This window comes from Camellia sinensis, chromosome 6 (assembly GCF_055761805.1).
Source record: "Camellia sinensis isolate YWXY chromosome 6, ASM5576180v1, whole genome shotgun sequence".
Classification (NCBI taxonomy): domain Eukaryota; kingdom Viridiplantae; phylum Streptophyta; class Magnoliopsida; order Ericales; family Theaceae; genus Camellia; species Camellia sinensis.
The window spans coordinates 132,678,020-132,750,108 of record NC_138966.1 but is presented as its reverse complement, the minus strand read 5'-3'; the positions used below and the strand labels follow the sequence as shown (position 1 = coordinate 132,750,108).

At 36.4% G+C, this 72,089-nt stretch overlaps 1 pseudogene across 1 annotated transcript; it reads left to right on the top strand.

Annotated features, from left to right (window-relative positions):
- The first annotated feature begins 38,431 nt into the window (after nucleotides 1-38,431).
- On the top strand, nucleotides 38,432-49,566 carry LOC114287125 (putative receptor-like protein kinase At3g47110 pseudogene; annotated as a pseudogene). Its single transcript, XR_014333892.1, has 3 exons — nucleotides 38,432-40,199; nucleotides 47,260-48,189; nucleotides 48,884-49,566. The product of XR_014333892.1 is annotated as a putative receptor-like protein kinase At3g47110 pseudogene (transcript).
- The last annotated feature ends 22,523 nt before the right edge of the window (nucleotides 49,567-72,089 follow it).

Here is a 72,089-nt window from a genome sequence, read left to right as displayed (position 1 = left end):
AGATCTCATTAAAATCAATTCCCTTTTTCTTTCCAAAGCCTTTGACCACCAAACGAGCTTTGTGCTGCAATAGTTTACCGTTGCCATCTTTCTTCAACTTATATACCCAATTGTTCTTCAAGGCTCTCCTATCTCTTGGAAGTGGAACAAGCTCATGAGTGTGGTTCTTCTGCAAAGAACTCATCTCCTCCTTCATGGCTTGCATCCAACAGTCTTTCTCTGTATGACTTTTTGCTTCCGAAAAACTCTCGGGCTCCCCCTCATCAGTAATCAAAATATACTGAGAAGCGGGATATTTGGTTGATGGCACAGCAGCTCTTCTAGATCTCCGCAATTGAGGCCCAGTTGCCTTTGGTTGAGGAGGTTGCTCCCCCTACTGAACACCCTCTTCATTCGGGTCTTCATCTCTTTCTTCTTGATCCTCAATTTCTGGCATAGGATCCGGCAACTCTAGCACTTCTTGTTGGACATCATCACATCTAGCATTTTGTGATGGCTCGGGAGATGGAAACAAGTCTGGAGTTATGACATCTCTAGACTTTGCAGATTTCTCAAAATCTGCTACTATCTAGTCTTCTTGGGACACAACATCTCTGTTTCTGAACATCTTCTTGTTCACTGGGTCCCACACCTTGTACCCAAATGTTGCATCTGAATAGCCCACAAATATGCATGGAGTGGACTTGTCATCAAGCTTCTATCTGTTTTCCTTGGAGATATGTGCGCCTTACACCTAAAGACTCTCAAGTGAGAATATGATACCTTTCTTCTGGACCAGACTTCCTTAGGTATCACAAAATTCAGCGGGACTGATGGCGACCTGTTGATGAGATAATATGCTGTACGGGCGGCTTCAGCCCAGAATGACATTGGCAACTTTTCCATTTTGAGCATACATCTGACTCTTTCGATAATAGTGTGCTTCATTCTTTCTGTCACACCATTGTGTTGTGGGGTGCCGGGAACTGTTGTCTCATGTCTGATACCTCTGCTGGCACAGTATGCGGCAAAAGCATTAGAAGTGTACTCGCCTCCATTGTCTATGCGAAGACACTTCAACTTCTTCCCAGTCTCTCTTTCAACCATTTCATGGAACTCCAGAAAGTGATGAAATACCTCATCTTTTGTCTTCAGGAAATACACCCACAACTTCCTTGATGCATTATCAATGAAAGTCAGAAAATACTTGCGATCGCCATGTGACTCCACTTCGATTGGGCCACAAACATCCGAGTATACCATATTGAGCTCTTCTGTTTTCCTCTTGCTCATTGAACTGAATGATACTCGATGTTGCTTTCCATAAAGGCAATGATCACACGACTTCAAGGCACTCCCTTTGGATAAGGGTATTCTGGATTGCTTTGCCAATAGATGCAATCCCTTCTCACTCATGTGAGCCAGTCTTCTGTGCCATAAGTCCGGTGACTCCTTGTCTTCTGCTGCATTAAGACTTTCCAGGAAAATCTTCTTTTGAGTCTTATATAGTGTTGAAGACATCTCTCCTCTGGCAATTGTCAAAGCTCCTCCTGTCAGCTTCCAACAGCCATTTCTGAATGTACTTGTATAACCCTATCGGTCCAGGGCGTTTTTGGAGATAAGATTGAGGCACAAATCTAGAACATACCTCACATCTTTGAGAACCAGCTTGTTCCCGACATTAGTCTGAATGCTAATGTCGCCAATACCCATAATCTTTGAATAGCTAGAATTCCCCATTTGAACAGTGCCAAAATCTCCAACGTTGTACGAGCTGAAGAGTTCTTTGTGGGAAGCGGTGTGATAGGATGCAGCTGTGTCTATTACCTATTCTGTGTAGCTGTGGTCAGCCACGTGAAGGCAATCCTCCTCTTCACCAACTGCAAGATGTATTTCATCAGTTGTTGTGGCTGTTGTGTTCTTATCTCCTTTTGACTTATTGCTTTGGCCTTTCTCTTTCCAACTTGGGCAGTTTCTCTTTATATGACCCTCCTGGCCACAGTGAAAGCAAGTGAAGCTGGAGTTACCTTGACCTTTGTTGTCTTTGGATTTACTCCTGTTGTTCTAGCTGCCTCTACTCTTGCTTTTTCCCCTACCTCTTCCTTTACCTCTTTCTCTGCCTTTATCTTCTGTGACAAGAGCATGGGACTGATTACCTCCCATGTCTTTTCTTCTTGTCTCTTCATTGTACATGGCGTCTGTGACCATATTCATGGTCAGCTTCCCTTCTGGTGTAGAGTTGCTGAAAGAGACCACCAACGTCTCTCAGCTGTCCGGTAAAGAACTGAGCAGTAGCACGTCTTGCATTTCATCGTCTAAGCCCATCTTGACGGTTGCAAGCTGATTCACCAGATTTTTGAATTCACTGGTGTGCTCGGCGATAGACATGCCATTCTTCAACTTCAAATTGACAAGCCTTCTCATCACCAAGGCTTTGTTTCGAGCGGTCTTTGACCGGTACATGTCATCTAACATTGTCCATAGAGAATAGGCATCGGTCTCCTCGGCGACATGATGGTACACACCATGGTCTATCCGTTGTCTGATACAACTGATAGTCTTGCGGTTCATCTTTATCCAGTCATCATTTTTCACTTCTTCAGGTTAAACCCATTTGACAAAAATAGGGTCAAATAGGTCTTTATAAAACAGGATGTCTTCCATCCGTGACTTCCAAATTTCATAATTGAAATGAGTCAACTTGAACATAGATCTTGAAGTTGATGTGGATTCCTCCATTGTATTCTTTCTTTTTACAGAAACTTCGATTCACAAATCTAACTATACGGATGTGTCCGGAACACTCCAAATAGTTGGAAAGCACTATTGGATCGTCAAAAGCGGACTTAGATCAAGCCAAAACAATTTGGACAGTTCAGATCTGCAAGTGTACCTTAGCTGCACAGCAGCAGATAACTCTCGCCTCTAGGTTGACTATTCAATAGGGTGCTGGCGTGGTCAGCCACGTGGCACCAGGCTTGCTGTCGTGGCAGCCACGTGTCAGTGACGTGGCGTGTGACATCACAATACGCATAACACACTCGTCTTCCTCCTTGAGCAGCACGTGGGGCGCATGGGTGAGAGTGAGATCATGCGCCGACTATTCTTCACGGCGCATATGGTGCGTGCAAAGCGTGAGATTCATGCACCTACTTCAGTGAGCGCGTGAGAGCGCGTGCAAGCTCTTCTGGGGCTCTTCTTTACTGTTCTGGACTCCTCTCGTCGAGACCTTGCTCCTGGTATGCTCAAAACCTGATTTTGAACAACTTGATTTATGGGCAGTTTCGGTTTCGAAATGCAACCAACGAGGCTCTGATACCACTTGTTAGGACTATGAGACACCAGAAATCAATCACACACAATAACACAAGAGATTTACGTGGTTCGGCAATTGCCTACGTCCACGGAGATATATTCACTATAGAATTTCCCGAAGGGAGTTCACACCACTCACACCCCACTCTCTCTCTATAGCACTGTCACTTGCACACTCTTAGTGTTCTGCTCACTGTCCTGTGTCTTGTGTATTCAACCCCTCCTCACTCATCTCAATTTATAACCAAGAGAAGAGGAGTGGGTGAAGGGACAGCCATACTTGGCCAAAGTGGTGCCACCCTCACTATCTTCCTTTAGTGAGTTGGTATTGCCCCCACCACCTTTCTTTAGCACATGGTGCCATCCACACCATGTGGACTATGGGCTGGAAGCTAACAATTTAGTGGTATAATTTAAGTTGTTCATCATCTTCTTCTTCTCTTCTCAATCTAAAATAGTGAATGAAAAAAAAGTAGTTCAAACCTTGAAACGACGTAGACATTATTAAATTGGGTTTTGACAATTACTATTCAGACAACCATTTTCAATTGGACCAAAATAAAAAAATTTGAGACTAAATAGATGAAAAATTAATAGAAAATTAGTGCAATTTAAAGAATAAAAAAAAATTTGGGGTGGATAGGAAGGTTTTTGAAGACAGAGAAAGCAGATAGAGAAATACTAGCTTATCTTCGTAGAGTAGTTTTGAGCTGAGCAACAACACCTGCAAATGCAACATAACCCCAAGCCCAAAACTGGGTCCACATTGCCAATTGGGCATTGGCAAATAGGGTAAGCGTTGTTGGTTACGCAAAAGGCGACAAGTGGTAGCGGTGGGAAGCTATGGCGGAGCCGCTTGCAGATGGGTGGAGATGAAAGAGGTATTGCCTCTTGCTCCTCCTATTATGGATGTTGTTCTGAAACCCTAGAGAGAGAAAGTTGTTATGCTTGTGATGCGCCATTAAACCCCAGTGAGAAAAAGTTAGTTATGCATCTGCGGCGGTGGCGTGGAAGTGGCCACGAAAACATAATTTAGTTTTTGTAGCTATTAAAATAAATTATAAATTATAATTTAACGGATTATATGTTATAATTTTGATTAAAAATTATTAATTTATTTATTTGGATTATAAATTAAAATTATTGAATAATATTTGATAAACAAATTGTGAAATAGTTTTTTTTATGTGTAAATGTCATTTTTACTCTTGTTAATTACAAATTGAATTAGCATTTGTTAATTATAAATGGAATTAATTTTTATTTTTATTATTCACTATTAATTTATATTTCTCATACCAAAAAAACTATAGCGATCCCGGTTTTCCCGTCCTTGTTTATTGTATTCCGGACTCGGTTCCGTGGATATGTTGTTGTCTTATTTCCGTTTCCGTCCCTTACTTTTGGCATTTGAGTCTTGGGTTGTGTTGGGCAGGTCTGAAACAGGTTGGTTGTGTTTGGAAACCAAAAGTGGATGCCCAGATTTTGGCCTTCACGCTCGAGTGGGGCTTTTGGCACTCGAGCGGGCCTTTTGATTTTGCTCCTCTTCTCGGGCGGGCATTTTGACGCTCGAGCGAGATTTTCCATCTCTCAACATTTTGTTCTGCAGGTCACCGGACACTCGAGCGTCCACTTTCACGCTCGAGCGGGGACCTTCGCCTGCAAAACTTCTGGAAGTGTGCATTCGACGCTCGAGCGGTGCTTTTCACGCTCGAGTGTGAGTCTGTGTCTGACGCTCGAGCAAGGTGTTCCACGCTCGAGCGGACTGGTTTTTATATCAATTCAAATTTTAGCTTTTTGGATCACTTTTTTCGGGCCATTCTCTCTCTCTAACTTTTCAAAACCCAAACTTGAGAGCTTCTCACTCTAGACTCCAACTTCTCTCTAAGAAATCATCTAGTTAGAGTGATCTTCTACCATAGTTCCTCTGCATAAAGTGTAGAGCTTGGTGTGGGCTACTCATCAATCCGAAAAATCTTGAAGTTTGAGGCATTTTCGAGTTTCATCATCTTCTCCATTTGGTCTCTCCATTTGAGGTAAAGATAACTTCTCATTTTTATGATCTTTAACATAGATGTTGAGCATTTTATATAAATGGTTTGATTTGGGAAGTTAGGGTTTGAGATTTGAAATATTGAAAAGAGGGGTTTTGTTTCCTTTGAAATAAACTTGTATATATGGGTTTTAAAATGAAGTTATGGATGTTTATTAGAGGTATTTGGACCCTTGGGTCAATTTTGAGAAAAATGGGAGAATACCCTAATTAGGTTTATTTGGGTCATTTATATAATTAATGAAATTAATTATGAGATAATGAAATTGGTTTGGAAGTAATGAAATTGAGTAGTTACGGGAATAAATGGTGGAGTTGGATTTATAAATCGCTCGCTTTTGAAAATGTTGATAATTTATCTGTTGATGCATTTATTATCTGTTTAGAAATAATTGCTTTGGGCCATTGGTGGAGGATAATCTTGATTGTTGTAGACACTGCATGATGATTAGGTAAATTAAAACTAATCAGTTGAATATGTCATTGAATATGACGGTTGGAATAATACATCGAATATGTGTATTGATTGATCATTGTATATGATAAGTGTTTATATGCATTGTATTGTGTAGGAGGAGATAGGGGATGTACGCCACGGTTTGGGAGGAGATAGGGAATGGACTCCTAAACTGCATATTATTTGGGAGGAGAAAGGGGATGGACTCCATTAATACAACAAATATGTGTATCTATTGTGAAGTATGGAATTGTTTTAATAAGACATTGATACAGCAAATATGCGTATCTATTGTGAAGCATGGAAGTGTTTTGATATGAGTTGTTATCTCATTTAAAAAGGAAGTGCTTTAATGTGAGTCATAGTCTCATTAAATTGTTGGCCAAGTTCTAAGCCATGTGATGAATTGAAAATTTGATAAGTAAAGGAAAGTGGAATGAAATATGGACATATCTGTCATGGAATTGGATTGTGTTGTACGTTGGTTTGTATGAGTCAAACATTCATCAAATGCTAATAGTTTAGTTATTGCTCACATTATGTTTAGCATATCTCTACTGGGCGTTGGCTCACCCTATATGGGACATCATTTTCAGGTACAGGTGATATGCCGCCTCCAAGGATGTAGCTTGGGAGGTTGCAGAAGGTGAAGGCTTCCTTTTTGTAATTATTTTGTGTATTACATGTAAATCAAGTCAAGGGCTTATTTTGTGTTTTGAGTTAGTACTCTCTTTTTGTAACAAAGTGTTGGCTTGGAAAGTTGTAGGCCCGTAGGGCATTTACTTTTGACATCAACATGTAATACTTTTGTAATGAATACTCTGATAAATAGAATTATGCTTTATTCTCTTAAGTTTATGGATGTCTTGAATGTATGATTTATGGGTTTATTTTAAGGGCGTTACAACTTGGTATCAAAGCGTACCGGGTTTGAATACTTTGGGTACGTGGGAAGTGGTTAGTACCACAATGGGTTTGTCTCGCTTGTTAGAGACTTAGATGTAAGGTTATGTGCTTATGTGATAACATGTTTATGTGACTATTTGAGTATGGGATTTAGTTTCAAGGATGTTGATTGGATCCTTGGGTTTCTGGGAGTCCTATTGGAAAAGCACTTGATCAATGCTGTTTCTAACTGGAACTCTAGCAACACCTCGGGACCGTCATTATCCGGAAATGAAATTCGTAAGTGCTTATGTGATTATGTGCTTACGTGGAATGAATTACTGTTGTCCATTGCTTTAGGACGTGAGTGAAATAGCATCGGCACATTTGTGAATGTGCTAATGTTCTTCTTTACCTTTATTAGGATGTCAGGACAAGGACATGGTGGTAGGTGAGGTAGGCCTAGGAGGCAGGAGATGCTTATACCGGATGAGATTCCGGCGCAGCAGGAGGGTGTTGGTCAGGCAAATGTGGCCGAGCCAGTAGGTCAGTAGGCCATGGGCACCTTAGCCTGCGAGATGGTAGGAGCATTGAGGGAATCCATGGACATTCTCAGGGCTGAGAATCAAGTCCAGGCCCATGTTGCTGAGGCAGGGCCTTCTTTTCTGAAGAGGGAGTTCTTCCGGTCGAATCCGGATGAGTTTGTAGGGGATCCTAAGGAGCCACTGAAGGCTGATGAGTGGCTTGAGCAGATGACGAAAATGTTTGAGATGCTTGGCATCGAAGACGGGGCTTTGAAGGTGACCTTCGCGTCCTTCCAGCTAAAGGGAGACGTGGGTCAGTGGTGGGAGTTTGTTCGAAGACGTATTGGTGGCACATGAAAGGCCTTTGTAGATGCTTTCCAGGAGAAGTTTCTGTCTCCAGCTGTCAGGGAGAAGTTGAGGGACCAGTTTTGTCAGCTCAAGCAGCTGAGTATGCCTGTGGCCGAGTTTGAGGCCGCATTTACTAGTCTATCCAGGTTTGCACCTGAGCATGTGGCATCTGAGGAACGCTGTTGTCTTGAGTTTGAGAAGAAGCTGAGACACGGGCTCAAGATGAGAGTTGCAGTGTCCATGACTCAGAAGTATGGACGCCTTGTGAATGCTGCAGCGTATCTCGAGATTATTATGTAGAAGGAGGAGGAGAGGATGAGGGGCTCCAAGAGGAGTCAGGATGGCCAGGGGGATGGCAGGAGGCAGAGGGGTTCTAACCCTTAGCAGTCCCAGGGTGCTTTTGCTAGATCTACCTTTCCAGTGCTGAGTGCAGGCTCGGGGAGAGGCAATCAGGGAGACGTTACTTGTTACAAATGTGGTCAGCTGGGCCACAAGTCTCCAGCTTGCCCACAGAGGGGAGGAGGCCAGAGAGTAGCTTCATCTTCGGCTCGACCTCAGAGCCAGAGTCAGGGTAGAGGCCAGCCACTCTCCTGTTACTAGTGTGGTCAGGCAGGGCACCTGAAAAGGTATTACCCGCAGTTGAGTGGCATATCTGGTGCGAGGCAGAGTAGAGTTTTCAACCCGCACAGTCAGTTCAGGCCTCAAGGGCCAATCAGGGGGCTTCATCGTCTCAGTCTGTGCAGCAGTCTTTTGCTCCGAGAGGTAAGCAGGTAGACCAGAGACCTTCAGGGCGCGTGTATGCTGTTACCGCGTAGGATCTTGTACCGGCTCCATCTGCTGTGAGAGGTACCTTTTTGTTTTGCAACTCGGTTGCCAATGTGTTGATTGATACAGGTGCATCACATTCCTTTATATCTGCTGCATTTGCATCTACTTTGGGATTGGAGTTGGCACAGTTAGCATCTCCTATTTTTGTTGTATCACCTATTAGGGGTGAGTTGATTTTGAAACAAGGGTGTCGAGGCTGTGATATAGAGGTCGCCGACCGCCGGCTTCCATTTTCTTTTGTAGTTATGGCTATGTCGAGTTTTGATGTGATTTTGGGTATGGACTGGCTATCATCATACCGGGCTGTTATTGATTGTTACCGCTAGAGGGTCACAGTATGTACCTTGAGCGGGGATTGTTTCCATTTCTTGGGGGATCGGGTTGGTAGAGTGTTGCCACCAGTGTATGATCCGCTAGAGCGGAGTGAGCTTAGTTGTCTTGTCGCTAGCTGTATGAGTAGTGAGTGTGATGAGACCCAGACTGTATTGCCGAGAGTGGTTTGTGAGTACTCGGACATCTTTCCCGAGGATCTTGTTAGTTTGCCACCACATTGAGAGGTAGAGTTTTCTATTGATTTGGTGCCCGACACGGCGCCGATTTCCATGGCGCCTTATCGTTTTGCCCCAGCTGAGTTGAGTGAGTTGAAGGTTCAACTCCAGGAGTTGTTAGATAAGGGTTTTGTTCGCCCTAGTACTTCACTGTGGGGAGCACCGACCCTCTTTGCTAAGAAGAAAGATGGTGCCTTGAGACTTTGTATCGATTACCGAAAATTGAATCGGGCTACGGTCAAGAATAAGTACCCTATGCCTCATATTGATGATTTGTTTGACCAGTTGAAGGGGTCCCGTTGTTTCTCTAAGATAGATTTTAGATCGGGTTACCATCAGTTGAGGGTCAGGGAGGAGGATATTCCGAAGACGGCATTCCGTACGCGGTATGGCCATTATGAGTTTCTGGTGATGCCATTTGGGCTCACCAATGCACCAGCAGTGTTTATGGACTTGATGAACCGAATATTTCGGGAATTCTTAGATCGTTTTGTGGTCATTTTCGTGGACGACATTCTGGTTTATTCACCTTCTGAGGAGGAGCACGATGAACACTTGAGAGTGGTGCTTGAGTTGCTTAGAGCCCATAAGCTATATGCTAAGTTTGGGAAGTGTGAGTTCTGGCTAAGAGAGGTTAAATTCTTAGGCCATGTAGTCTCCGGGGAAGGGGTGTCTGTTGATATATCCAAGATAGAGGCAGTGCAAGATTGGGCACAGCCTAAGAGTGTTTTTGAGATCCGCAGTTTTGTAGGATTAGCCGGGTATTACCGTCGGTTTGTGAAGGACTTCTCCAGGCTAGCTTCGCCGTTGACTAAATTGACGCGGAAAGGGGTCAAGTTTGTATGGAGTGAGACTTGTGAAAAGTCGTTCCAAGAGCTGAAAGTTAGACTTACCACCGCTCCTATTTTGATTATTCCGGAGTGAGGTTTAGGTTATGCGGTTTATTGTGATGCCTCACGAGAGGGTTTGGGTTGTGTGTTGATGCAAGAGGGGAAAGTGGTAGCCTATGGCTCATGTCAATTGAAAATACACGAGAGGAATTACCCTACCCATGACCTAGAGTTAGCTGTTGTGATTTTTGCCTTGAAGATTTGGAGGTATTACCTTTATGGTGAGAGATTCGACGTGTTCTCGGATCATAGGAGTTTGAAGTACCTGTTTACATAGAGAGACTTGAATTTGAGGCAGAGAAGATGGATGGAGTTCATTGAGGATTACGATTTCGAGTTGCACTATCACCCGGGAAAGGCCAATGTTGTGGCCGATGCCCTTAGTAGGAAATCTATTAGTGATGTAGCTTGTATAGCCATCCGGGAGTGGGAGATGTTGGGTGCACTTGGCGAGTTCGATTTGCTTCTGGGCGAATCTGTTGAGGCTGCGGCCTTGTTTTCTGTAGTTGCACTACCTACACTTATGAATCGAGTGTTAGAGGCACAGAGAGGTGACCTTGAGGTAGAATCCCTCCGAGAGAAAATCTCCAGTGGGAATGCTGAGAAAGGTTTGACTGTGCATCCCGACCTGAGTGTGAGATATCGAGACCGTTTGTTTGTGCCGAAGGCTTGCCGAGAGGAAATACTCCGAGAGTTTCACCATTCACACCTTGCGGTGCATCCGGGAGGCACTAAAATGTATCGTGATTTGGGTTGGCAGTTCTGGTGGCGGGGTATGAAGAAAGATGTGGCAGTTTTTGTGTCTAAGTGCCTTACTTGTTAGCAAGTGAAGGCCAAACATCAGAGGCCAGCGGGTTTGTTGCAACCCTTGCCTATTGCCGAGTGGAAGTGGGAGCATGTCACTATGGATTTCGTTGTAGGCCTTCCGAGGACTCAGCGGGATAGTGATGCTATTTGGGTGGTTGTAGACCGGTTGACTAAGTCGATGCACTTTATCCCTATGCGCATGAGAGATTCGGTAGATCATCTTGCCGACCTGTATGTTCGGGACATAGTGAGGTTGTACGGGGTCCCAGTGTTGATCGTCTCAAATAGAGATCCACGTTTTACTACTAGGTTGTGGCAGAGTTTGCAGAGTGCCTTGGGCACTAGGTTGACCTTTAGCACGGCTTATCATCCTCAGACTAACGGGCAGTCTGAGTGTACTATTCAGATCCTTGAGGATATGCTTCGAGGTTGTGTCCTTGACTTTAGTGGGTCGTGGGAGAGGCACTTGCCCTTGGTGGAGTTTGCCTACAACAACAGTTTCCAATCCAGTATTGGTATGGCACCATTTGAGGCCTTGTATGGCCGACCGTGTAGGTCTCCAGTTTGTTGGGCCGAGGTGGGTGATGCACCTTTGTTGGGCCCGGAGTTGGTTCGGGAAACGACAGAGAAAGTTGAGCTTATCCGTAGGAGGCTTGTTACAGCCCAGAGTCGTCAAAAGTGTTATGCCGACCGTAGGAGGAGAGTTTATTGGTCCCTTTGAGATCCTTGAGAGGATTGGGGAGGTAGCATACCGTGTAGCTTTACCACCACAGTTGTCTGGGGTGCATGACGTGTTTTATGTTAGTATGCTTCGGAAGTACGAGCCGGATTCATCGCATGTATTGGATTGGACCGACTTAGAGGTAGATAAGGATGCCACGTATGTGGAGAGACCGGTGCGGGTCTTAGATAGACGAGAACAAGTCTTGCGAGGCAAGACGATACCCTTGGAGAAAGTTTTGTGGAAACATCACGGAGTGAAGGAAGCCACTTGGGAATGTGAGTTGGAGGTCCGTGAGAAATATCCGGACTTGTTTGTTAATGTGTAATCATGTGTTGGGAATTTTGTTGTATTGATGAACTTTAAGAGCATTGAATATGTCTTAAGTTGTAAAACATTGTATATGTTTTGATTTATGGAAATTGTTGAATATGGTTCGGAAATGGAAGTTTATTTTAACATTGCATATGTTAATCCTGTTTTAGAAATGCAAATATATTGTTGGCATTGAATATGTAGTTGAATGGTGGAATATGTGTTGAAATTGTTAAATTTCAAAGGAATGCATGTTGATAATGCATGTTGTAAACATATGTCGTAATTTGCCTCTTGAAAAGAGATGGAATGACCGGTAATGGGTCAGGTTGATGAATATTGAATTGTAATATTGTTGAGAATTGAGAAATCATATTATTGAAACTTATTTACCTAATTTCGGGAACGAAATTCTTTAAGGGGGGGAGGTTATAGCGATCCCGATTTTCCCGTCCTTGTTTATTGTATTCCGGACTCGGTTCCGTGGATGTGTTGTTGTCTTATTTCCGTTTCCGTCAGTTACTCTTGGCATTTGAGTCTTGGGTTATGTTGGGCAGATCTAAAATAGGTTGGTTGTGTTTGGAAACCAAAAGTAGATGCCCAAATTTTGGCCTTCACGCTCGAGCGGGGCTTTTGGCACTCGAGCGAGCCTTTTGATTTTACTCCTCCGCTCGAGCGGGCATTCTGACACTCGAGCGGGATTTTCCATCTCTCAGCATTTTGTTCTGCAGGTCATCAGACGCTCGAGTGTCCACTTTCACGCTCGAGCGGGGACCTTCGCCTGCAAAACTTCTGGAAGTGTGCATTCGACGCTCGAGCGGTGCTTTTCACGCTCGAGTGTGAGTCTGTGTCTGACGCTCGAGCAAGGTGTTCCACGCTCGAGCGGACTGGTTTTTATATCAATTCAAATTTTAGCTTTTTGGATCACTTTTTTCGGGCCATTCTCTCTCTCTAACTTTTCAAAACCCAAACTTGAGAGCTTCTCACTCTAGACTCCAACTTCTCTCTAAAAAATCATCTAGTTAGAGTGATCTTCTACCATAGTTCCTCTGCATAAAGTGTAGAGCTTGGTGTGGGCTACTCATCAATCCGAAAAATCTTGAAGTTTGAGGCATTTTCGAGTTTCATCATCTTCTCCATTTGGTCTCTCCATTTGAGGTAAAGATAACTTCTCATTTTTATGATCTTTAACATAGATGTTGAGCATTTTATATAAATGGTTTGATTTGGGAAGTTAGGGTTTGAGATTTGAAATATTGAAAAGAGGGGTTTTGTTTCCTTTGAAATAAACTTGTAAATATGGGTTTTCAAATGAAGTTATGGATGTTTATTAGAGGTATTTGGACCCTTGGGTCAATTTTGAGAAAAATGGGAGAATACCCTAATTGGGTTTATTTGGGTCATTTATATAATTAATGAAATTAATTATGAGATAATGAAATTGGTTTGGAAGTAATGAAATTGAGTAGTTATGGGAATAAATGGTGGAGTTGGATTTATAAATCGCTCGCTTTTGAAAATGTTGATAATTTATCTGTTGATGCATTTATTATCTGTTTAGAAATAATTGCTTTGGGCCATCGGTGGAGGATAGTCTTGATTGTTGTAAACACTGCATGATGATTAGGTGAATTAAAACTAATCGGTTGAATATGCCATTGAATATGACGGTTGGAATAATACATCGAATATGTGTATTGATTGATCATTGTATATGATAAGTGTTTATATGCATTATATTGTGTGAGAGGAGATAGGTGATGTACTCCACGGTTTGGGAGGAGATAGGGGATGGACTCCTAAACCGGATATTATTTGGGAGGAGATAGGGGATGGACTCCATCGATACAGCAAATATGTGTATCTATTGTGAAGTATGGAAGTGTTTTAATATGACATTGATACAGCAAATATGTATATCTATTGTGAAGTATGGAAGTGTTTTGATATGAGTTGTTATCTCATTTAAAAAGGAAGTGCTTTAATGTGAGTCGTAGTCTCATTAAATTGTTGGCCAGGTTCTGAGCCATGTGATGAATTGAAAATTTGATAAGTAAAGGAAAGTGGAATGAAATATGGACATATCTGTCATGGAATTGGATTGTGTTGTACATTGGTTTGTATGAGTCAAACATTCATCAAATGCTAATATTTTAGTTATTGCTCATATTATGTTTAGCATATCTCTACTGGGCGTTGGCTCACCCTATATGGGACATCATTTTCAGGTACAGGTGATATGTCGCCTCCAAGGATGTAGCTTGGGAGGTTGTAGAAGCCGAAGGCTTCCTTTTTGTGATTATTTTGTGTATTACATGTAAATCAAGTCAAGGGCTTATTTTGTGTTTTGAGTTAGTACTCTCTTTTTGTAACCAAGTGTTAACTTGGAAAGTTGTAAGCCCGTAGAGCATTTACTTTTGACGTCAACATGTAATACTTTTGTAATGAATACTCTGATAAATAGAATTATGCTTTATTCTCTTAAATTCATGGATGTCTTGAATGTATGATTTATGGGTTTATTTTAAGGGCGTTACAAAAACAATGACGTGCATTAAGGTAGCGTTTGGTTAATTTTTTCAAAATTCAACTCTGTTTTTAAATCATGATTTAAATGTAATATGTTAACCAAACATAGTTTTAAAATACAACTCAAAATTAATTTTAAAACTATCTCTTCTTCTTTTCTATTATTATTATTAATCAATCAATCAATCGTTTTCTCTCTCATCCTCTCATATTTTTTCACATTCTATACATCAGTCAATATAAAAACAATTAAAAAAAATTACAAATTATTCCAAAACTATTTTCAAAACTCATAACCAAACAAATTTTCGTTTTTGAAATTATGATTCAAAAACTCAAAACTTACAACACAACTGCACACTAAAGTTATAATTCTAAAATTAAACCGAACGAACATTTTTCTGTCCATAATGACCAAACAATAGGTTCATAAGAACATGGGGGCATTTGGTAAGAGTGGTGGGCTAAAATAGCTCGTAATCATTTTAATAAAATAAAATGTCACATTTAATCCATAATCATTTTACTTTTTTCTTACAATCATTAAATCAACTACAAAAAAAATAAAAATAAAAAAATCAATCAATCAATTAACTTTCTAAACACAACAATTTTAACCAAGTTAAAATAGCTAAAAAAAAAAACTAAATAGTCAACTAAAACGGTCAACTTCCAAACAAGGCCATTGTTTCCATACTAAAAACTCTAATCTCTGTCTTTCCTCCTCCTCCTCCTCCTCCTCTCTCTCTCTCTCTCTCTCTCTCTCTCTATCTCCATCTTCCCTCTCTCACCTCGAATCCTCCCTCTGCCTCAAATCTCTCTTTCGATCTCTTCTGAAACTCATCTTAAGGTTCTTTTTTATTCTTGAAAAATGATTTATCATCTGTCTGTCTCTGTTTCCTCTGTTATCATACAATTTTACGTTCTTTTTTCTGACCATAATGGTCATATGATGAATTGGAGCCAAAATATTGAGTTCTTGTGCTATATGATTTTGATTTCGATCAACTGCACGAAAGTGTTGCGAAATGTAGTTCTTTATTTTCCTTTGGTTGTTCGGCGTTTTGTGCTCAAGGTCAATTAGGAGCGTATGTCCATGCTTATTTGGAAGTCTCCATAATTTCTTACCATGTATGTGAGAAATCCATTAAAGACTAATTATTAATGTGGTGAATTGATATATTTGTTCTTTTTATGTTATATTATTTTATTGTATATTAGTTCTTTAGTTTTTGATCATTAATTTTTATGTTTTGGTCTAGACTTGTCACGACCCAAAACCGCCCCTAAAAGTGTTGGACATGACCATGTCAGAAAATAAACAAAAACCAATATACGCAACGCATGGGGCCTAAACGGAAGCACCTGATAACCAAAAAATAATATGCCATTGAGCTATTACTATTATGCCAGGATCACAACATCATATCAAATAAATAATATACAGGAAATATACACACATACATCGACTCAGCCCATAATTGGGTGTATGACAAAATATATTAACGAAAGATGATCAAAGCATAAATCCCAAAAACCTAACAACACGTTACAAAATGCACGGGCTTCAGCTAGTGCCTGGACACACCGAGGTTGACAAGAGGGAGACGAATCTTAAGGGTTAGGACTGGCCTCTCAGTTGATTACCTACAGAAACAGACAAAATACAGAATGAGTGAAGCTCAATGAATAATAGTACATAAATAATGTAAGGTTTAACTTGAATAATAAAGCATAAAACTGCAGAGGCATATGATTGATTTCATTCTGTAATTATTCCAAAATAACCATAGATCTAGTTTTCTTAACAGAGTGGTTTTAAGCCCAGTATGTACAGAACATCCTTTCAGTCCAGAAATATATACAGAACAGCTTTTCAGCCCTGAAATATACAGAACAACCTTTTGGCCCAGAAATATACAAAATAGCCTTTCGGCCCAGAAATATACAGAATAGCCTTTCGGCCCAGAAATAACTATGTATGGACTAAAGAGGTGGCTCGCATGGATTCTAGAGGTGGCTCCCACCAAGGTGTAGCACTTAGTTCCGTGCAGCACTTTGTTCCATACCAGAATATATCAGAACAGATTAACTTCAGAATCATATAGAACATACACACATTCTTCCCTTTATTCACATGAATTAACATAGATAATATCAGTTTAACAGAACGTTGCTGATAATTATTCGCAAAAAGGTAAATATATTTTACAGAGTGAACGCTTCCAGAAATATGTAGATACCACATTTCCATAATGCATATACATCCCATGTGCTTATCATGTTTCAATACTACTAACTAGCATATAGCATAATGCTAATATTCATTGTCCATTGCAAACAAAACGTTTAGTGCAATGATGCACTTAGATTTCCTCATGGTTCTTTGGAAGTCGACATACTTGTCTCGTAATTAGCAGAACCCTAACATTAACAATAATCTGAAGGTAAAGGTATCAATACATCAATAAGTCAGAATAATTCATATCACAACATGAGTCATATAATAATGTCGTTGATACCCAGTTCCTTTTTATTAACTGACTTCACCGTTTTAATACTTTGTATGAAATTTTGATACAGAATCATAGGCAATTCTTAGGATGGTGCATTACCAACAACCATTAGTCATAACCAAAATATAGAGGAGGTTCAGAGTCATACCAATGCACACCAAAATCTTTCAATGTTGCCACTGATTCCCAACATACGATTAACATAACTAGTTGTGAAGAACAGAACGTTAAACAAAAGAATTATTAATGGTAATCAATTGTGTGATTCCTGTACTATTACTCACAGTGTTGTTGCGGATCGGTGGTTCCTCCTGTGGTGTGTCCTACACACATAGATAACACACATTAGTTTCTTTCTTCTTTTAAACCATTTCTTGCGTTATTACATTTCAATTGCATGTAAAGTCATCAAAAGGTATCAAACACAAATTTCGAAAAGAGCTGAGGGTTAAGCACGTAAAACGAAGCGAACGAGGTTTCGGACTTGGGCCGCACGTGCGGCCACCCCCTTCGCTCTTGCAAACATGCACCGTACATGCGGTCCCTTCTCTCCGCTCGAGCGGCCGAAAGCAGTAGCCAAACCCAGTTTTTTCCCTCTTCTCCGCACGTGCGGCCTGGACCCTATTTGGCAGCTCACTTCCATACAAAACTCCATCTTTGAAAACACAAAACAAGGTCTCAAAATGGATAGATTTAACATCAAAATAAAGTGCTAAATCACACAACAAATTAACCACAACACTCCTTAAACTCTCAATCATTTGAATCCATACACAAAACCAACCATAACCTTTCCAAAGTTCTCATTATTTTGGGTTTACATAAACACATACATATAGAGCCATCTAAGCTTATAATTCAAACACATAGTTGAGTATTCTCATGAGATAGCAAGGAAGCAAGATGTAGATTTCCCTCCTATAACTCAATTTGGTTCTTAAACATAAATCATCACATAAAACCCTCAACATCTACCTTAACTTTTCCAAACAAAAGGAGAATGTTCACCCATGATCAAGAGAGAGTTTATATAAAGGAATTCTTTATACCTTAAGTTCAAATTAGACAATCTTCACAAAATTTCCCAAATCCTTCACTTGAAGGACTTTCTCTCCTACTCTCACGAACTTCCCTCTTCTAGGTTGCACACAGGAGATATTTCAAGTCAAAGATATCTACAAGCTTTGATTTAGATATATATGTTATATATAAAAGGTGAATAAAACAAAATTTAATCGTTTAATCATCCCAAATTGAAATTACACAGAAAATCTCATTATAGCTTAAAAATCATGCAGATTTCAAATGTCAAATCAATTTCAGAAAATTAAGTCTCTAAGGCTTCCAATTCCGGATTCAAACAGTTTAAGTGCTATAGATAATTTTCTTATTCAACAGATAGAAATCCATATTTCCAAGTTTCATTTAATTCAATATAATTTCACATAGAATTTCACAATAAGCATTCAAAAACACAGAATAGAGGACTGAAAAGATACCAGAATCATGTACGAGGGTCGGGTTATTACAGGACTTTCACATTCATTCTTGTTCTTGGATTTCTCAAAATCTTCTTCTTTTCTGATGAGTCATAAACAACTGGCTGGATATTCAAAGCAGTGAGAACAAATAAGAGAGAGCAACATTTTGAAGATCGAACGAGTGAACGAACCAGAAAAGGGATCGAGTGGACAAATCACCGATTTATCCGTCGGGTCAAAACGGTCAAACCATAATGTCATGATTAATAATATAAAATTAAAAAATATAATTATAAATTGTAAATAAATAAAAATATATATAAGTATTGAAATAAAAATAAAAAAATTATTGCTTACTGTAGTATTTACTAATAATATTTAATAAAGTCATAATTGATAAAAAATAAAAAAGTCACTAGTCTTAAAGAAATTAAAAAAATTTAATATTCCCTTCAAACAAATTGATTGAATGTTAGATTTAATTTTGGAGGGAAATAAAATTTTCAACTCTCTCTCCAATCAAATATGATTCAAATAATTTGATTGAATTCTACATAGAATTTTTAGATTCTCTTTGAACAATCTTTTTTTATAAATACGAATAGACTTTCATAATCTTTTAAAGTTTCCAATGAGACTCCTCCTCATGAGAGAAGACTCTTAAAATAAGAGTTTTTAGTCAAAATGTTAATATATATATATATATATATATATATATATAAGAAAGAAAGAAAGAAAAGAAGAAAAATCAAAATCAAAATTAAAAATTAAAAATTAAAAAATAAAAATTTTCAACTAGTAGGTTAATTGAAATCCGAGACCGGTTTATTGGTTTTACCTGTTGAAGCACAAGTTTTTCTAGTTTTATCAAACAAACCCAATTTTTGGAGCTCATCCGGACCGGAACTAGGTCTTGTCGCCGGTTCTACCGATTGAACCAACCAGTCCAATCCGATTCTTTAAACACTGAGGAAGAAAATAGGAGAGAGAAAGTAGATTTGGGGAGTAAAAATTAAACAGATAAGGAAAATATATTTAGTAAATTTCAACAAATAAGAAAAATTAGATAGAGAAACCCATAGAATTTGAACAGATAGAGAAATCCATATAATTTGAACAAATGGGGAAAAAATTGAACAAGTAAGGAAAAAATTCAATAGATAGATATAAATTTGAACAGATAGTCAAAAAAAAGTCAACAAATAAATTAAGGGATAAAATTAAAAACAAAATGGTATTCAAAACAAACAAAATGATTTCTCACCAAACTATTTCACAAATGATGGACCTCTCACTAACAAAAAATATCCACTTGATCTAATGCCTTGTAGAATTGCTAGACTAGATTTATTGACAAATTTTTTTTAAAAAAATTAAAAATTTAATCCACAGTCCATTTAGGTCTTTTTATATTTTTACCAAAAAAAAATAAAAAATAAAAAATAAAAAATCTAAGGGTATAATTGTAAGTTAGCATGCCCATAGCAAAAGTTGATAATCAGAAGCAGAGAGTAGACAACTTCTTAGAATCAGAAGCTGCTTGAATTAAATTTAATCAAACGGTCCAAAATAACTTTTCTAAAATTAGAATCTATAAACTGGCCAAAAAAAAAAAAAGCCACACCAAACACTCTCAATGAGTTAGGTAAATTACATTTTTTGCACTTTTTTTTTTTTTTTTTGAATTTTAACTCTTGATTTTTTTTTCCATTTTATTTGGCTTTTAGGTTTTAATTTTTTTAATTTATTTTTGAAATTAATTTAAGTGTAAAATTAGATAAAATAAGATGTTAGATTGTTGCATGACATAAAAAAATATATTATTATATTTAAGGTTCAAGGGTCTATTACAGTGACACCTCATAAGGTTTCTGTTTAATACATATCCTTCCTATAGCGATCCCGGTTTTCCTTTTAGATATCTGTTGTATTCTGGACTTTGGTTCCGTGGAGTTGGTAGTTGTATCTATCTTATTGTCATCCTTTGATTTCAATTGTTTGAGTTTTAGGATGTGTTGGGCATGTTTCGAGCAGGTGGTTTGAGCCTTGGTCTAAAATCTTGTTGCTAGGTTTTTGGTCGTTCTGCTCGAGCTGGTCGTTTAGCGCTCGAGCGGAGATTGCACACTCCTAGTATTTTTGGTGCTCTGCAAAACTTCTGCAGGCGTGATTTCTACGCTCGAGCGGATTTCCTGCGCTCGAGCGGGCTTGTTGGAGCTCGTGCGGGTAATACATTTTTGGTATAAGTTCTGGGAGGGGGAAATCTGCGCTCGAGCGAACTGGTTTTCGCGCTCGAGCGGATGTACTTTATTCTTGTGTCTTGGCACTCGAGCTGGCCTTATTGCGCTCAAGCGTGTCCAGATTTTTGTGCTTTACGCTCAAGCGTCCTGTTCTCCGCTCGAGCGGGAATGTCGTATATCAGAAAGCAGTTAGGCATTTTTTAATCACTTTTTACATTCACTCTCTCTCTCTTACTTTCCCAAAACCGATTTTAAGAGCCTCTCTCTCTAGAAACTCCCTTCTCTCTAGGGTTTGATCTAGTTAGAGTGCTTCCATTTCCTTTGGCCTTTGTAAAAGTGGTGTTGATTGTCGAGGGCTTCGTTTTGATCCGTGAATCTTGGAGTTTGGAGCATTTTGGTTTTCTTCATCTCCTTCCCTTGGGCTCCAAATTTGAGGTAGGGATTCATACTCACTCTTATGGGTTTTAACCTAGATATTGAGTTTTTGTATAAATGGTTTTGGGTTTTGGAAACTAGGGTTTCAAACGTATAATTTTGAAAAGAGGGTTTTGTTTATTTTGGACCATAAATACGTATTTGGGTTTCAAAATGAGTATATTGATGTTGTTGGTAATATATGGACTCTTGGAGTCAATATTGGGAATTAAGGGGAAAATGCCATGTTTGGGTATTTTTGGGTCACTTGTGTAATTAATGACAAGAGTTGAGAAAGTATGGAATTGAGTTGAAAATAATGAAATTGGCTCATTATGAGATGGATTAGTGAAGTTGAATTTATTAATCACTCACTTTTGAAAATATGGATAAATTATCTGTTGACGCATTTATTATCTGTTTAGAAATAATTGCCTTGGGCTACCGGTGGAGGGTAGTCGTGATTGTTGTAGACAATGCATGATGATTAGGCAAACTAAAACTAATCAATGGAATGTGTCATCGTATATGACAGTTGAAAGAATACATTAACTTTATGTATTGTTTGATGATGTATATGATAACTGTTTATATGCATTGTGTTGTGTGGGAGAAGATAGGGGATGTACTCCACGGTTTAGGGGAAGATAGGGGATGGACCTCTAAACCGGTTAATATTTGGGAGAAGATAGGGGATGGACTCCGGTGATACAGCTTATATGCTTATCCGTTGAAGTGTTGATATAGCTCATATGCTTATCTATGGAAGTGTTGATATAGCTCATATGCTTATCTGTTGAGATGGTGATACAGCTAGTATGCTTATCTATTGTGAAATGGGAAACATTTAATATAAATTATTATCTCATTTAGAGTGTTTGGCCAGGTTCTGAGCCATGGTTGTGAATTGAGAATTGAATAAGAAATGGAAAATGAAATGAAATATGGACACAGTGGTCATGTAATGGAAATGGTGTATGAATTGGTTTATGAGAGTCAAACATTTATCAATTGCTAATGTCTTAGTTACTGCTCATATTGTGTTTAGCATACCTCTACTGGGCGTTGGCTCACCCTTTATGGGACATCATTTTTAGGTACAGGTAGCATGCCACCTCCAAGGACATAGCTTGGACTTTTATGGGAGTTGAAGACTCTTTTTTGATTATTTTGTTTGTATTACATGTATATCAAGCCAAGGGCTTATTTTGTACAGAGTTAGTACTCTTCTTTTTGTAACCAAGTGTTGACTTGCAAAGCTGTAAGCCCGTAGGGCATTTGCTTTTGTTGTTAACATGTAATACTGTTGTAAGAACTACTCTGATAAATAGAAAGGTGTTGATTTCTCTTATACCATTGCATGTATAAATTGATGGGTTTTATGTATTTTTTTTGAGGGCGTTACAACTTGGTATCAAAGCTTACCGGGTTTGAATACTTTGGGTATGTGGGAAGTGATTAGTATCACAATGGGTTTGTCTCGCTTGTTAGAGACTTGTGTGTACCGTTATGTGCCTATATGATAACGTGTTTATGTGACTACTTGGGTATGGGATTTAGTTTATAAGATATCGATTGGATCCTAGGGCTTCTGTGAGTCTTGTTGGAAAAGCACTTGATCAATGCTGTTTCTAACCGGAACTCTAGTAACGCCTCGGAACTATTATTATCCGGAAATGAAATTCGTAAGTGCTTATGTGTTTATGTGCTTATGTAGAGTGAATTACAGTTGTCCATGTAGTAGGACGCGAGTGTTTAGTTTCAGCACATTCATGAATGTGCTAATGTTCTTGTCACCTTTATTAGGATGTCAGGACGAGGACGAGGTGATAGGCGTGGCAGGCGTGGTAGGCAGGAGATGCCTTTACCAGACGACGTTCCGACAATGCAGGAGGGAGTTGGTCAGGCCAATGTGGCCGAGCCAGCGAGTCAGCAGGCTATGAGTGCCTTGGCCCGAGAAATAGTAGGAGCTTTGGGTATTCTCAGAGCTGGGAATCAGGATCAGGTCCACGTTGCTGAGGCAGGGCCTTCTTTTCTGAAGAGGGAATTCTTCCGGTCTAACCCGGACGAGTTTGTTGGGGATCCGAAGGAGCCACTTAAGGCTGACGAGTGGTTGGAATAGATGGAGAAGACGTTCGAGATGCTTGGCATCGAGGACGGGGCTTTAAAGGTGACCTTGGCATCCTTCCAACTGAAGGGAGATGCAGGTCAGTGGTGGAAGTACGAGAAGGGCAGTGTTGGTGTTGCATGGGAGGCCTTTGTGAATGCTTTCCAAGAGAAGTTCTTATCTTTAGCTGCTAGGGAGAAGCTGAGGGAGCAGTTTTGCCAGCTTAAACAGTAGGGTTTGTCAGCGGCCGAGTTTGAGGCTACTTTTACTAGCTTGTCCAGGTTCGCGCCTGAACCTGTGGCGTCTGAGGAACGCCGTTACTTAGAGTTTAAGCGGAAGTTGAGGCGTAGACTCAAGTTGAGGGTTGGAGGGTCCTTTATTCGAGAGTATAGGCGTCTGGTGAATGCTGTAGCTCATATGGAGATTATGATGCATGAGGAGGAAGAAGGGTAGAGAGGCTCCAAGAGGAGCCAAGATGGTCAGGGTGATGGCAGGAGACAGAGGGGTTCTAACCCTCAGCAGTCTCAGGGTGGTTTGGCTAGATCGACATTTCTAGTGTTGAGTGCAGGCTCTGGGAGAGGTAATCAAGGAGGTTTGACTTGTTTCACTTATGGCCAGCTGGGTCACAAGTCTTCAGTTTGCCCACAGAGGGGAGGAGGTCAGCGAGGTGCTTCTTCTTCGGCTCGACCTCAGGGCCAGAGTAAGGGCAGGGGCCAGCCATTGTCTTGTTATCAGTGTGGTCAGCCTGGGCACCTGAAAAGGTTTTGACCACAATTGAGTGCCACTTCAGGAGCGTCTGGTTCTAGGCAGACGCAGAGTTTTCAGCCAGCTCAATATGTGCAGGGCTCGAGGGTTAATCCGGGAGCTTCGTCGTCCCAGTCAGTGCAGCAGTCTTTTGCTCCTAGAGGTGAGCAAGTGGATTAGGGGCCTACAGGGCGCGTGTATGCTGTTACTGCGCAGGACCTAGTACCGGCTCCATCAGTTGTGAGAGGTACCTTTCTGTTTTGCAACTCGGTTGCTAGTGTGTTGATTGATACGGGTGCATCTCATTCTTTTGTATCTGCTGCATTCGCATCTGTGTTGGAGTTGGAGTTGGCACTATTAGTATCTCCTATATGTGTTGTATCACCTGTTGGGGGTGAATTGATTTTGAAACACGGATGTAGAGGTTGTGATATAGAGGTCGCCGACCGTAGGCTTCATTTTCCTTTTGTTGTCATGCCCATGAAGGATTTTGATGTTATTTTGGGTATGGACTGGCTATCGTCATACCGGACTGTTATTGATTGCTACCACCAGAGGGTCACAGTTTGTACCTTGAGCAGGGAGTGTTTCCATTTCTTGGAGGATCGGGTTGGTAGTGTGTTGCCACCGGTGTAAGATCTGCGAGGGCGGAGTGAGCTTAGTGGTCTTCTTGCTAGCCTTTTGAGTAGTGAGTGTGATGAGACCCAGATTGTGTTGCCGAGGGTGGTCTGTGAGTATTCGGATGTCTTTCCCGAGGATCTCGTTAGTTTGCCACCTCATCGAGAGATAGAGTTCTCTATTGATTTAGTGCCCAGCCGAGTTGAGTGAGTTGAAGATTCAGCTCCTGGAATTATTAGATAAGGGTTTCATCTGCCCTAGTGTTTCACCGTGGGGAGCACCGGCCCTCTTTGCTAAGAACAAAGATGGTGCCTTGAGATTGTGTATTGATTATCGGAAGTTGAATCGGGCTACGATTAAGAATAAGTACCCTATGCCCCGTATAGATGATTTGTTTGACCAGTTGAAGGGTTCCCGTTGTTTCTCTAAGATAGACTTGAGATCGGGTTACCACCAGTTGAGGGTCAGGGAGGAGAATGTTCCCAAGACAGCATTCCGTACGTGGTATGGGCATTATGAGTTTTTGGTGATGTCGTTTGGGCTTACCAATGCACCAGTAGTCTTTATGGACTTGATGAAGCGGATCTTTCGAGAATTCTTAGATTGATTTGTAGTCGTTTTCGCGGACGACATTTTGATTTATTCGCCTTCTGAGGAGGAACACGAGGAACACTTGAGAGTGGTGCTTGAATTTCTTAGAGCCCATAGGCTGTATGCCAAGTTTGGGAAATGTGAGTTCTGGCTAGGAAAAGTCAAGTTCTTAGGCCATGTGGTATCCGGGGAAGGAGTGTCTGTTGATACGTCCAAGGTTGAGGCAGTGCAAGATTGGGCATAGCCTAAGAGTGTCTTTGAGATCCGCAATTTTCTGGGATTAGCTGGGTATTACCGCCGGTTTGTGAAGGATTTCTCCAGGCTAGCTTCACCATTGACTAGATTGACGCGAAAAGGGGTCAAGTTTGTGTGGAGTGAGACTTGTGAAAAGTCGTTCCAAGAGCTGAAAGTTAGATTGACCACCGCTCCGATTTTGATTATTTCGGAGAGAGGGTTGGGTTATGTGGTTTATTGCGATGCCTCACGAGAGGGTTTGGGTTGTGTGTTGATGCAAGAGGGAAAAGTGGTAGCTTATGGCTCACGTCAGTTGAAAATACATGAGAAGAATTACCCTACACATGACGTAGAACTAGCAGCCGTGCTTTTTGCCTTGAAGATTTGGAGGCACTACCTATATAGTGAGAGGTTCGAGGTATTCTCGGACCATAAGAGTTTGAAGTATCTGTTTACACAGAAAGACTTGAATTTGAGGCGGAGAAGGTGGATGGAGTTCATTGAGGACTATGATTTTGAGTTGCACTATCACCCGGGAAAGGCCAATGTTGTGGCCGATGCCCTTAGTAGGAAATCCATTAGTGATGTAGCTTGTATAGCCATCCGGGAATGGGAGATGTTGGGTGCACTTGGCGAGTTTGATTTGCTTCTGGGCGAATTTGTTGAGGCTGCGGCCTTGTTTTCTGTTGTTGCACAGCCTACACTCGTGACTTGAGTGTTAGAGGCACAGAGAGGTGACCTTGAGGTAGAATCCCTTCGAGAGAAGATCTCCAGTGGGAAGGTTGAGAAAGGTTTGGTGGTGTATCCCGACCTGAGTGTGAGATACAGAGACCGTTTGTTTGTGCCGGAGTCTTGCCGAGAGGAAGTACTCCTAGAGTTTCACCATTCACGCCTTGCGGTGCATCCGGGAGGCACTAAGATGTATCGTGATTTAGGTCGCCAGTTTTGGTGGCAGGATATGAAGAGAGATGTGGCGGTTTTCGTATCGAAGTGCCTTACTTGTCAGCAAGTGAAGGCCGAGCACCAGAGGCCAGCGGGTTTGTTGCAACCCTTGCCTATTGCCGAGTGGAAGTGGGAGCATGTCACTATGGACTTCGTTGTAGGTCTTCCGAGGACTCAACGGGGTAGTGATGCTATTTGGGTGGTTGTAGACCGATTGACTAAGTCGGCGCACTTTATCCCTATGCGCGAGAAAGATTCGGTAGAGCATCTTGCCGATTTGTATATTCGGGACATAGTGAGGTTGCACGGGGTCCCAGTGACGATCGTCTCAGATAGAGACCCTCGTTTTACTGCTAGGTTGTGGCAGAGTTTGCAGCGTGCCTTGGGCACTAAGTTGACCTTCAGTACGGCTTATCATCCTCAAACTGACGAGCAGTCCGAGCGTACTATTTAGATCCTTGAGGATATGCTTCGAGGTTACATCCTTGACTTTAGTGGGACGTGGGAGAGGCACTTGCCCTTAGTGGAGTTTGCCTATAACAACAACTTTCAGTCGAGTATCGGCATGGCACTGTTTGAGGCCTTGTATGGCCGACCGTGTAGGTCTCCAGTTTGTTGGGCCAAGGTGGGTGATGCACCTTTGCTGGCTCCGGAGTTGGCTAGGGAGACGACGGAGAAGGTTGAGCTTATCCGTAGGAGGCTTGTTATAACCCAGAGTCGCCAAAAGAGTTATGCCGACCGTAGGAGGAGGCCTTTGGTGTTTGAGGTAGGTGATCATGTTTTCTTGAAAATATCACCTAGGCGAGGTTTGATGAGGTTTGGGAAGAGTGGGAAGTTATCCCCTCAGTTTATCGGTCCCTTTGAGATCCTTGAGAGGATTAGGGAGGTTGCTTATCGTTTGGCTTTGCCACTGCAGTTGTCCGGAGTGCATGACGTGTTTCATGTGAGTAGGCTTCAGAAGTATGAGCTGGATCCGTCCCATGTGTTAGATTGGACCGACTTAGAGGTAGATAAGGATGCCTCGTATGAAGAGAGATCGGTTCGAGTCTTGGATAGGCGGGATCAAGTCCTGCGTGGCAAGACCATTCCCTTGGTGAAGGTTTTATGGAAACATCACGGAGTGGAGGAAGCCACTTGGGAACGTGAGTTGGAGGTCCACGAGAAATATCCGGACTTGTTTGTTGACGTGTAATCATGCATTGGAAATTTTGTAATGTTATTGAACCTTAAGAGCATTATATATGTCTTAAGTTGTAAAACATTGTGAATATTTTGTTTTATGGAAGTATTGTAAAACTTGCCTTAAATTGGAAGTTTGTTATAACATTGTATATGTTGAATGTATTGTAGAAATGGAGATATATCATGAATGTGGAATATGATATAGAATTGTGAAACACGTATGTAGAAATTGATGAATTTCGAGGAAAGCATGTTGTTAATACATATTGAGATATGTGGTAAATTGCCTCTTGAATAGAGATGGAATGACCGGAAATGGGTCGAGTTGTTAAATTTTGCATTTGTAATAATGTTGGGAATTGAGAAAATCTTGTTTCTGAAAAACTTGTCTTTAATTTCGGGGACGAAATTCTTTAAAGGGGGAAGGTTATAGCGATCCCAGTTTTCCCTTTAGATATCTGTTGTATTCCGAGCTTTGGTTCCGTGAAGTTGGTAGTTATATCTATCATATTGTCATCCTTTGATTCCAATTGTTTGAGTTTTAGGATGTGTTGGGCATGTTTCGAGCAGGTGGGTTGAGCCTTGGTCTAAAATCTTGTTGCCAGGTTTTTGGTCGTTCCGCTCGAGCAGGTCGTCTAGCGCTCGAGCGGAGATTGCACACTCTCAGTATTTTTGGTGCTCTGCAAAACTTCTACAGGCGTGATTTCTACGCTCGAGCGGATTTCCTGCGCTTGAGCGGGTTGCGCTCGAGCGGGCTTGTTGGAGCTCGAGCGGGTAATACATTTTTGGTGTAGGTTTTGGGAGGAGGAAATCTACGCTCGAGCGGACTGGTTTTCGCGCTCGAGCGGATGTACTTTATTCTTGTGTCTTGGCGCTTGAGCGAGTCTTATTGCGCTCGAGCGTGTCCAGATTTTTGTGCTTTATGCTCGAGCGTCCTGTTCTCCGCTCGAGCGGGAATGTGGTATATCAGAAGGCAGTTAGGCATTTTTGAATCACTTTTTACATTCACTCTCGCTCTCTTACTTTCCCAAAACTGATTTTGAGAGCCTCTCTCTCTAGAAACTCCCTTCTCTCTAGGGTTTGATCTAGTTAGAGTGCTTCCCTTTCCTTTGGCTTTTGTAAAAGTTGTGTTGATCGTCGAGGGCTTCGTTTTGATCCGTGAATCTTGGAGTTTGGAGCATTTTGGTTTTCTTCATCTCCTTCCCTTGGGCTCCGAATTTGAGGTAGGGATTCCTACTCACCCTTATGGGTTTTGACCTAGATATTGAGTTTTTGTATAAATGGTTTTGGGTTTTGGAAACTAGGGTTTCAAATGTATAATTTTGAAAAGAGGGTTTTGTTTATTTTGGACCATAAATATGTATTTGGGTTTCAAAATGAGTATATTGATGTTGTTGGTAATATATGGACTCTTGGAGTCAATATTGGGAATCAAGGGGAAAATGCCATGTTTGGGTATTTTTGAGTCACTTGTGTAATTAATGACAAGTGTTGAGAAAATATGGAATTGAGTTGAAAATAATGAAATTGGCTCATTATGAGATGGATTAGTGAAGTTGGCTTTATTAATCGCTCACTTTTGAAAATATGGATAAATTATCTGTTGACGCATTTATTATCTGTTTAGAAATAATTGCCTTGGGCTACCGGTAGAGGGTAGTCGTGATTGTAGTAGACAATGCATGATGATTAGGCAAACTAAAACTAATCAATGGAATGTGTCATCGTATATGACAGTTAAAAGAATACATTAACTTTATGTATTGTTTGATGATGCATATGATAACTGTTTATATGCATTGTGTTGTGTGGAAGAAGATAAGGGATGTACTCCACGGTTTAGGGGAAGATAGGGGATGGACCTCTAAATCGGTTAATGTTTGGGAGAAGATGGGGGATGGACTCCGGTGATACAGCTTATATGCTTATCCGTTGAAGTGTTGATATAGCTCATATGCTTATCTATGGAAGTGTTGATATAGCTCATATGCTTATCTGTTGAAATGGTGATACAACTAGCATGCTTATCTATTGTGAAATGAAAAACGTTTAATATAAATTATTATCTCATTTAGAGTGTTTGGCCAAGTTCTGAGCCATGGTTGTGAATTGAGAATTGAATAAGAAATGAAAAATGAAATGAAATATGGACACAGTGGTCATGTAATGGAAATGGTGTATGAATTGGTTTATGAGAGTCAAACATTTATCAATTGCTAATGTCTTAGTTACTGCTCATATTGTGTTTAGCATACCTCTACTGGGCGTTGGCTCACCCTTTATGGGACATCATTTTTAGGTACAGGTAGCATACCACCTCCAAGGACATAGCTTGGACTTTTATGGGAGTTGAAGACTCTTTTTTGATTATTTTGTTTGTATTACATGTATATCAAGCCAAGGGCTTATTTTGTACAGAGTTAGTACTCTTCTTTTTGTAACCAAGTGTTGACTTGCAAAGTTGTAAGCCCGTAGGGCATTTGCTTTTGTTGTTAACATGTAATACTGTTGTAAGAACTACTCTGATGAATAGAAAGGTGTTGATTTCTCTTATACCATTGCATGTATAAATTGATGGTTTTATGTATTTTTTTTGAGGGCGTTACACTTCCCTTGTATTTGAAAAATTACACTTACCTTCTATAAGATTAAAATGACATATTTGCCTCTTAACCTCTATACATATAAAATAATAAAATAATACAGGTATTTTGTTCATGTCATTTTTTACAAAATAATAATCATCTTATTTGGTTTAACTCACACAAAAAATTGAGTTTTTTTATTTTTCGTATTTTTTTTTTATTTTTATTGATTTTTTTTTTAAATTTCAAGAATTTTTTTATTTTTTAGATATACATAATCTAGATATGCTTAAGAAATATAATATTTTGTGATTTTTTTGAAATTCAACAAATACAAAAAAGTAAAAAAAAAAAAAAACAAAACAAGACAAAAATTCAATATATTATCTTATGTTGTTGTAATCAATGGATTTTTTAAAAGTTTTGTACAAATTTTATACTTTTTAAATATATCTAAATTAAATTGATCGAATCTAGATATAATAGTGGAAATAAAAATGAAAAATTATATTCATATATAGAAATTTATACAAAAAATATTGTAATAATGTTGTGATAGTGATATTGTTGTAAATATAATTTATGTTTATGAGTGTTTTGTTTTAAAGTGAAAGATCACCAATATTAAACTATATCATTGTATTTGAAAATTCTATATAAAATTTATGTTTGTATATTATCGCTCAATAAGAATATGTTCAAGTAAAATTTAATGATGAAAAGTTGTAGAATATAGTTATGATGATAGGAAGAAAAAATTAAGAGAAAAAATAAAATGATTATAGTTTGGATTTGACATTTCATTTTATTGACTTTTTAACTTATTTTGTCTTTTTGTGACTATTTTAGCTTTTTAGCCCCAAAATTCTTCATGCCAAATGAGGGCACAGTAAGAAAAAGGACAAGATGGTGATTTAAAAAAATTTAAGGTATAACATCAGCAATCCAAAGGGTAATTTATAATAAGAATACAAATTTTCAGGAGGTGAATGTAATATTTCAAATGTGAAAGGAAATTTGCATTAATAGAAACCTTAGGGGGGTGTCAATGTAATTTACCCTAAGTTTTTAAATTTATGTTAAAGGTGCGTGTTAAATATATTAATATATTTTATATTATGTGATGTGATATTTTTTTATTTAATTTTAGATTAAAAAAATTAATTTTAAGAATAAATTTATAAAATTAAAAAAAAAACTTTAAAAGTTAATGTTAAGAAATAGTTAAAACATAAAAAAGACAAAATAAAATATCGTAATAAGTTATCTTCTTTTTTTTTTTTTTTTTTTTTTTTTTTGGGTAAGCATCCTGATAAGTTATCTAAACATGTAACATCTCCAAGCACTTTGCTATATTAAACCAACATAGCAAGCCACAATAATAATAATAATAATAATAATAATAATAATAATAATAATAATAATAATAAATAATGTTAGAGACTCTGAAAGTTTAATTAAAATTTTTATCAAATATTTTATATGGGTACGAGACTCACATCGTATGAGTCTCACACTTATAGGAGACATCATATACAGCTTGGTTTTGGGCTGTGTGGTTTGATTTTGCGGGGATTCATGTTTTTTATGTTCTTGTAAAGTCCTTCTTAACTTTTTATTTTTATTTTTTTAAAAGAAAAAAAAATTCGTGAGGCCAAGTGGTTGATTGTATGGATGCGAGTAGCAGTAGTAGGGGTAATTTGTACTTTTCGAATCTCTCTCGATGCATGTCATCTTCTTGTACCTTTAATTTCATGTTATTAATGAAATTTTTCTTTGCCGATAAAAAATATATATATATATATATATATATATAAATATTATTAAAAGCAATGTTTTTCTAATACTTAGGTGGCATATTATAAAGTCTTACTTTTTCTAAGAGAGCCACGTCAGTATGTATTTTCTTAATTACATATAGAGTTTTACATAAATCCAAACCTAATTTAAACTATATTAACTTTACCTATTTTATATGGACTCCATTTGACAAATATTTCTTTTCCATATATATTTTTGTGGTAAATTGAGATAATCTATAAATCTAATACCAATTTTGCATTTCATGTTTTTCTTTTTAATTCTTTCAAGGGTATTAGGATTTTTTTAAATGCTAAATTGCCTCTTTTTTTTTTCTTCTAATTTTTTGGTGCATTATTCTATGTCCAATACCAATACTATATTATTTTATATTATGGATTTGTCGTTTAAATTTTATAGTAATTCTATATATGAAATTATACTTTATTTTCTTCATGATTTTATATAATCACAACTCATATGAAAAAAAACCTGCATAATAATGATATTCTCGAGAAACCTCTGAAGTTTGAATTTAGTGCTTGAGTTACTTTTTCAATTGTTAAACAATAAGTTATTTTATGTTTTGACATCGTATTACAAATTATTAATCACCACACACATTGAGATGTATTTACCATTTGGATGCTTTCATTATTTTTTCTTTTTGGGTTTAGATGTTATTATGTGATTTTTTCTTGATCAATCGTTATTGAATTTCTTTTATATAATTGATATTTTAATTTAATTAAGAGTATTTATTTTACAATCTTATAATTTAATATATATATATATCATATAAAATTATTATATGTCCAACTACAACATATTTATATTTAATTTTTATAATAAAATTTATATAATTTTTATTTCTACATGTTTTTATTTTCCACATGAATATAAGAGAAAATTAAATAGTTAGAATTACTTTTAATTTTATATTACTAATTTTTTTTCTAATTATAATTATTATTTTTAATATTAAAATGAGTATTTATTTTACTATTTTATAATTTAATATATATATATATCATACAAAATTATTATATAATAATTACATTTTTATAATATAATAGAACTAAAATTATCAAAATACACAAATAATTTAACTAAAATTAATATATATAAATATTCAAGTAACAATTTTATGAAACGATAGCGTCAATATTATCAAAATAAATAATTAAAATCATACTTTAATTTTAATTTTAATTTTAATTTTTATTAAATTTTTTTTATAACACACATTATACCATTAAATATTCTTTTTAAAAAAATAACACGTAAATTCCATGAGTCATTTAGTAAAAAAATTAGTAAAACTCTTGAAATCTCTAATATTTTTGTAAAAAAAAAATCGACAATAGTCTCATCTAATGTTCCAACAATTTGATGCAATTGCTAGTTAAATACAGCGAGGCACTATTGCTGGCTTATATTTGTGTAAATTACAAAAATCTTTCTTGGTATTTGGACAAAATATAATAAGTTTTATAATTTGCGTGTAATTACATTACTTTTTCTTTTAATAAGATTAATATAGGCGGTATGAAAATCCTAGAATAAATAAAATGTATGACAATATCATTTTTTTTTTCTATATAACTAATACATTTTTTGATAAAAAAAAGAAAAAAGAAAAGAGGTTAAATGCCATGCCAATTAAAATTTTGAAAAAACTTAATATAATTATGCTAAAACTATAGAGTTGGTGTATTTTCTCCTAACCTTATAAGAGAACAATATATAATTTACCTGATATGTTTTTTTTGTTTCCAATGTGTCATTGATGATAAAGTTTGATACAATTTTATCTAAAAAAGAAAGTTAGAATGTTGGAGTGTATATTGAGAAAGTAATTAGACACTCACGTCCAAAGTTCATTTCTAAAACTGTTGAGTTAATAGGTCCAAACTTAAATCGTTTTGGATCAAAAGAACATTCAGCTTGTTTGGTTTGGATTTTCAGGATTCACTTTTCAAAAAATTAATTTTTTTTTTATTTTCCATGTTTTTTTGTTTTCACTAATTTTTTTTAATATTCTAAGCAATTTTTAAAATTTTTAGATACACCTAACATAAACACACTTTAAAAGTATAATATTTGTGAAAAAAGTCTTCGGAAAATTCACTAAATACCAAAAATAAAAAAAAACAAAAAAAAAACTAAAATTCAGTATATTTTTCTATTCTTGCGTATTTATTGATTTTTTTTACAAATATTTTATTTTTTAGATATATCTAAGTAAGATGTATCTAAAAAAGTAAAAAAAAAAAAAATTTGCTTAAAATTTTTAAAATATTCACTAAAAAAAACACAAAAAATTAAAAAAAAAACTTAATTTTCAAAAAATTGAAACAAAACACACTGATTTTTGTTTAAAAAGACATGCTATTTGTTGAAAAGTTTAACTATCTGTTCAAAAGCTTAACCATCTGTCTATCTGTTCAAATGTTGATTATTTATTCAAATGCACCTATTTATCTGTACATGTGTCATCTATTTGTCTAACTCTCTGTTCAAATGTGTGCATGTCTCGCCAATCTATTCACATATCTGTCCAAGTCATTGCCATTAGCTACTGCCACTAGTCGTTACTATCAACTACCATTGGCCCCACAATCAATTGTCGCCTGCCGGTGATTTTTTTGGCTAATTTTTCAGCAACTTTTGCAATGATTTTTCAATGCGTGTCCTTATCATGAGAAAATAATAAAGTTTGGACTAAATGACAGGTGACATATAGGAATAGAGTTTTCACCAATTAACCCAAAGTAATTAGTTATTAGAAGGAAAAAGGAAAAAAATTGTGAATTTTGGAAAACTTTTTTCATTATCATTGTTTGGAGATGTTCTAAATTTCGCTACAAAAATAAGTTTTGGTAAGAAAAAACATTAGTGATCCACGATTTTTTACAATCATCAAGGAAAAATTTACAACGTGCACTTAAAAAAAGGTGTACATCGTTTAAAACAAAAAAATCAATTTTTTTTTTTAAATAAAATTATGAATATTTGTGATATGTATTATGGCACTATGTAATAAAGTTATGAATAATTTGCTTGCATAGCACAGATAAAAAAATAATAATAATAATTTTAGTTTTTGTATAAGCAAGAAAATTTTGTATAGGTACAAGTTTAGAAGAAAAAAAAAGGACTAATTTTTTTTTTTTTTTGGGACATTTATTCACAAATTTCTCTTCACATACTTATGTCTCACTTGGTTCAAATTATTTTCTTATGTACCAATAAGTCCTATGAGTAATATAGTTATCAAAATATCTCTAATAATAATATTGACATTGATAATGAATGTTTCGTGATGTGAACATTCACATTGTCAATATGAATATTTACACGTCAATGTGAATATTTATATTGTCAAATATGAATATTCATCCCCTCCAAAAATAAAATAAAATGAATGTTCACATTATTAAGTTGTTAAGCATTAAAAAAATATTTATAAGGGTAAAAATATCCATAAAATACTTAAATATGATAATTAGATTTGGTAGATCAAATATTCAAATAATATGACTTATTGAAATACAAAAATATATTATGGACTGATTGAGACTAATTGAGATATAAATGCTTAAAAAAAATTCCTAATAATTTTTTTTAAAGGGTAAATTATGTAAATGGTCTGTAGTTTACGCGATGTATCAATTTAGTTCCTATTGTTTTAATTTGCTAGATTTTGCTCCTTAATTTAACAAATTGTATCCTATTGGTCCAATAAATAACAACCGTTAGGCTTTGTGGATGGAAAATTGTCATGTGCTGAAATGATTTGTCAATTTGGTCCTTGTAGTTTACACGATATATCAATTTGGTCCATATTATTTTAATTTGCTCAATTTTGAAAGGGACCAAATTGACATAATTCGTTAAACTAAATGGCAAGATTGAGCAAATTAAAATAATAAGAACCAAATTGATACATCATATAAATTACATGGACCATTTACATAATTTATCCTTTTTTAAAATGTATAAAGACTTCATTTTTAAAAGGGTAAATTACAAATACACCCCCTGAGGTTTGCTTAAAGTACAGATTGCCCTCTGTAGTTTGAAAAATTACAAATATCCCCTTACTAGAATTTTTTTATTTAACATTTTTAACTAAAAAATAAAATTCTTAATTGCTCTCCGATACAATAATAAAATTACTTAAATTATTAATTGAAACATATTTTTAACATCATTAAAAATTATTAATTGAAACATATTTTTAACATCATTAAAAATTATTAATTGACTTATTGATTTATTAATAAAAATGACGATTTATTATGAAATTAGAAATCTCAAGATAAAATGTAATTTTTAAAATCACATAAGACAATTAATATTTTAATCAAATTTCAAAAAATATATTTGTAATTTACCATTTTAAAAATTTCACCCAAACATCCAACCCCCCCTCCAAAAAAAAAAAAAAAAAAAAAAAAGAGTCAGCCTGGCCTGCTATTAGTCAACATTTGACTTTCACAGAAAACTCCAAACACCAAGTGCTAAAGCTAAGCATACTATATTCAAGCACCAAAACACGTTCAGCACATATTCAAACTTCAAACTTGAACACCAGTTCAATTTATTAATCTATATACAGGCCGAGGCAAGCCGGCAAATCCGTCAGTTTAGATCTCAAATTTAAACTAAAAATTAGGGTCTTAATTTAGAAAAAATTCTTATAGTATTGATTTTAATTTTATTTATGTTAACTTCAATTAAATGAAGGCTCCAATTATTTTAATTTTTAACATCAAAACTCACTTATATAACTCCAGTCCTTATCACCAACACAAAAGCAAAATTGTTTTTATAAATGGAGGATCTCAATTACTTTGATTTCAACTTACCAAAATCCGACTAAATCTAGCACTTAGGCCTCGTTTGACAAGAGGCTATTTTAGCCAATTAGTCAAAAAGTTACTAAATTAGCCAAAAAGCCAACAACCCATATTAAAAAGTCAAAGATTCTCTTTTCTCTCTACTTTTTGCACATCTTTTCGTAATTAGCCAAAAAGTCATCCCAAACATACAAGTTTTTTTTACCTACCTTTTTAGCCAAATAGCCAAAAAGTTACTAAATTAGCCTGTTCCCAAACGAGGCCTTAATACCAAACTAAAAAGAATCACTCTGTTTGGTTTTAATTTCCAGAATTCACTTTTTAAAAAATTCTACTTTTTTTTCATATTTTTTTTTGTTTTCACTAATTTTTAAAAATATTTTAAGTATTCTTTTTTAATTTTTAGACACACCTAACATAAATACACTTAAAAAGTATAATATTTGTGAAAAAAATCTTTAAAAAATTCACTAAATATTAAAAATACAAAAAAATAAAATAAAAATTAATACATTTTTCGTATTTTTGTGTATTTATTAATTTTTTAAAACATTTTTCACAAATATTTTACTATTTGGATACATCTAAGTAAGGTGTATCTAAAAAAGTAAAAAGATTGCTTAAAATTTTAAAAATATTCACTAAAAACAAAAAAAAAAAAACACCCAAAAATAAAAAAACTCAATTTCTAAAAAATTGAATTCAGAAAATTAAAATCAAATACAATTTTACTAATGAACGGCCCAAAGTAATTGATTTCACTTTACCAAAATTGTTTCTAACTTAATTCGCCATTATGAGATTGAACTTTTTTAAATCTTAATATCATCTCTAAATGCCTTTAGATTTTGTGTCATTTCAAGTTTTACTTCAATTGTATGTTGACTTTACTTAAAAATTGAAATATCTAGAATTGAATTGATTGTTGTTTGTGAAATAATGTAATGCATTGTTCATTTAATCATACTTCTAAAAAAATATAGAAGAATTAATTGGATTACAATTAGGAGCTCTTGGTTCAATTTTGCAACTAAAAATGCAAGAACCGTAATGTTTAAGTGATACAGTGATAATATTTGTTCAAATTTTCGCTTTGAGCCCCTAAATGTTCAGAGCCAGCCCTAATACAGAACTATATAAAATCTAAATAGTCAACGACATGAAGTATACATATGCTTTGATATGAAGCAAATCACCTGTTTATTTATAACTAACTATACTAACTGGGATTGGTTTAGTGGTAAAACTTTTGAATTACTCGCTCAAAACTTGAGTTTGAATCTTTATAGTCATTTGTTGGGATTAAATATATTTCTTAGTGCTCAACACACGAAAGGGTCTTAGCTTCAGCCTCGATGTAGGTGTGGTGAAGTTCTCACTGAACTAGTCGAATAATTAACTGTTTAAATTTTGTTTGAAAACATAAATGAAAAAAATCAAATTAATCAAACATCCGTAGGCTTACGATCAAGTCCTAATTGTTTTTAAAAAATTAACAAAATCATGTTAACGGATTGAATTATTGAAAAAGATTCGGAACGAGCATCCACAAAAACTCACAACAGCTTGTTGTGTGGCACAGCAGGAATCCCAGAATAGACCGGTGAAGGATTCCACTCATTTACAGTCTTGTTTTTTGCTTTTGTTTTTTTGCTTTTTGTTTTAATATGAAAGAAGGAATCCACCTACTTAATTGTCATCTATACGTTACTTTAGGGAGGTCTTTAATTAACTTTTTTTTTTAATGGTCTCATTTTAATAGTAGTATAATTAATTGACCAAAAAACAAGAACTAGCTAGTAGCTATAGTTGGGAAATTTCAAATTATATATACACATTACACACTCGGCACACCATCATATGCAAGTGCCTAATTCATCAAGAAAAAAAACTTAACAAAAAAAAAAAAAAAAACCATGGCAAGGTCGCTTATTGTTCTGTACACTGCTCTTGTGTGGTGGTGGTGCTACTTGTGCAACATCCCTCCAGCCAGTAGCATCATGCCAAATGAGACAGATCGACTTGCATTGGTGGCCTTTCAGGCTGCAATAGTTCAAGACCCATTCGGTGCCCTCACTTCCTGGAATCATTCAGTCCACCACTGTCACTGGAACGGCATTTTGTGCGGTCGTCGACATCCTGATAGAGTTATTGGGCTCACTCTAGATTCCCAAGGCCTGGTTGGATCGCTCTCACCTCATATAGGAAACCTCTCCTTCCTCAAAAGCATTGATCTTCAAAACAATAGCTTCCACGGTCCAATCCCACAGGAGATGGGTCGCTTGTTTCGGCTACAAACAATGAACTTCAGCAACAATTCGTTTGGTGGTGGAATACCCAACAACCTTTCTCGCTGCTCAAAACTTGAATGGCTGAACTTGATCGACAACAACCTAACCGGAAACATCCCAGCTGAGTTGGGCTCTTTGTCAAGGCTTAGAACTTTAGCCTTGGGTAAAAACAAGCTTTCAGGAAGCATCCCTCCTTCCATTGGAAACCTTTCGTCTCTTTACCAAATCTCTTTATCGGAATGTAATTTGCATGGGGAGATTCCGGCAGAAATTGCTAGGCTTCGAGGCTTGCGATATGTCTGGTTATGGGGGAATAACCTATCTGGCAAGGTTCCATCTGGCCTTTACAATATCTCCACCATCATTTGGTTATCACTAAACTTTAACCAACTTGAAGGAAATATTCCTCCTGATATAGGCTCCACACTTCCCAATCTCAAGTCTCTTAGTCTGCATGACAATTTGTTTACTGGAACAATTCCTACTTCACTGTCAAATGCTTCGGAGCTCGAATTGATATTCTTCTCTACAAATGATTTCAGCGGGACAATGCCGAGAGACCTTGGAAAACTTCGAGGTCTTCGATGGATAAGTGTTTTTCAAAATCGGTTGCAGGATGACCTCACTTTTATTTCATCTCTAACAAATTGCACCATTTTACAAACTATTGATGCGGGTAGCAATCTTTTTAGAGGTTCATTGCCTGACTCCATAGCTAATCTCTCCACATATCTTAGTTGGATAGGTTTGCAGATTAATCAAATACATGGAAGCATTCCTTCAGGCATCGGGAACCTCCTCAACCTCACTTGCTTATCTATGGCAGTGAACAATCTTGCTGGCCCTATTCCATCCTCTATTGGCAGACTTCATAATCTGCATGCTCTATTCTTAGACAGGAACAAATTCACAGAACTTCCATCTTCACTTGGTAATTTGACTTTGTTGATTACTCTCAACTTGGGAGAAAATAACATCCATGGGAGCATACCTCCGAGTCTGGGCACTTGTCATAGCTTGTTGGAATTATACCTTTCTCAAAATAATCTCAACGGTCCAATACCCCCTGAAATTATGAAGCTCTCAACCCTTTCATCATTCCTCATGTTAGATCACAATGCACTAACCGGTTCTCTTCCATCAGAAGTCGGGTCTTTGAAAAATCTCGGATACATGGATGTATCCCATAATAAATTATCAGGACCCATACCAAACACTCTCAGTAGTTGTTTGAGTCTGGAATGGCTTCACTTGGAAGATAATTCATTTGAGGGTGAGATACCTCAAAGCTTGAGAACACTAAGGGGTTTAAGAGTGTTGGATCTTTCGCTAAATAATTTGTCGGGGCTTATCCCAAGTTATCTAGGTGAGTTTCTGTTGGACAATCTTCACAGTATTTAAAAAGATTAAATTCTGTTGTGTACAAAACAACAACAAGAATAAAAGAAATAGATAAAAGGAGAGAATTTGTTTGATTACAAAAATCAAACTCGAAATAAAAATAAATAAATAAAACCACAGATTTTATTTTGTTACAAAAACAAAATTAAAATCTGATTAAATAAACAAATAAAAACAGAATTAAATTAAACAACTTACTTGGTTAATTTATATGAATAATAATATTTCTGATCAAGTCCAGTGTTTAACACTGTGTCCTTAAGACAGATTCGTCCTCTCCACGGTGCTTTCAGAATATGGACGTCTATCTCCCAGGATGAAATGATCTACCACAAACAATAGCAGCACTACAAATTGTTTGCCTTACGAACACACTAAGTGTTTACACTCTTTCTTTCGGAAATAAAATGCAGCAAGATGAAGAATATAAATAGCAGAAGTGAAATACGAAATTTCTGAATGAAAACATCAAATGAGGGTGGTCCTATTTATAGATGTGAAGGTGGCTCTTGGATTTGAATTGAACAGGTATGTGGCTCTTGGTTTTGAATTGAACAGGTATCATACCTGTTGGGTTTTGAATTCAAACAGATTTGAATCAATTCAAACAAATAGTAAAATGGGAAGGGCCCTGTTTGGGTGTGCACTAATTCCAAAACAGTTTATTTCTGTTTGAAACCGGGAAGGGCCCTGTTTGGATGAACAAAAAATCCAAACCAATTTAATTTGAATTATGGATTTTATTTTAATAAAAAATAAAATTAAATTCAAATGTTTGTGGCCCAAAAAGATTAGAAGCCCAACCCAACCACACACCACGCACCCGCGCCCAGGCCCAGCCCAGCCCCGCCCGACCGGCCGGACGAACGGCGGCGGCGGCGCGCGCGCGTGTGTGGTGATTTTTGGGTCCAATGGGTTTAGCCCATTTTGCCCATAACCTCTCCCTCTAAAACACTTGGGTACCCCTTGGGGCACACCCCAAGTATCTCACCCTAAGCCTTATAAACCCTTTCAAAACTTCCCACCAAATCAATGTGGGACAAGCCAATTTACAACCTTAAGGAATTTCCACCAAAACTCCATTTCCATGGAGCACACTTTGGCTTCAATTTCCCATTCACTCGGTAATGGTTTTGAGCAACCAAATATACCACGTGAATCACAACGCGGCATAGAACGCGTTACCACTTTGACCCGAGTAAATCGATACTCGGGGCCCACCTAAAAAATAGACCAAACTAGAGGAAAAATTAACCATTTCCAACAATCCCCCACATGAATGGAATTTGATGACAACGGAAATGCAACAATATGCAGACTTAACGAAAGAGTATAAGTCGAAAATATCTTGCATCAGGATAGGTAGTTTTCGGCCTTGAACCTTCCCTAGTGATAACCTATCGGACTTACTGGCAAACCAATGGACGCGATGCCTTGAATTGTTCAGCCGTTTGTGTAAGCCAAGACAATAGATTTCACACAAAATATCTTCTAACACATCGTGGTTCTCACTGTTGTGTTCATTTTGGCCTTGAACGCGCCTGGTTTTCATAAGTGTTTCTAGAGAATTTAGCATTTGCATTCTCATAGAACCGGCCCCAGTTCAACACTCATATAGGTGATTCTTATTGTGAGTATCTCCTTATACTCGTCTTGATTTTATGTCTTAATCAAGATATAAGTAATCATTAAAAGCAAAGCTTATCCTTATACCACTGCATACAACATATGTTGCAGATATCACTCTCACCATAGGAATGGGTAGGAATTTTAATCCCTTGGTGATTTCTGGCGAGCCATACATAACTTAGTTGTCCCTTTGAACTTAGTTCTTGGGATCTCCAGTCATATAAGTAGGGTTACCATTATGACGACTCTTATGTAATAGGCTTTAATCCCATCCCCTTCGATGAACTATACACTAGCTCTTTTGTCAAACCTTTTGTTAACGGATCTGCAATATTCTCTTTAGATTTTATATAATCTATTGAGATTATTCCGTTTGACAACAATTGCCTTACGGTATTATGTCGACGACGAATATGTCGTGACTTACCATTATACATATGATTCTGTGCCCTGCCTATTGCAGATTGACTATCACAATGAATGCAAATAGCTGGCACAGGTTTTGGCCATATTGGAATGTCTTCTAAGAAGTGACGAAGCCATTCTGCTTCTTCACCTGCTTTGTCTAAAGCAATGAACTCGGATTCCATTGTGGATCGTGCGATGCAAGTTTGTTTCGTGGACTTCCAAGAAACAGCAGCGCCTCCTAGAGTAAAGACATATCCACTAGTGGATTTTGAATCTTTAGTATCCGATATCCAATTGGCATCACAATAACCTTCGAGTACTGCTGGATATCGATTAAAGTTCAAACCATGATCACGAGTAAATCTTAGATATCTAAGAACTCGAATGATCGCTTTCCAATGGTCTTCTCCAGGGTTACTAGTGTACCTACTCAATTTACTTATAGCATAAGCTATATCAGGACGAGTACAATTCATTAGGTACATTAGGCTTCCAATGATTTGGGAGTATTTTAACTGAGACACTACATCACCTTTATTTTTCGATAAATAAAGACTGATGTCTATAGGTGTTCTAGCTAAATTCAAATCATCTTTGATAAATTTATCAAGAATTTTCTCAATATAATGAGATTGAGATAATGCATATCCGTCAGATGTTTTAGTAATTTTCATTCCTAATATAACATCTGCGACCCCCATATCTTTCATATCAAATCTTTTGTTTAAGCATCTGCTTAGTTGATTTGATCATGTTTTGACTGCTTCCAATGATAAGCATGTCATCCACATAAAGACAAACTATGACATATCCTTGGTCAGTGTTTTTAACATAGACGCATTTGTCACATTCGTTTATCTTAAACCCATTAGTAAGCATTGCATGATCAAATTTTTCATGCCATTGCTTAGGTGCTTGTTTTAATCCATAAAGGGATTTTACAAGTCGACAAACTTTCTTTTCTTGCCCTGATACTACAAACCCTTCGGGTTGTTCCATATAGATCTCTTCATTTAGATCACCGTTTAAGAAAGCTGTTTTAACATCCATTTGATGTATTTCTAAATTAAACAACGCTGCTATAGCAATAAGCATGCGAATGGATGTTATTCTTGTCACAGGGGAATATGTGTCAAAATAGTCCAGACCTTCCTTTTGTCTGTAACCTTTAACAACAAGTCTTGCTTTATACTTGTCAATTGAACCATCTGCTTTCATTTTTCTCTTGAATATCCATTTATATCCAAGAGGTTTAGAACCTGGTGGAAGATCCACCAATTCCCAAGTATGATTTTGCATAATGGATTCAATTTTATTATTAACAGCCTCTTTCCACAAAGGTGCTTCAGGACCTGTCATAGCTGCCTTAAAGCTTTGAGGTTCATTTTCTAACAAGTATGTCAGAAAATCTGGACCAAAGGATTTTGATGTTCTCGCTCTTTTACTTCGTCTTGGTTCATCATTAGTTAAATCCTGTTGGTCGAGACTATTACTAGTCTCTTGTGTTTGATTGTCATTAGTCTCTTGACTTTGTGTACAATCATAAGTTCTTTTCTGTGAACTTAATTCCTGTCCTTTCTTGTAAGGAAAGACATGTTCAAAAAACACAGCATTCCTTGACTCTATAATAGTGTTCATATTTATATCAGGTATATCTGATTTATAAGTCAGAAACCGATATGCACTACTATTCTGAGCATAATCAATAAACACACAATCTACTGTTTTTGGTCCTATCTTAGTCTTTTTAGGAACAGGTACTTCAACTTTTGCCAAACACCCCCACACTTTTAAGTATTTGTAGGAAGGTGGTCGACCTTTCCATAATTCATAAGGAATGCTTTTGGTTTTCTTGTGGGGTATTCTATTAAGAACATAATTAGCAGACAATATTGCTTTCCCCCACAAGTTCTGTGGTAAGCCTGAACTTAGTAACATGGCATTCATCATTTCTTTTAGGGTTCTATTCTTCCTTTCAGCAATTCCATTTTGCTGTGGAGAATAAGGGGCTGTAGTTTGGTGAATAATGCCATGTTGTGCACAAAATTCATTTAAAGGTGCATTATATTCACCACCCCTATCACTTCTAATATAAATCAAAGAATTTCAAAACAAATTCAAGAAAAAACTAAAATAATTATGACTACTCAAGTCAGAATTAATGTTTTGACAAAATCGTATCCTCATAAAAAATTTAGCCTAAGAATCAAAAAACCCATTTGATTGTATACATTCTTGCAACTTAATAACAAATAAATGTCACTGTCATAAAAATATTTGTGACAGAAGAAAATTAAATTATCTCAACTAATGCAAGAGATACACCCCCATATTAATAAAATGGTTCATGGTTTAACAAATTCTACTACGCAAGTAAAATAATTATTAATGACATCTCATGTCACATAATTCAATAATCAACATAAAAGATTTCTTAAATTACCTTCCAATTAAACGGACCGATATAATTACATACAACTTCATGTTTAAATTTCTTTGGTATTTAAACACCCATTCAAAATTGATTAGAAATATTCAAATTAACATGCTTATGTCCAAAGTCGACATAACAATTTATCATTCCAAATCACTTGAAATTATTGTTAAGAAATAACTTGAGTTGATATCATACATGCATATCAGACGCATCAACTAAAAATAATGAATTAACAAAATAAATTAATCATGCACGATCCCATCACTTGCATCATGAAATAAAAGGATTCTCAACTCATAAATAAAATCCAACGCATTTAAACTTTAAACTTCAAAATGACAAAACATACCTTCATTTAATAAGTTTGATTTGTACATAAATAAACAAATTAAATATGCATTAAAATGTTCTTGTGAATATATATATATATATATATATTTTTCCCAACTCAAGTGCAGAAACAATTCAAGACTATGAATCCACATTGTAATAAAAATAAAATTAGTTTGTAAAACTAATATTTTTACTCTAGAAACAAATTCTTCCATGTATACTCACGATGAACTATGATAAAGTCAAAAGAATTAACACCTTTTCACAAAGGGTTCAAAAAATAAGTGGTCTACCAAAAGAAACCATAAGTCACTTATAAAATTAACAGATTGTGATCGAGTCACAAAATTACATGATTGATTAACAAAATTAATTTTCTAGTTACTAAAATCAGAAAATAAATTACAATACAAAATAATTTTATTTTCCTTGTTACTAAAACTAGTAAAATAAAATACCGAAATAATATCTGATTACAAAAATCAGAAAACCAAACCACAACTTAATTTTCTAGTTACTTAAACCAGAAAATAAATTATAACACAAAATCATTTTATTTTTCTTGTTACTAAAACTAGAAAATACTGCAATTTTATTTTCCTTGTTACTGAAACTAGAAAATAAAATACCACAAAACTATCTGATTACAAAAATCAGAACAAATTAAAACACAAATTAATTTTCTAGTTACTAAAACCAGAAAATAAATTATAACAACAAAATAATTTTATTTTCCTTGTTACTAAAACTAGAAAAATAAAATATCACAAGAATTTTCTGTAATACCAAATAATATTCTGAATTGTTAATGACACCAGTATCGTACTACTAGTTGTTGTCAAAGAAAAGAGACAATATATTACTACTATCTGTCAAATAGCATAAATCACTATTTGTTTTTCCAACCAGAATATTAATTTGAAAACTCAGAAAATTAAATACAATGAAGATACCCAAAAAGGAATCTGTCTTAAGATTGTTGGACAATCTTCACAGTATTTAAAAAGATTAAATTCTGTTGTGTACAAAACAACAACAAGAATAAAAGAAATAGATAAAAGGAGAGAATTTGTTTGATTACAAAAATCAAACTCGAAATAAAAATAAATAAATAAAACCACAGATTTTATTTTGTTACAAAAACAAAATTAAAATCTGATTAAATAAACAAATAAAAACAGAATTAAATTAAACAACTTACTTGGTTAATTTATATGAATAATAATATTTCTGATCAAGTCCAGAGTTTAACACTGTGTCCTTAAGACAGATTCGTCCTCTCCACGGTGCTTTCAGAATATGGACGTCTATCTCCCAGGATGAAATGATCTACCACAAACAATAGCAGCACTACAAATTGTTTGCCTTACGAACACACTAAGTGTTTACACTCTTTCTTTCGGAAATAAAATGCAGCAAGATGAAGAATATAAATAGCAGAAGTGAAATACGAAATTTCTGAATGAAAACATCAAATGAGGGTGGTCCTATTTATAGATGTGAAGGTGGCTCTTGGATTTGAATTGAACAGGTATGTGGCTCTTGGTTTTGAATTGAACAGGTATCATACCTGTTGGGTTTTGAATTCAAACAGATTTGAATCAATTCAAACAGATAGTAAAATGGGAAGGGCCCTGTTTGGGTGTGCACTAATTCCAAAACAGTTTATTTCTGTTTGAAACCGGGAAGGGCCCTGTTTGGATGAACAAAAAATCCAAACCAATTTAATTTGAATTATGGATTTTATTTTAATAAAAAATAAAATTAAATTCAAATGTTTTTGGCCCAAAAAGATTAGAAGCCCAACCACACACCTGCGCCCAGCCCAGCCCCGCCCGACCGGCCGGACGGATGGCGGCGGCGGCGATTTTTGGGTCTAATGGGTCTAGCCCATTTTGCCCATAACCTCTCCCTCTAAAACACTTGGGTACCCCTTGGGGCACACCCCAAGTATCTCACCCTAAGCCTTATAAACCCTTTCAAAACTTCCCACCAAATCAATGTGGGACAAGCCAATTTACAACCTTAAGGAATTTCCACCAAAACTCCATTTCCATGGAGCACACTTTGGCTTCAATTTCCCATTCACTCGGTAATGGTTTTGAGCAACCAAATATACCACGTGAATCACAACGCGGCATAGAACGCGTTACCACTTTGACCCGAGTAAATCGATACTCGGGGCCCACCTAAAAAATAGACCAAACTAGAGGAAAAATTAACCATTTCCAACAGTTTCAACTAGATATCTTGAATTTGTCTTTTAATAGGCTACGTGGACAAGTTCCAATACAAGGAGTGTTTCAAAATATGGGTGCGATTTCAGTTGTAGGAAATAATGATCTTTGTGGAGGAATTGCTGAATTAGACCTTCCTCCTTGTCCGTCCTCCAAATCAAGCAAGAGTAAGTTGTCTCACAAAATGATAGTGATCCCAGTGGTGGTTGGCGTTGTGATATTTTTATGTTTGTTAGTTAGCTTCTTTATATTTATATTTCTTCAACGACATCGTGTTTCAAAAACGAATGCCTCTTGCACGCCATCAATCATGCATCGATTTTTGAGGATTTCTTATGCAGAGCTTCTCAAAGCCACCAATGGATTCTCAGAGGCTAATCTAATTGGTGTTGGGAGCTATGCTTCAGTTTACAAAGGGATTCTTGATAACGTTCAGATGGTTGTCGCAGTGAAAGTTCTCAATCTTCAGACCAGAGGAGGTTCTAAGAGCTTCATGTCAGAATGCAAGGCACTAAGAGCCATAAGGCACCGAAATCTAATGAAAATTTTGAGCGTTTGTTCCAGTGTGGATTTCCATGGTAATGAATTCAAAGCTTTGGTATATGAATTTATGGCTAATGGAAACTTGGGCAACTGGTTGCATCAAGTTGACGTGAGAGACCATGAGCAGCTCGAAGAACCTAGAAATCTTAAACTAATCCAGAGGCTGGACATTTCCATTGATGTTGCCTCTGCACTTAAGTATCTTCATTGTGGTTGTGAGTCGACAATTATTCATGTTGATCTAAAGCCAAGTAATATTCTTTTGGATGATGAGATGACAGCCCATATTGGAGATTTTGGGTTAGCAAAAATTATTTCTACCGTTTCAAGTGATGTGGCACAGGGTCAAAGCAATTCAGTTACGATAAGGGGAACCATAGGCTATGTTGCTCCAGGTACAAAATCTTTTCAATTTCCTTGGAGTAGAAAAACTCAACTTGCAATAGGAAAAGTAATATATATACACACATACATATATATACAGCTTGCATGGTAGAATTATTTTAGCATAAACAACCATACAAAAAACCATGGCTTTCTACAAAATAGTGGGCACCTACATCTTTTTAAAGAAATTTTTTTTTAATACATATTCTGTCATTTCTGAATGCTCCCAATGTGTGCTTCCACCTGAGTTAATACTCTATGTCGCCTCCTTTGTTATATCTTGTCTTTCTTATTTTTCCTTTTAAAAAATAAAATAAATTATTTATGTAATTCTAGTATGAAAGTTCAGCCGAATCAAAATAGTACATTGTATCTACTTGTTGAAAGAATTATTATATTGCTTCGGAACCAAAGCATTTTCCAATATCTTACTCAATTCTTGGAAACTTGTATATTGATTTTGATATACCTTTCCATGCAAGACTAATTTCTGTTTGCTTCAATGAAAAATAAAATTAAACTATGTGAATCGTAACAATGATCTCACTCAGTTACTCACACGCACCAACAAAAAATATTGTTATTGAGAGATTTGAGGTTAAGGTCATCATACAACATTAAAATTGCCTTACAAAAATTATTATACATATGTCAACTAACTATAGGCTCACTTTTCACACTAACATTAGTAACAATTTGCAGAGTATGGCATGGGGGACATGGCTTCCACACTAGGGGATGTATATAGCTTTGGGATTCTTTTACTGGAAATGTTTACAGGTTTGAGACCAACTGATGATATGTTTAAGAATCATCTAAATCTTCATAACTTCGTTAAGAATGCATTGCCTGATCGAGTGATGGAGATTGTGCATCCATGTATCCTATTGGAGCACAACACAAGAAGGTGGATTAAAGACTGCATGGTTTCCGTTCTACGAATTGGGGTTGCATGTTCAATGGAATCGCCAACAGATCGAATGGAAATGGGGAGTGTTATTAGTGAATTGCATAAGATCAAAAATATTTACACGAATGAAGGGTTGAACCAAAACTAGGAAGTTGGAAGAGGTTTTTAACATGAAAACCAAAGGTGTGTGGCATACCCTCTCGACCGATGCATATGCATACCGAAATAGAGAATGCTATACTCAAAATATATTTTTTATTCGAATTTCTTATCACTAAATACAAAGACATGAATTCCACCTATAGTTATTAATATGGATCTTACTAAATTTGTGACTAGTGGTAAGAAAGTCTGATAAGAAACTCGTTTACATATAACATTACTCTACCAAAATACATCGTTCTTCTTTTGAAGCATCTCAATTTCATTTTCTCATTTTCTTTTCTTTATATTTTTTATTGTAATCTATTCATGTTCCAACTATGCGTAAGTAGACTAAAGTTTTTTTTTTTTTTTTTTTTTTGGGGGGGGGGGGTAAGTGAACTAAGCATGTTTATTTTTTTTACTGATCAAGGTTACTTCCAATGTCCTCCAAGAATGGTTAGCCACTCCCACCAGTCAGTAGAGAGTACAAGTGGTGGCTTTATGTTAATTATGCTTGCCTCTTCGATAAGTGTTCATGTGATCGTTAATCATCTTCATCAGCAACCTTTAATCTATTGCTTAAATAACTCTCACTTTTTCTCCTTTGCTTTGACTATATTATATATCAACAATGTGTTCATGTAAGGTGTTCCAACTAAGATTGTGTGCCTAAATTACCATTTATCCCTTTTAAAACCAGCATTTCGTTGTGCCTTTTCTTTGAAATTGCATGTCAATATAATTCTTGCTCTTTAATGGTTGTTAAACTGTTGTCGGAAATTGACATTTACGCTCACTTTTCACGAAGTGTTATTTGTAAAAAACATTCTCATCTTTGGTCATAACCTTTAAATTAAATGTTCTAGTAATTTCACTAGCGGTCATAGTGACGGAGGTTGAAAACGCTTTCCACCCAAACAAATTTACTTTTCGTTCACACCATCACAAATTAAGGTTTTTGAGACAAAAGTTAAGGGACAATTATTTTCTAGGAACGAAATATTTTTGTTGCTAAAAATATTATTTTTATTATATATATATATATTTAGTGATGAATTTTTATCCTTTGGGACCAATATTTTGTCTCAAAAAATAAATCTTTTTGAGATCAGATTATTTTATCTCTAAAAGTGCATTTATTAGCAATATTTTTCAAAATTGTCGCTAGAAGTTTGTTTGTTTGTTTGTTTTTTTAAATTTCTTTTTCTAGACAACATTTTAATAACTATTCTTGCACTAACTGAAATTGGTTTGTAAATGTTTTTGTAACAAAATTTTCACTATTAAAAATCCCTAAAAGTATAACCCCTAAAATTCCATTGTGGTGTCATTTTAGTTATTTTATCATATCAAATACTAAAAAATACAATATATATTAGAAAATATTCTCTCCAAAACAAAGACAACGTTGGATTGTGCCAGAGATTAACCTTCTTTGCTTGTCTAATATTCAGTTAATTACTAGTTTCTAAGGTTATACATCATCCAGCCAAAAATAAAATAGACCTACATGCATAGTTGCATCTATTGATATTAATTCCTTCCCTCCACAAGCACTGCTTATTTATTATTCATTTATTTAGTATTTGCCCATATGGGACTCAAACTTGCAATCTCCAATAAAAGAGTCGGACAGTATATCACCGTGGCACTTTTTCTGTGTGGCCATATTTACTAACCTATAAAGTTTTGTTCCAATCCCTATTCATGATTTTATTATGGGCATATATGGTCACTACAACATTTTCTTAGTTTAGTGACATTTGAAAGTGCCACAAAACTATTCTTCTAACGACATTTTTTAGTCTTGTGGCATTTTGAACTAGTGTAATTTATACCCGTGCCACGGTAGATACTAGTGCCACAGTAAATACTTGCAAGTGCCACTGCACCATCATAGCTAAAAACTTTCAATGACATTTTGATGTCATGATAGATACTATTTGTGACACTATCAAATGCCATTAAAAAAAGAGTTAGTGGCACTTCAGTGACACTTGTAAGTGCCATTACACCATTAGGGCTAAAAACTTGCAGTGACACTTTAATGTCATGGTAGACACTATTCGTGACGCTATCAAGTGCCATTAAAGAAGACTTGCAATCTAAAAATTGCCACGATATGAATTTTTAATGACACTTGTTATGCCACAATTGATATTTATAACAACTTCATAAATGCCACTAAATCCAATTCATTTGTGCCATTAAATGGATATAAGTGCCATTGGAACTTATTTTAGTGACACTTTGCAAAGCTACTATCACTACTACAAAATGTCACTTATATGTTCTTTTCATTGACACTTTTAAAAACTACAACTAAGTATGCGTAAATGCCTGTAAAAATTGAATCGATTTTATAAACAATTGAATATTAACTGCCAAATTCTATATAAATTTGACATCCATTCATTCTGTAATATTTTCATAATAATAAACAAATATTACCACCATAGGATCATCGCATCAAAAAAAAAAAAAATCAAACCATAATCAATTATTTATTATTGAAATATAAATTTATTTATATTGCAATAAAATTCCTTGCAAAAATTATAAAATATTCTACCACATTAACAAAGTTTAAGCAAAAAATATTTAAAAGAAAATTAGTTCAACCATAAGTTCTGAAAAACCACAGTGATACCTATCTTCCGGAGACACAAATTATCAAAATAAAATCAGTTCCCAAATTCTTAACCTCACTTGTATAAATATTCTCGACTAGCTTCCATAACTTGCGAAATCTGCATCCAAAAGATAAACATATAAAGGTAATTGAAACTATATCAAGTTAGTATAAATTTGTTAATGAAATTAGAATTTACGAAAGAAATATACCACAAATGGAGCAGGCCAAGCAACATGAGTTCCAATAGCTTGTCCAACTGTTTTGACAAGTCCATATGATCGGATCAAGCTGTCATTAGGTTTGACTGACACTTGAATATAGACCTCCCAATAGTCAGGTTCTAGTTCTTCCCCTTCTACTTCTTTAGATGTGTCTGTGCTTTTAAGTACTCCGATTGCAACTGTTTCTGTTGGCCTAATGATACTTTTTAGAACTATATCTCCCACCTGTAAATCAAGATTTAACTACTTAGGTAATTATATATTTAAAATTAATAAATAATATTTAAATAATAAACTAGTACAAAGTGCCAGAGTGAAGATGATCACAACTAAAAGTGATATTCATTTCTCTAGTAGATAAGCAAGCCACATGATTTAATCATTTAATTGATTCACCACACTACAAAAAATATATAAAAGTAACAATCGTAAGTTTTTAGACCATAGCAAACAATAGCTTAAAAATTAATAACAATCAAAGGCACCAATCAACAGCAATCAAAACCATGCCCATTACCAATATCAGGATCCCCTAAACTCAACAATGTAAATCAAATGTAATTGTGAAAAATGACAATCAACTAATTATTTTGAGGGAATCAGATCCATGCGGTAATAAATGATTGAGAGATGACTTGTAGAAACTTCACAAGAAAATTAAAAAAAAAAAAAAATCCAAGTTTCCACTACAACATATAAGAGTTTTAGAGGCCAAATATTTTAGTCTCTAAAAGTAAAATTTTTGTTGCAAAAGACATTTTGGGACCAATTTCTATCATCGTGAGGACAGTCGCTAAAAAGTCGTCCCAAAAAGTAAAAAATAAGGCTTTTAGCGACAAAATTTTGAAAATGTCACTAATAAATAGACTTATAGGGATAAAATAATTTAGTCTCAAAATGGTTTATTTTTTGAGACAAAAAATTTGGTCCCAAATAGATAATAATTCATCATTAATGTCCAATTTTCGTTGCTAAAAATATAATAATGATATTTTTTGCAACAAAAATATTTGGTCCCTAAAAAATAATTTTGTCCCTGAATTTTGGTCCCCAAAACCTTAACTTTTTGTAGTGTTCGTTATGTCATGATTTTTACTATATCGCACATTTTGTGTAGATTCAAACAATGGAATTTAGGTCCACAATATTCATTCCTTGGTTAATTGTAAGACAAGTTTTGCATGCTATTCTAAAATAAAGCTGGAAGTAATGTGATATATATGATTAGTTCTTAGTGGGTACCTGAGCAAGAGAGGCATCTTGTATCAATGACAAGGACCATACTTGATGTCGAGCTGCCATCTCAAGAGGACTTGAAATTGTTGTCACCTAACCAAATTTGAACTAATTAATTTTACAAGCGCACACACATAGATATATGTATGTATATATATGTGTAGAAAAACATTAATAACTTATAAATTCTATTTAAAAATTTACCTGGTTAGATGTGTTTGTCAAGTTATTCGAAGCATGCTCAACATGGGAAGCTTTGGACCTTAACTCCAAATTTTCAGCTTTCATAGCATCCATCGTTGTGTCTTGGTTTGCTTTATTGGTGCATGACTATAAGGCAGCTCATGTCAAGGGAAAACATGTAAAAGAATTTGTGAAGAAATATGTGAAAGACAAAAAGAGTATTATTGTGAGCAGCAAGTTGAATCGAGTGAAAGCATTGTCTAACCCTTATAAATCAACTTTGGCAACTTGATGCCCTGGTGCCAAGGCATTTTAGCTCAAGGATAGTCCAATTTAAATCAATGCCAATTTCATCAGCTCTCTAGCTTGTCCTTCTACTCTAAAATAAATAAATAAATAAATAAATAAATTGTCAAATGCTTAATTATATCACCAAAAAGTAAGTATACTACCTAGCAGTGATGCACTATCTTCTGTAGAAGAGATTTGAAGTTTACTACACTAGTTCCTTTAACTCATGTATACTTCTCCATAAAAAAGGCTTTTACAAATTTTTAGCATAACAACTTGTTGCATCTAATGGTTAATCTGATGGAAATGATAATAATGGTTGTTTTTTTGGTTTTTTTTTGTTGTTTTTGTTATTTTTTTTGAAAGATGAGTAGAGAGAATAAACTTAGCATGCTGATGCAAAAGTTAGAGATTTCCAGTTTCATTGTTTCATATCTTCTTACCCCCTGATACACAGGTATCAAATTAATTGAATTTAACCTCACAGAATTGAAAAGGATTGTGAATCTTTGACAGCTAATGTATCAAGCAATACCCTCGTTTTAGAATCGCAATTCCACATGCTATAATCCCACCCAACTAGTGATTATCTAAAACATTACCTTTCGTAAACAAAATAATAATAATAAAAAATTATGCATTTACTGATTAATATTATTTATCTTGATCCATAGGCCAAAAATAGAACAACTCTGTAATTTTAAGATAGTTCATTGGATAACAATTTAATAAATTGTTGTGGGAAAAAGTTCTTGGAACATTCTTTTTTAAATGCTTTCCTAGCCATACCTGGTTGGGTTTCTTAGAGGACTTAAAGGTCTGACATGTGGAATGGCATCAAATTGAAAGATGTCCTCTGACCATATAATATTCTACCTTGCTTCAATCAATTTAATGTAACTATGCAAGCCTTTTAAGGTGAAAATTAAGAAAAAGCATTCATATATGCAGGGGTGAGGAAACCACAAAGAATACCATCTCAACGAGTACATAAACCATCTCAACCCATCCATCAATATCACCAATCTCAATGAAGCATTTAAAGAAACACTTAGAAGGTGTATATCAATAACAACTATTTGTAAGTTATGATTGACAAAAACAACTAAACTTGATTTTGCAAGAACTATAAGATACTAACAACAATGTAGAACATAGCATATTCAATATGTTGGTGCATAACTACAAGGCAACTCATGTCAAGGGAAAACATGTAAAAGAATTTAAGTATTACAAAGTCAATGCAATATCATTATTTTAATAGCAATTCAAATGGTGGTGGAGATTTGGGAATGTGGAGAAAGCATTGTACAAAATTGGTGTTATGTACGAATCATTGTGGTGTAGTTTGAAAGGGGCACAATATTTATTAAAAAACAGAAAAAAAAAAAGTTTAGTTCAACTATTTATGATTATATCCAAATATTATATTTTTTGAAACTTTTTTTGTGGTGTACTTACATTTTGATTTCAAGTTAATAACCAAAAGTTTTTTTTTTCTCTATTTATATATAAAGTTTAATAATTAAATGACTCCCTTTTTATTCCCTAGTGATTACCTTAATGGGGCCGGGTTGAAAGACTTTACCAAACCCTCCCCTGTTCTACCCACAGCCTTTACCATAGATCTTATTTAGAATCACTTTTGATTCCACTTTTAACCATATGGTTCAAAATGGTTCTCTCTAAAAGTAGTTGTGTTTACTAGTGGAAGTATTTTTCTTTTTACTTATTATCAGAAAGGGGACTCCCCCTGAAATTTACTATTACAGGTTTTAGCATTTGCTGCTGGAACTACCTGGAGGGATGACAGTAAAATAAGATATGTTTGTGTTCCGGTTTTTGCAGTCCTTTTGAACATGGTATGTTATGTAATTTGATAGTTGTCCATGTGTTTTATTTTGTTGACTCTTAATAAATTGTCTACACCTAAGAAAATGAGTTCAGATTCTTATTGTGTGTATATGATTTCACATTACAGATTTAGTAAGGTATCCCTGGTCTTATCCAAAGATTCATGGCGTGTAGTATATAGTCTTGCATGTTATGTGGACCCATAAATCTACATGCCATGAAAACAGACACTAATCAACATTCTTTCCACCAACGTAGATGCAGCATTAGGCAATGCTTGGTATTCAATGTAAAGAATAGGATAATGGCCACAAAAAGGATTGGAATAGATCAATATTGGAATCAAGCAACAAAATTATAATAAACATATTTGATGCTTACAAACAGAAAAAGGGTTAAAAGAAGAGATTAGTATTATTTTGTCATCTTATTCATGCTAACAAACAAAAAAAGGGTTTAAAAAAAACAAAACAAAATAATGTAAAATCTCATTGAAGTATTTAAACAAACACTTGCAAGGCATTATATAAAATCAAAACATAAATACAATAATAGTAAATCACAACTAACCCTTTATATTAAAAGATGAAAATTAATGAACTCATGTGTGATGATCGGTTTCATTTTACGTCACTTCACTCTTGTCTTATTTGGGTTTGGGATGTCCGGAAGCTTTCCCTCAAATAAATTCTTGTTCTTGTTTATTCGGTGTTGAATTTCACTTGTTTCGGAGGGTGCACGACCGAGTCTGGAGTGCCTGGGAGCGAACTAGAAAAATTCTGGGCTGCTGGGCCAGGGCCTTACATGCGGGGCCTTGGGCCACATGTGCGGGGTGGGGCAGCACGTGTGGGGGATGAGGCCACACGTGCGGGGAGGGGCGAGCTTTGGAGGGCTGCACACTGCTTTATATGCAGGTGCGAAGGGGAAAGAGTGGAGAATGCCGCATGTGCGGGATCAGAGCCGCACGTGCGAGAGGCACGCTCCGCACGTGCGGGGGCAAGTGCCGCACGTGCGGACGGGCTTGAGTCCGAATCTCTATTTTTTTTATCCCTTTTGGCCGAGTTTGTTTCACTTTCTAACCCTTCCTTCTCACTCTAAATGGGCTTTTTGCTCCTCTTTCTCTCTAAAAAACCTTCACCAAACACCCAAAATCCTTCATTCCTTACAATCTATGGGGTTTTGATTCATCACCTTTCACACAACTTGGAGAGCAAAGCTAGAACTTCACCTTGTACGGTAGAGATCGAATTTCTTCAACCTTGGATCCTAGGGTTTCATCAAATCTCCTCATCGAGCTTGAGGTAGGGACTCCTTTGAGTTATATATATGTTTTTGCTAAGTTAAATGTTGATTTGAGGTTTTCTTGAAAGATGTTAAGAAAGTTTTGATTTTGGCGCAAGAATGTCTTGATTTTTAAAAGAGGGTTTAAATCTCAATCTTTTTTATCAATCCTTGAGAGTTTCACTTTCATTAGTTTAATAAAGATGATTTTGGTAAGATTTCACCAAGGAAATGAAAAGATGTGTGGTTTTGATAAGAAACCCCAGAAATTTGGGGGTTTTGGAAAATGCGGAGAACCCATGGATTTTGTCAAGAAAATGAATGAGTGAAAATTTCATAATATTGTTTGCAAAAATGACAACTTTTCTTGGTATATGAAGATTGGGAAATTGTTTTAAAATTTTGTTGAATGCATGAACATGTGTAGTTTTGAGATGATGAAATTGTTGAGTTACTTGAAAGATGAAAGTTGAGAAATTGTGCAAGGTGGGGAGATGTTGCCACTTATTAGTAATGTAAATTGAACACGTAGCTATTTTGTGATAAATGACATTGAAGAAGGAAAACGAGAAATGTGGTTGTTGTAGTATTATTGTGAGATAATTGAGAATGGATAATGTTTCGAGGCATTAATAATTGTTGCATTACATACTCATTTCATCGGTTATTATGCATTTTGAGTTGTGTTTGGAAACGTTTGCATTGAAATAAGTATATACTGAAATGGGAATCATGGAAATGTTATGGGATAAATATGTTGGTAACTCTGGTTAGGAGGTGTAGATGAAATTGATAAGTTGTCCTGAGTGTCCGGAGTGAACGATCGAAAACACATGCGGAGGAGGTACCACTTCTCTTCTGGTTAGCAACGAGTAAAGTGAGGTTTTGGTAGTTCAAGCTATGGTGGAACATGATAGGGATTACCAACCTAGGGATTACCTGAGTCGTATTTACCAACCTAGGGATTACCAACCTAGGGATTACCTGAGTCGTATTTACCACCCCATTGAATTAAATTGTTAAATTTTCGGAATTGTTAAGATTTCAAGCTATGGTGGAACATGATAATCTTTTGAAAGGCACGTAAATGAAATTCTCTTTTAATTGTCATTGCATGGAATATGCATTTGACATTGGAAATTTTGCATAAATGTATATACTTTGTTAAGGATTCTCTATTGGACTTTATGCTCACCCCTATGGGATTTTGGTGCAGGAAAAGATGTGGTGATCCCGCCAAGTTGAGGGTGTGGACATCTTTTTGTGAAGAATAGATGACTATTTTTGTTGTGATATATTTTGTTAGCCAAGGGCTTAAAGTGTATGGGTTCGTGAGACCATTTTTTGTGTAACGGCTTAAGCCTTGGAACTTGTAAGCCCGTGAGGGCATTTTATTTATTTTTTGGAATTGATGCTTTACATGCTATAGATTCATGTGATTTTCATACCATTGAATGTATAATTCGCATGTAGAACTTTTGTATACACTTTATCGATTTATGATGAAAAGGGTTGGAGATCTATCTTTATTCCTAAACGAATGTTGGTTAATGTATTTAATTTATGTTGGATTATTTGGGGCGTTACATCATGAGTTAAAAGATTAGATTTTAAGATTTTATTTTAAAACAAGAAGATCATAAATAAGTGACAAAGATAGAGGTATTGTGTGTGTCTGATAAGAGTGAGAAAGAGATAAAGAATACCTAATGAACCCTAATCGTATAAGATGAAATCATAACAAATTTATGGTGTAGATGGTAGATAAGGATGGTATAAAAGATGAAGAATGATAAACCCTTGCTTTATTATCTGGCTCCTCCGTCTTTATCTCGCTAAAATCAAATTTCCTTCATTAATTTCAGAATGGTTGGATTGGACTTTCACCTCTCTGTCTCTAACCCAATCTACTCTAGGGATTTTGTTTCATCACTTTTGCTTTGCTTCCTTATGTTCCTTATGTTCCTTTGTTTTATAATTTTTTTTTTTAAAAAAAGGTGGAGAATGAGTACTAACATAAAAAATGGATTAAGTTTGGTCATATTTTAAATTAAGAAAATAAATATTAATTTTGGTCCTTATATTTTTAATGAAATCAATTGTAATTTTTAATTTTGTGTTAATTTGGTCTAATTAATAATATTGTTAGTGTTGTTTTATGAAAATTGATCGCTGAATTTGTTGAGGTTAACTTACCAAATTGAGCAAATTTATTATTTTGCCTTTAAAAGACTGACATATGTCACTTATATACATATTTTTCAATAAAAAAATGCTAACAATTAGGGCTAATTACACTATTAGTCCCTCTATTTTTGGCTATTATGTCATTTTAGTCTTTGTAATTTCAATTGAATCGATTTTAACCTTGAATTTTTTTATTTTTTTTTCAAATTGGTCCAATTGATAGCATTTTTTTTTTATGACAAATGCAACCTATCATTGTTTTAGGAGTAAAACAAAATACTTGATCAATTCAGTGACTTAATCTTAACCAATCCAATGAAAATTTTCTATCAAAGACCCTAAAGATGTTATCAATTCGACTAAATTGATGTACAATCTAAAATTAAGTGTTAAAATTGAATCAATTAAAAACTATATGGAACAACAAAATGTAAGGATTATTGATGTAATTTACTCAACAATTATAAGAAATTGAAATAAATTGAGATAAATCCGTAAATTCAGAGTCAAAATCGAGTTAATTGAAACTACAGAGACTAAAATTCAAGAAATTTTATCATTGCACAGGAGAGCAATTTGAAATTTTATTTTTCCTGTTAAGCTATATAAAGCTGTTGATCAATTTTGTACATGTTGCAAGTATTTTAATTTATTTGTTTTATTTATTTTGTGCGTTTTAAAAATTTTGAAAATATATTGGCATTTTTTGTTTTTGTCAAAAAATGCCATTAGATAGCTTGGAAAGTTTTTAGCTTAGTGGCATTTCTCAAAATACTATAAAATATTTGTTTATGACACTTTTCACCTAATGCCATAAAAAGTAACTTGCACGTACCTAGTTTAGTGACATTTTTTTTTAACAAATGTCATTGCTACTAAAGTTTAGTGGCATCTGTTGATAAATGTCACTAAAATAATTCTTGTGTCATTCTTTTATAAAATGCCATAAAATTGATGTGACATTTCTTTATTGAAATGCAGCTAGAGCCTTATATGTTTGTGGTTCTGTGACATTTTTCTAAAATGTGTCACCAAATATTATTTTTGTAGCATTTTCTAAAAACATGCCACTAGTGTAGTACCACTAAAGTGTGTTTTTGTTATAGTGGGTTCTTTCAAAATACTTGTCAAAGTAAAAATTAGTGTCAAATTTATCCTACATCCTCTCAGACTTGGTCTAAATACTTTAGAGGGTACTCATTTATTATCAATTGATTTTGCGTTACATGTTTTAACATAGTATCAAAAGTGGGTTTTCAGTAGTCTCTAGTGGGTTAAGCTTCTGCCCGAGTCTAATCTCTTATCTTTAATCTCCACATCATCTTCATAAGCCACCTAAGTTTGGTCTAAATACTCCAAAGGCTACCCCACTCATTTTTAATTGATTTATGTTCCCAAAACACCCCTTAGTCTGTTTGACCAAAATCTTTATGGTTGTGTTTGGTTAGGGATTTGAGAAGGAATTTAAAAAGAGAAATGAAAATAGTAGGTGAAAAGTATTATAATATAGTGTCACATCATTTGTGAAAATTGTGAACTTCTCATATTACCCTCATGCACATTTTCAAAATTACCATTTTACCCTCCTTATTTAGCGGTGTCTTCAGGAAATAAATTGAGGATATTTCGGTAATTTCACATACCTTTTCCTTTCCTTTTAAAAAAAAAAAAAATTTCTTCCCAAATCTTCTAACCAAATACAACCTATAATTCATTACGAGGTTAGTGGTTCGAATCTCTTTACTTGTGTGTGGGTGTTATTCTTCATAAATTTATTGGAACTTGTCTACCCTATTTTGAGAGTTCTTTATACTTACTACTAGCAGTTGACCCGTTCAATGCATGTGCAAATTTTTTTTTTCCAAAAAATATTTGATGGTACAATGTGTGTTATAAAAAATAATTTTAATTTAAATTTAAAATTAAAATTAAAGTATGATTTTATTTATTTATTTTGATAATATTGGAGCTATCGTTCTATAAAATTATTACTTGAATACTTATATATATTAATTTTAGTTAAATTATTTGTGTATTTAGAAAATTTTAGTTATATTGTATTATAAAAGTATAATTATCATATAATAATTTTGTATGTTATATATATTAAATTATAAAATAGTAAAATATATATTTATTTTGATATTAAAAATAATAGTTAAATTAGAAGAATAATTAGTAACATAAAATTAAAAGTAATTTTAACTATTTAATTTTCTTTTATATTTATTTGGAAAATAAAAATATGTACAAATAGAAATTATATAAAATTTATTAAAAAAATTAAATATAAATATGTTGTAGTTGGATTATCATATAATAATTTTATATGATATATATACATATATATTATATTATAAGATTGTAAAATACTCTTAATTAAATTAAAATATCAATTATATAAAATAAATTTAACAACGATTAATTAAGAAACACTACAAAAATTTTCACTTTTGGCGACTAAATTTTTAGTCGCCAAAAGTCAATTTTTAGTCGTTGAAGGGCTTTAGCGACTAAATTTTTTGGTCGCAAAATTAGTAGCCAAAGAGTAGTCGGGAAAGCTAATTGGCGACTAAGGTTTAGTCGCCAAATGTATTCATTTGCCGACTAAATATTTAGTCGCCAAAAGGTTAGACATTAAATTAAATTAGACCCTTTTTTGCGACCAAACTTTTAGTCGCCTAAAGTCCCACCTTTTTAGCTACTAAAATTTTAGTCGGCAAAGAGTTATTTTTTGGCTACTAAAAATTTAGTAGCCGAAAGTTCCCATCTTTGGCTACTCAATGTTTAGTCGGCAAAGAGTTCATTTTTTGGCTACTAAATATTTGGTCACCTAAAGTTCTACATTTTTTGCTACTAAAATTTTAGTCGGCAAAAGTGTGTTTATAATTTAGTTTTTTTTTTTTAGCTACAAAATATTTTAGTCGCCAAATGTTTGATTTTCTTTTGGCTACTAAATTTTTATTCGCCAAATGTCTTCTTTTTTTTTTTTTTGGCTACTAAACTTTTAGTAGCTAAATGTCTTTTTTTTTTTGGCTACAAAATTTTTAGTCGCCAAATGTTTTTTTTTTTTGGCTACAAAACTTTTAGTCACCAAATATCTTTTCCCAATTTCTTTTTAGATAATAATTGTTTAGTCACCAAAAACATGATATTATATTTTATCGCGAAATTACAATTTCCCCACAACTTGTCTATATAAAATGTAACCTGTAATACGTATAAAAAGAAAATGATACATACTATCAATCATTCCACAATCTGCATCCATATACCAAAAATAAATAACATTAAATATCGAAATCCATACAAATCAACTATTGTCCAAACTAAAATAATAATTCCATACAAAATATATCATACAAAAATCAAAGCCCTCCATATACAGAAAAATGCATTTACTACCAAGCAAAATTGCCATTTGGCATGGTACAAATTACCATCATAATTTGTACCACAACAAAAGGTGATGTATGTACCACGACAAAAGTTTTCTATGGACCATGACAAAATGTCCTATATGTACGCCGACAAATGGTATATAGCACCACGACAGAAGGTGATCTATGTACCATGACAGTCATTATCTATTGATTGCCAAAAGTTTTCTGTATCAGTAATAATGAACTACAAAAAAGTTGAGGACGACAAAAGCATTACATTAGTTCTACAAAAAAGTGAAAATTCTTCCCCATACACAAATATGGATTATCCACAAGTCCACGTAACAAAGCCATCTACAAAGAAAAACAAAAAACAAAACATTAGAATTGGTAACAAAACATGTTCTAATATGCATTTAAGGTAGAACAATTGAGAAATGTCTTCTTGGAAATAAAAGAAAGTATATATATATATATATATGTATCATGCAATATTTATTCCAACGAACATCACAAACAATATAATATGTAATTTCTTCGTCCTATAAATATATGAAGGCAATTATTAGAATATGTAGATATTATTTTAATAAAGTTGTTGCTTTTTAACTAAGTGTTGCAAGTTTTTCGACTAAGTGTAAGGCGTATTCGGGGGTTGTTATGAATTTTCGCCACCGGAAAGCCCTTTTTTGAGTAAGTTTAGGGCGTATTTGGCTCTAACTCCCAACCTATGGGTCCGAATTATGTTTCGTCAGTTCTCACAAGTCCTATTTGTCATGGGGGAACTATCCGTGTGAGCCACATGGTAGTTCGGGAGCTGTTATGAATTTTCGCCCTCAGAAAGTCCTTTTTAGACTAAGTTTAGGGCGTATTTGGCTCTAACTCCCAACCTACGGGTCCGAATTACGTTCCGTCAGATCTCGCATATAGCGACCCCGGTCTTTTCCCATTTGATTATTGTATCCGGACTTAGGTTCCGTAGATTCTGTCATTGTATAATTGTTGTAGTTGTCTTTTTTTTTCTCATTTGGAATTATAGGATGTGTTGGGCAGGTTTGTTTCAGGTTGGTTGGGTTTAGAAACCAAGTGTTGCTGTCCAAGTTTTTGATTTTTCGCTCGAGCGAGGAGTTGGTCGCTCGAGCGAGATGTCGTTTTGGTTCTTCGCTCGAGCTGGGGTTTGGTCGCTTGAGCGAGAGATGGCATCCAGTATGGACCTGTAGCTTTGCATTCTTTGCTCGAGCGAGCTTTTCTTCGCTCGAGCGAGTTAGTTCTTCGCTCGATCGAGTTTTCTTTCGCTCGAGCGAGCTTTTGGGTTGCTGGCTCGAGCAAGGCTTCCTTGGCTCGAGCGTAGCTTCTTGTGTCTGGTCGCTCGAGCGACCAAGTCTTCGCTCGAGCGAGCCTGTCCAGTTTATATACACAGCAGCGGGTTTAGATCAGTCTTTTTCATCTTCTTTTGATTCCAAACCCTAGGTCCGACTTCTCTCTCTCCCTACTCACCTTCTTTCTTAGATTTGATCTATTTAGAGGGTGTTTCTACCCTAGTTGCTTTATTAAAAATATAGAGGGAGTCGAGGGCTTTCATTTAATCTGAACATTTGGCGATTTGGAGCACATTGGTATTTGGACACTCATCTCTGTCTTCACCATTTGGGTTGTTTTCTTTGAGGTAGGGATTTCCTACTCCATTTTATAGGTTTTGTTCTAAGTTTTGGTATTTTGATATGTTGGGGATACTTTGTAAATTTTGGGAAAAACCCTAGTTGTATTATTAAATTAATTTGTATAATTAATTCATGGAATTGGGAAAAGATGGTTAAATTCATGGAATTGGGGAATTCATTGATTAAATGGCGTAGTCGGATAATTTGAATCATTTGTCTATTGAATTGTTGACATGGTTATTTTCAGTTTAGAAATAACTGTTTTGGGCTATCGGTGGAGGATAGTTGTGATTGTTGTAGACATTGCATGTGGATTAGGAATAACTGAAACTAATCACATTGGTTAAGTCATTAATTTTGATTATTGCATTGATACAGAAAATACGTGTATTGATTGAGCATTGCATTTGCATACATTGTTTTGTGTGTGGGAGGAGATAGGGGATGTACTCCACGGTTTAGGGGAAGATAGGGGATGGACCTCTAAACCGGATTTTGTTTGGGAGGAGATAGGGGATGGACTCCATTAGCATCACTTTCATGTGTGCTTATCTATATTGAAGTGTTTTATTGATACAACACTAAAATGTGTATCAAACGGGAAGTATGAAGTGTTTTGATTTGAGCCTGAGTCTCATTTGTTTGTTGACATTGGAAGAATGTGAATTTGATATATATAGTTCACTGTTGTAAGTCTGGCCAGGTTCTGAGCCATATTGATAATGTTGGAAAGTAATACGTATCTTAGACATTAATATCATGAAACGAAATAATGATGTAATTGATTATCTTGGTTAACCATCTATTGAATGCCATTGCTTTATTCAATGCTTATATTTGGTTTAGTATATTTCTACTGGGCTGTGGCTCACCCTTTATGGGAACATCATTTTCAGGTTCAGGTGAAAAGCTACCTCCAAGGACTTAGCTTGTGAGGGCTTGGTTTCTGGATTTTGAAGAAGACTGTCTTAGTTAATTGTCTTTATTTATTAGTACATGTAAACATTCAAGCCTAGGGCTTTCCTTGTATTGAGTTAGAACTCATATTTTTGTATCCAAGTGTTGGCTTGGAAAGATGTAAGCCTGTAGGGCATTTAATTTGATGTTATATGTTATGTTTTCGTTTAGTAATACTCTGATGAATGAATTAATAAATTGTTTTCTTTGAATAATGCATGTCAATGAAATGTATATAATGGGTTTATTTTGAGGACGTTACAACTTGGTATCAGAGCGTACCGGGTTTGAATACTTTGGTACGTGGGAAGTGATTAGTATCACATTGGGTTCGTCTCGTTTGATAGAGACTTAGTGTAATGTTATATGCTTATGTGATAACATGTTTATGTGATTATGTGGGTATGGAATGTAGTTTCTAGGATGTTGATTGGACCCTTGAGTTTCTAGTAGTCTTGTTGGAAAGGCACTTGATCACTGCTGCTTCCAACCGGAACTATAGTAACGCATTGGGACTATCATTATCCGGGAATGAAATTCGTAGGTGCTTATGTGATTATGTGCTTACGTGGAATGAATTATTGTTGTCCATTGCATTAGGACACGAGTGTTTAGCTTCGGCACATTTATTAATGTGCTAATGTCTTTGTTTCCTTTATTAGGATGTCAGGACGAGGACGAGGACGCGGTAGGCGTGGTAGGCCGGGTAGGCAGGAGGTGCCTGTGCCAGAGGAGATTCCGGCAGTTCAAGAGGGAATTGGCCAGGCCAATGTGGCCGAGCCAGTAGGCCAGCAGGCTATGGGCGCTCTAGCCCGAGAGATAGCAGGGGCATTCAGGGAGTCAGTAGGTATTCTTAGAGCTGAGAATCAAGCTCAGGCTGTTATTGCGGATGCAGGACCTTCCTTTCTGAAGAGGGAGTTCTTCCGGTCTAATCCGGATGAATTTGTGGGTGATCCTAAAGAGCCGCTTAAGGCAGATGAGTGGCTCGAACAGACAACGAAGATGTTTGAGATGCTTGGCATTGAAGACGAGGGATTGAAAGTGACCTTGGCATCTTTTCAGTTGAAGGGGGATGCGGGTCAGTGGTGGAAGTTCACTAAGGGTCGTATAGGAGCTACATGGGAGGCTTTTGTGAATGCTTTCCAGGAGAAGTTCTTATCTCCAGCAGTCAGAGAGAAGCTGCGAGACCAGTTCTGTCATCTTAAGCAGTCGAGTTCTTCTGTGGCCGAGTTTGAGGCTGCATTTACTAGCTTGTCCAGGTTTGCACCTGAGTTGGTGGCGTCTGAGGAACGCCGCTGTATTGAGTTTGAGAAGAAGTTGAGACGTGGCCTCAAGCTGAGAGTTGGGGGAACTATGATTCGGGATTATGGGCGTACGGTTGATGCTGCAGCCCATATGGAGATCATGATGCAGGAGGAGGAGGAAGGGCAGAAGGGCTCCAAGAGGAGTCAGGATAGTCAGAGTGATGGTAGGAGACAGAAGGGTTTTAATCCCCAGCAGTCTCAGGGTAGCTTTTCGAGATCGACTTTTCCTGTACCGAGTGCTAGTTCGGGGAAAGGCAGTCAGGGAGACATTACCTGTTTCAAGTGTGGCCAGCTGGGCCACAAGTCTCCAGTTTGTCCTCAGAGGGGAGGAGTGCAGAAAGCAGCATCATCTTCGGCTCGATCTCAGAGCCAGAGTCAGGGTAGAGGTCAGCCACTCTCGTGTTATCAGTGTGGTCAGCCAGGGCACATGAAGAGGTATTGCCCACAGTTGGGTCGCACACCTGGTGCATCTGGTTTGAGGCAGATTCAGGGTCAGCAGCCAACTCAGTCGGGTCAGGCCTCGAGGGCTAATCAGGGGGCTTCATCGTCCCAGTCAGTGCAGCAATCTTATGCTCCTAGGGGTGAGCAGGTTGATCAGAGGTCGTCTGGGCGCGTGTACGCTATTACCGCGCAGGATCTTGTACCGGCTCCATCAGTTGTGAGAGGTACCTTCTTGTTTTGCAACTCGGTTGCTAATGTTTTGATTGATACGGGTGCATCCCATTCCTTTGTGTCTGCTGCATTTGCATCTGTTTTGGAGTTGGAGTTAGCACAGTTAGCATCTCCTATATGTGTAGTATCACCTCTTGGGGGTGAATTGATTTTGAAACAAGGTGTTAGGGGTTGTGATATAGAGGTTGATTATCATAGAATCCCATTTTCCTTTGTAGTTATGCCTATGAGGGGTTTCGATGTTATTTTAGGTATGGACTGGTTATCGTCATACCGGGCAGTTATTGATTGCTACCGCCAGAGGGTCACTTGTTGTACCGTGAGCGGAGAGTATTTTCATTTTCTGGGGGACCGGGTTGGTGATGTGTTGCCACCAGAGTATATTCCGCGAGGACGAAGTGAGCTTAGTGGTCTACTTGCTAACCTTTCGATTAGTGAGGATGATGAGACTCAGATTGTATTGCCAAGGGTGGTTTGTGAGTACTCGGACGTTTTTCCCGAGGATCTTGTTGGTTTGCCACCGTATCGAGAGATTGAATTCTCTATTGACCTGGTGCCCGGCACGGTGCCGATTTCTATGGCACCTTATCGTTTTGCCCCAGCCGAGTTAGTTGAGTTGAAGATTCAGCTCCAGGAGTTACTAGACAAGGGTTTTATACGTCCTAGTGTTTCGCCGTGGGGAGCACCAGCCCTCTTTGTTAAAAAGAAAGGTGGTGCTTTGAGACTTTGTATAGATTATCGGAAGTTAAATCGGGCTATGGTTAAGAATAAGTACCTTATGCCTCGTATCGATGACCTGTTTGACCAGTTGAAGGGTTCCCGTTGTTTCTCTAAGATAGACTTGAGATCGGGTTACCACCAGTTGAGGGTCAGGGAAGAGGATATTCCGAAGACGGCATTCCGTACGCGGTATGGCCATTATGAGTTTTTGGTGATGCCATTCGGGCTCACCAATGCACCGGCAGTCTTTATGGACTTGATGAACCGGATCTTCCGGGAATTCTTGGATCGGTTTGTAGTCGTTTTTGTGGACGACATCCTTATTTATTCGCCTTCTGAGGAGGGGCATGAGGAACACTTGAGAGTGGTGCTTGAGTTACTTAGAGCCCATAGGCTGTATGCCAAGTTTGGGAAGTGTGAGTTCTGGCTGAGGGAAGTCAAGTTCTTAGGCCATGTAGTTTCTGGGGAAGGAGTGTCTGTTGATACATCCAAGACTGAGGCAGTGCAAGATTGGGCACAGCCTAAGAGTGTGTTTGAGATCCGCAGTTTTCTGGGGTTAGCTGGGTATTACCGTCGATTTGTGAAAGATTTCTCCAGATTAGCTTCGCCTTTGACTAGGTTGACTCGGAAGGGAGTCAAATTTGTATGGAGTGAGATTTGTGAAAAGTCATTCCAGGAGTTGAAAGTTAGACTGACTACCGCTCCAGTATTGATTATTCCAGAGAGAGGGTTGGGTTATGCAGTCTATTGTGATGCCTCACGAGAGGGTCTGGGTTGTGTGTTAATGCAAGAAGGGAAAGTAGTTGCCTATGGCTCACGTCAGTTGAAAATTCACGAGCAGAATTACCCTACGCATGATCTAGAGTTAGCAGCTGTGATATTTGCCTTGAAGATTTGGAGGCATTATCTTTTTGGTGAGAGATTTGAGGTATTCTCAGATCATAAGAGTCTGAAATATTTGTTTACACAGAAAGACTTGAACTTGAGGCAGAGGAGGTGGATGGAATTCATAGAGGATTATGACTTTGAGTTGCATTATCATCCGGGAAAGGACAACGTGGTGGCCGATGCCCTTAGCAGGAAACCTGTTGGTGACATAGCTAGTATAGCCATCCGAGAATGGGAGATGTTGGGTGCACTTGGGGAGTTTGATTTACTTTTGGGCGAATCCGTTGAGACTGCGGCATTGTTTTCTGTTGTTGCACAGCCTACACTTGTGACTCGAGTGTTAGAGGCTCAGAGGGGTGACCTTGAGATAGAATCTCTCCGTGAGAGGATTTCCGGTGGGAAGGGTGAGAAGGGTTTGACGGTGTATCCCGACCTGAGTGTGAGATACCGAGACCGTCTGTTTGTGCCAGAGTCTTGTCGAGAGGAGGTACTCCGAGATTTTCATCATTCACGCCTTGCGGTGCATCCGGGAGGCACTAAGATGTATCGGGATTTGGGTCGCCAGTTCTGGTGGCACGGTATGAAGAGAGATGTGGCAGCTTTCGTATCTAAGTGCCTTACTTGTCAGCAAGTGAAGGCCGAACATCAGCGGCCAGCGGGTTTGTTGCAACCCTTGCCTATTGCCGAGTGGAAGTGGGAACACGTCACTATGGACTTCGTTATGGGTGTTCCGAGGACTCAGCGGGGTAGTGATGCTATTTGGGTGGTCGTAGACCGGTTGACTAAGTCGACGCACTTCATTCCTATGCACGTGAGAGATTCGGTAGATCATCTTGCCGACCTATACATTCGGGACATAGTGAGATTGCATGGGGTCCCAGTGACGATCGTCTCAGATAGAGATCCTCGTTTTATTGCCAGGTTGTGGCAGAGTTTGCAGAGTGCCTTAGGCACTAAGTTGACCTTTAGCACGGCTTACCATCCTCAGACTGACGGGCAGTCCGAGCGTACTATTCAGATCCTTGAGGATATGCTTCGGGGTTGTGTTCTAGACTTTAGTGGGTCATGGAAGAGGCACTTGCCGTTGGTGGAGTTTGCCTACAACAACAGTTTCCAGTCTAGTATTGGTATGGCACCATTTGAGGCCTTGTATGGCCGACCGTGTAGATCTCCTGTTTGTTGGGCCGAGGTGGGTGATGCACCTCTGTTGGGTCCGGAGTTAGTGAGGGAAACGACGGAGAAAGTTGAGCTTATCCGTAAGAGGCTTGTTACAGCACAGAGTCGTCAGAAATCTTATGCCGACCGTAGGAGGAGACCTTTGGTGTTTGAGGTGGGTGATCATGTCTTTCTGAAGATATCACCTAGACGGGGTTTGATGAGGTTTGGGAAGAGTGGGAAGTTGTCCCCTCGGTTCATTGGACCATTTGAGATCTTTGAGAGGATTGGCGAGGCTGCTTATCGTTTAGCTTTACCACCGCAGTTGTCCGGAGTACATGACGTGTTTCATGTGAGTATGCTTCGGAAGCATGAGCCGGATCCATCACATGTGTTGGATTGGACCGATTTAGTGGTTGATGAGGATGTCTCGTATGAGGAGAGACCGATTCGGGTCTTGGATAGGCGGGATCAAGTTTTGCAAGGCAAAACCATCCCTTTGGTGAAAGTTTTGTGGAAACATCACGGAGTGGAGGAAGCCACTTGGGAACGTGAATTGGAAGTCCGCCAGAAATATCCGGACATATTTGTTGATTTTTAATCTTATAACTAGATTCTGTTATATTGTTAAACTTAAGAGCTTTATATATGTCTTAAGTTGTAAAACAATGAGTTTGTATTGGTAAATGGGTATATCTTGAAACTTGCTTCATTATAGAAGTGTAGTGTAACATTGCATCTGTTGAGTACATTGTTGATTGTGTGGCATATATCATGCGATTGAATATGATATGGAATTACTAACATTAGAAGGATTAATGCATAATAATGATACAGGCTGAAATGTTGGTTGTTTTATATATATTGTGAGATGCCTCTTAATAAAGAGATGAGGTGACCAGTATTGGGTCAAGTTGTTTATTATGGTTATATAATATCATTGGGAATTGAGAAAAATCTGTTTTCAAAAACTTAAGCTTAATTTCGGGGACGAAATTCTTTGAAGGGGGGGAGGTTATAGCGACCCCGGTCTTTTCCCATTTGATTATTGTATCCGGACTTAGGTTCCGTAGATTTTGTCATTGTATAATTGTTGTAGTTGTCTTTTTTTTTTCTCATTTGGAATTATAGGATGTGTTGGGCAGGTTTGTTTCAGGTTGGTTGGGTTTAGAAACCAAGTGTTGCTGTCCAAGTTTTTGGTTTTTCGCTCGAGCGAGGAGTTGGTCGCTCGAGCGAGATGTCGTTTTAGTTCTTCGCTCGAGCTGGGGTTTGGTCGCTCGAGCGAGAGATGGCGTCCAGTATGGACCTGTAGCTTTGCATTCTTGGCTCGAGCGAGCTTTTCTTCGCTCGAGCGAGTTAGTTCTTCGCTCGATCGAGTTTTCTTTCGCTCGAGCGAGCTTTTGGGTTGCTGGCTCGAGCAAGGCTTCCTTGGCTCGAGCGTAGCTTCTTGTGTCTGGTCGCTCGAGCGACCAAGTCTTCGCTCGAGCGAGCCTGTCCAGTTTATATACACAGCAGCGGGTTTAGATCAGTCTTTTTCATCTTCTTTTGATTCCAAACCCTAGGTCCGACTTCTCTCTCTCCCTGCTCACCTTCTTTCTTAGATTTGATCTATTTAGAGGGTGTTTCTACCCTAGTTGCTTTATTAAAAATATAGAGGGAGTCGAGGGCTTTCATTTAATCTGAACATTTGGCGATTTGGAGCACATTGGTATTTGGACACTCATCTCTGTCTTCACCATTTGGGTTGTTTTCTTTGAGGTAGGGATTTCCTACTCCATTTTATAGGTTTTGTTCTAAGTTTTGGTATTTTGATATGTTGGGGATACTTTGTAAATTTTGGGAAAAACCCTAGTTGTATTATTAAATTAATTTGTATAATTAATTCATGGAATTGGGAAAAGATGGTTAAATTCATGGAATTGGGGAATTCATTGATTAAATGGCGTAGTCGGATAATTTGAATCATTTGTCTATTGAATTGTTGACATGGTTATTTTCAGTTTAGAAATAACTATTTTGGGCTATCGGTGGAGGATAGTTGTGATTGTTGTAGACATTGCATGTGGATTAGGAATAACTGAAACTAATCACATTGGTTAAGTCATTAATTTTGATTATTGCATTGATACAGAAAATACGTGTATTGATTGAGCATTGCATTTGCATACATTGTTTTGTGTGTGGGAGGAGATAGGGGATGTACTCCACGGTTTAGGGGAAGATAGG